Genomic DNA, 72,089 nt, shown 5'->3' on the forward strand with positions numbered 1-72,089 from the left:
GGTTCCTAGTTCCCTAAAGAACTTTGCCCTCTGTTGTACCATCACAGTAAAACTTTTCCACTTGACTTAAAGACTGCTAGAGTCCTCAAATTCTTTACAGGTGACTCTGCCCTGTACCTTGATATTTTGGGGTCCTGGCATCCCTGAGCCACAGTACTACATGTCAATGTCTCAGAAAAAATAATCCTGTCCCCTCCTTCCCCTACACTGTTCAGTATGCCAGTACTCCAGTGTTACACTCAGGACTTGTCTCCGTAGCCTAAGGTACCTCAACCCAAACACAGCTTGTGCCCACCTTATAGTGTCTGAGCACAGGAAAAGTGTGAGTTACAGAGAGACCAAGCTGGATCCATTGACAATTCAGAGCTATTTTACCACTATAACCTTGTCCTTGGCTCTGAGAGCCTATCTTCAGGTAGATACTACTGGGAAGTGGAGGTGGGATCCAGAGCAGAATGAGAGCTGGGTAGGTATAAACAATCTGTGGGGTGTAAAGATGAGGCCTATTTCTCATCCCAGTATGGATTCTGAGTGGTAAGACTGAGGAAGGGAAGTAAATATAGACTGACACTGATTAATATCCTCAACTGTCATCGCTTCCCCCACACACATCAAGTAGGGATCCCTGTAGGCCCAGATTATCTCCTTCTACGATGTGATTAACAGTGCCTACGACATTTTCACATTTCCAACTCTTCCTTTTCTGAACCCCTCTTGCCCAACTTCAGTCCCTGTTATAGCATTGGAGTCAAAAACTCAGGCCCTCTGAGAATCTTATCTCTGAGCGAGAACTACTAAGGGTCCTCCATGGGAGACCAGACTGAATCCTTTACCCTGTGGCTGAGAGGTGAAGCAGGAACAGGAATGCAGGGCAAAAATTTAAATAAAAAACCTTATCTTTTTGTGTTTTTTGTGGTCAAATATTAAAAGAGTGCGACCTCTCCATAATTTATAAAACTTTGCAGATTTGAAAGTAAAATCAGAATGCTCATTCTCAGCAATGTTCTTCAGAAGAGTGAACTTTTAAAAATCAGGACTTAAGAAGAAAAGAATTCTGGATCTCTCCAAATTATTGCTTATTAATAATCATTTCTCTCAAAATGGATTTTGATTTTTTTCTAAGCAGATGATGTGGAGATGCATTCAAGTGGATTAAAGTTATTCGATTGACAACATATTATGATCTTTTCTTTGTTCAAGATTCCTATACATGTTACCTCAAATCATCTTATGGTACAGAGTCATGTCCAAGGATATGTAGGGGGATAATTTCAATTTGAAACCTCTCTCTCCAGTGTAGAAATGGCTTTGATATTGAATGATGATAATTTAAATAAAATTGTTTCTGACAAACTTGGGTCTAAACATACAATATTACTATTTTTCCTCATTAGAACTGGGCTGCAAAGTGGTATTAAGTGCCAAAAACAAGTACTTATATTTTATCCTAGAGGCAATAGGGAGCCAGGGGAGTTCTTGAGCAGGGACACAAACAGACCTGATTCAGGAATATCACTGGCAGCAGTAATGGGGAGAAGTAAGGGCTCTGAAGGGTAGAAGTGAATGAAGAGTCTATTGTGCATCCAGGTGAGCAGGAGGATATGAGAGACTGGTTTAGGGTGGGGATTGTAGCAAAAGGTAGATGTGAGAACTGCTGTGGAGGCAGAAACATCTAGACCTGGCAACTTATGGGAAAGGTGATCTAAGGGGAAAATATAGTACAACAGACATTCTGTCTGTTGCCAGTTCTAATCTTCCCATCCTTCCCAAGCAAAGTCCCTAACCCACCTTTGATCTTGTTTTCTTCCAGTATAGCCTAAACAAATAACAAAAAAGCAACTGTGTTGTCCTTATGTACAGCACAAGGAATAAAGTTCCTGCCTTTCTAATTTTTTGGGGTTCACTCCAAAGAGCTCAAGTACTGCTTATATGGGGCAGCTAGGTGGTGCAGTGAATAGGGTGCCAGGGTTGGAGTCAGGGAGAATCATCTCTCTGAGTCCAGATCTGCCCTCAGACACTTACTAGCTGTGTGATCTTGGGCAAGTCACTTAACTCTGTTTGCCTCAGTTCTTCACCTGTAAAATAAGCTGGAGAAGAAAATGACAAACCACTTCAGTATCTCTGCCAAGAAAATCCCAAATGGGGTCACAAGGGTTGGAAGAGAATGAACAACAACTGCTTTACACACATGTGTTGGTCCATAAGCAACTCCAGTTATGCTAAATACTGAGGATACAGTTTCTTTCAAAGCTCAGCTCAAAGGAAACCACCTACCTAGTTCTAGAAATGTGAGTTATAGTAACAAGGGAAGAGTGCAAAACCAGAAGGATGCCCATTAACACAGAGGAGACAGGGTGATTTGTATTTCAAGAAAAGAACTAAATGATCATTGGATCACACATGAAGAGCTGAAATTGTGGGGGCAAAACAGCTATGTATTAAGCGCCTTGAAGTTCAATTCTCCTAACTTTTATTAAGCCCTTCTTGTATGGTAGGCATTGTGCTAATGCTTTACAAATATTATCTATGAAAAGGCAGCATTTTAGAGGCCACCACAGTTCTAATTTCTGTCCTTCATTTTACAAATGAGGAAAGTGAAGTATATGGAGGGGTGTGACTTGCCTAAGGGGGTATAGGCAGTAACTGTCACAGGTGGGAATTGAAGGCAGGACCTCTGATTGCAAGTTACTAGGTTGATGTAAGGGAATATGCAAATATCTGCCAATCAAGCTCCTCTTCCCTCCCCTGTGGCGGCGCCAGGTCTCGCTGCTTGGCTCTGAGCTCCAGGGCGGTAGGCGAGATCCCACTGATGCTGCTTCCCCAAACCATTTCAGTTTCACTTTCTCTTCTCTCTAGTCCCACTTAGTCTGAGGAGAGGCAGAAGAGGTGGCTGCGATGGCCGAGACTGTCCGCTGCCGGCTAGTTCGGCCCTTGGAGGACCTGACGTCGGAGGAGCTCAAGAAATTCAAGCTGTACCTGATGGACTTTCTCCCCCGGGGCCGCCTGGAGGAGGCGGATCGCACAAAAGTGGCGGATCTCCTGGTCAGTTCTCTTGGGGAGGAAAAGGCGTGGGAGCTGGCTCTGAGCATCTGGGAGAAGATGGGCCTGAGGGGGCTGTGTGAGCGAGCCAGGAATGGTAAGGATCCGCCTGAAGCCTGGGGCTTCCCCCTCCCCATTGCACTGCCCCCAAGGTTCCTTACTTCCTCCTCACCTTCCCTCAGTTCTTCCTCCCTCCCTCCTTTCTTTCTTTTCTTCCTCGGAATCCTCTTCTAGGGCTTCTCCCAGAGCAAAATTACCTTATATTCACCCTGTATAGATTTTGTGTTTACAAGTAGTTTCCTTCTAAAGTATGTAAATTTCCTCCTCAGGGCAGGCACTATTTATTTTTATGTTGGTATCCCCAGCACCTATGCCAGTGTTTGGAGTGTCATAGGTACGTGATAAATACTTATATAATAATTTCCAACTTAATAATAAGATCCCACTGGGACATGTGACATATTGCTCAAATAGGGAGGGAGGGACACTTACATACTTCTTCCTAACAATCAAGATGTGAGCAGTGGAGTTCTGTCACTGTGCCCTGATACTGGAGAGGAGAAACATCTGGGTCATGAGGGGAGTTTGCTGGAGGCAAGAGAATGTTCAGGAGGTGCCAGTAGGTGTGGGAAAGAATTGAAGAGAAGGGGAGATGGTAGATTGGGGAGAATGGAGATAGTGGAGGAGATTTCAGCTGTGGTCTCAGCTGAGGAAAGGAGAAAAGGAGGGTGGTGGGGACCAGTGGAGAAAGAAGATAAAGTGAAATGAGTCAGGCTTTGATTAAGTATTATATGTCAGCAGAAAGAAAATGTCCAAGGAAGAGAATGATTGGACTGCTGAACTTAAGAATTTAAGAATTTCCTGGAGTCTGTACTGAGTCAGGAGCAAGGGTAGAAGTTCTTTTCTTTTGAAAATGAGTGTTAAATAACAAAAAGTCAATCAAATGGCATACACAATTGTAAGGATGAGAAAGGATTTGGTTCTATCATGTAACCTTATGTTGTTGAGTTATGGAACGTGTTTAGGGTTTTCTTGGCAAAGACAGTGGAGCGGTTTACCATTTTGTTCTCCATCTCATTTTACATATGAGGAAGCCAGAATTCAGTGACTTGCCCAGGGTCACACAGCTAGTAAGGGTCTGAGACCAGTTTTGAACTCAAGAAGATGAGTCTTCCTGACTTCAGGTCCAGCTCTCTATCCACTGGGTCACTTAGCTGCCCCAGACTTTAATGGGTCATTATCAAAAGGTCACTCCATAGACGGGCACAGAGTTCAAGAATGGCCCATATCCTCTGCATGCCTATGCCCACTCCTGTCTAGGACTTGATATTCAGGTACCTTGGATCAGGGAGGAGAGAAGACAAAGGGAATGGCAACAATTGTCATTTAAAGTTCTGAAGTGGAGACAGTGACTTAGGATATTTAAAAGATTTGTGACTCCATCTCTCACTAGGTCTCTCAGACAAGTTCAGACTTATTAGGAAACACTGAGGTCTAATCCACAAGTTCTCTGTGCACTTAAACCTTCCAGTAAGAGCCCTGCTGTGTGTTCACTGGTTTCGCCTACTTAATATCAGTCTTTAGTTTGAAGAGCTGAACTTAATCATTTAAAAGGTTAAAACTTCCTATTCATTCACTTAGAATTCAAGGACAAGAACCAAGAGGTTAACAACACGAAGCTAAGCTTCTGCTCAGCTGGAGAGAAGAGAACCCTAGATCTTCTCTTTTCCTCCCTTTGGGCAGTGCAGAAGATCCTCCTGTTGCCTTGAGCCCCAGAACAAGTCCCATATCCTTTAAGAAGTCTTCTGTAACCCATCAGCCTGCAGGGATCTCTCTCCTCCTGAACTCCTAGTTCTCTACATGCCATTAGTATAGGAGTGACAGGCACGTAGGCAGTGCTTAATAAAGTCGCTTAATTGATTCACTATCTTATATAGTTAGCCTTTTAAAGCTTGAAAATCATATTATTGTGTTTGCGCCAGCCAACATGCCTTTATAGGGTGTCCCTAAAGTCAGGACACATAGGCAAAAAGGCATATTTTGAAATATTTAGAATATTAACAGACCTTAGCCCCCTTGACTTCTTTTTCGTATGCTAAAGGAGAAGGTGTACTCAATGAAAATCAAAGATGTAACACTCTTGATTTGAACGCATAAAGAGTGAATGTGCTAAAATTGACGGCAATGTGGAGTTATTGCACTGAGTTCACCTGAATCTTTCAAAGTGCATCAACCTTTGCATCATAAATGATGGCAATCATATTGCAGATGTTTGTTAATATTCCAATTAAATAAAATGTTCTTGAAAATGTCATTCATTTCATTTCTTGAAAATATGCATTTTTTGCCTTTGTGTCCAGACTGTAGGGAACACCCTGTATTTGTGGAGTTTCTGGTGCTCATTCCAACTTCTCAGGGCCCAAACTGAAATCTGCTCCCTTATGTTGTCCTCCAGCTCCATTTCTGCTTTTAGCTCTGAACTATCTACTTATGCAGCAGATAGGTCTCTCATTGTCTTCTGCTTCTCTTTCCTACAGAGGATCTTGGATTACTTCCTGCTGCAGTTCTTCCAGCCTTCTCAGGTCAGTAACAAATGTATAAATGTCAATGTATAAATCTAGCAGCAATTAATTTTTTGCCATCTGTCATCCTAGGCTTCAGATTATCTATTAATGGGGTCTCATCAGTAAAATTTAAGGGAATATGCTGCAGACACCCGAACCATTTCCCCACCATTGAGTGAATTAAAGTCTTGTGGGTTCTAGCAGACAATATACTTCCTAGGAGTGCAAGATGGACAAATACTGGCAGTGCCCTTGTTTAGTAATGGGGTGGAATGGTCAGACCTACACTGAATTGATGCTAGAGGTAATAGAAAAGTGCTAGAGTTTATTGATGAGGGAAATGACATGATCACACATGTGCTTTAGTATTGTCACCTTTCAAGTAGTATCGTAGATGCAGAGGGAGGAGACTTGAGATGAGATACTAATTAGGAGGCTAATGTAACAGTATAGGAGAGAGGTAATGTACGCTTAGATCCTGTGACACTGACCTAGCTTTTTCCATGAACAAGACATCTCTAGGCTCTTGCCATTTTCTCTGGCGGTCCCCCCTGCCTGGAATATACTTTCCTCATCATCTCCTCCTAATAGTTTCCCTGGCTTGCTTTAAGTCCTAGCTAAAATTCCATCTTTCACAGAAAGGTTTTCCTAACAGCCCTTAATGCTCATGCCTTCCATATCTTAATTATTTTCTATTAACTTGTATGTAGCTCATTTGTATATTTGGGCTTACTAATTTCCCCAACTAGATTGTGAGTTGTGTGAGGGAAAGGACTGTCTTTTGCCTCTTTGTATCCTTAGTGCTTAGTTAGCATAGTGCCTGATATATACTAGCCACTTAGTAAATGTTTGTGGACTAGTTAATAAATATTCTTATACATATATGCATACTTAAGCATGGACATGCAGTAGTCACATATATACATAAATCCTGACATACATGAAAATACACATTTACACCCCTATATACAAATTCACTCACGCTGTCCCAGAAAGCCATTCTATATTCTAGATGCTTTGTGCTTCATGCTATTGTGCAAAGTACAGCTCCTGACTCCTCCCTCATTAGTGCATTTACTTTTACTAATCATCAAAATTATACACTTAGCTTAAATCAAAGTCAGTCAAAGAAGTAATGTAGAGTGGATGTGTCAAAAATGTGGCCTTCAGGCTGCATGCAGCCCACAAGACTCCTGAGTATAGGTTGAAATAGATTAAAATGTTATTGGGGAATATTTAAATGAATTTTAAAAATAGTAATATATAGATAATATTATATTTTAAATTTAAGTCATTGTGATCCTTATGTATGCATTAGTAGCCCCAATCTTTATTTGAGTTTAACACAGGTAATGTAGCGGGAACTCATTCTCCCAATACAAACCCTCATTCAAAAGAGTAGAAATGCTTAAGAATTGTGTATTGGGTATATACACATGGGGACACATTTGATCAAGCACAGTTATTAAGGGGTAGTTCACATTACCAGTGCTGAGTCCTGCTAGTGTCTTCTGGAGAAGTCATTGATAGATCTAGCACTACTCTCTGCCAAATCTTCTCCCTGTTGGGGCCATGTCTCCAGGGTACCTTAGTGAGTGGCATGGTTCCACTTTAACTAGTATTCAACCCTCCAGCTCTCATTCTGGGTACCTAAGACAGTTGGGCCACCTAATACAGTCTCTAGGTGGCGCAGTGGATAAGGAGCCAGGAGAGAAGAGAGTCATTAGACAAAAGAGATCCTTTGACTCCTAGGAGTCTTTCCTTCTTTACCACCCTGATAGTGCCAAAGGCAGGACTGAAGCCAGGTCTCTCCTGATTCCATTTACGGTGCTGCCTCTGTTACTGCTTTACCTTTTCATCTTTCATTGTGTCTCTCCCCACCCAAAAAAAACCCAATAGCATAAAACTGAAAGTACACTAAGTGAAACAGTAAAAACAAAAACATTAACATGAGGCAATACACAAAATCTACTGTTTGTCTGTCATGCAAAAATATTATCAGTATGGTTAGCAGCAGGTTATGTAACCCTTTCCTCTGACCTAGCAGCCAGTATAATAAAGTGGGGGACAGGAGAAGAGGAGGAGTAATTACATAGTAGTTTGGCTTCAAGATCAGTCATGACTTGGTTCTCATTCAAAACCCTGTGGATAATAGGGAATTTAACTGATAGACCAATACTCTAACTCCCTGGAAGGAAGAGGCCACCAAGAATCTTCCAGGAGAATGCGGAGTGCATCCCACTTCCATCACCTGAAAGAAAAGTTTTCCCATCCAAAAATTTGAGATACCCTGGAGACAGGTTCAGTCAGTCCCTTTTGGAATACATGCACTAATTTCCATCTTTCCATAAGCCCTGACAACTAACAACCTGTTTTCCCCTCAATCAGGATACAAATATAGATATATTTAGGTGATAAATAAGTAGATACACACTTGTGAGAAATCAGCATAAAGATTATTAAATGCATAGGAATTGTTGAGATCTTTGAGAGAGTGAGTGTATGGAAAGAAGGCATCTGAGACACTGACATTTAATAGGAAGCAGAAAGATACTCATTTATTAAAGACTGAGGAGCTGGAGGAAAAACCAAGAGAAAGCAGCTTTTTAGAAGCAAGGGGGAAAGAGATTATCTAGAAGTGAAATAATGGTTAGAAGTGTCAGAAACTTCAGGGAGGTCAAGTAGATTTAGGACTGAGAAAAAGGTTATTACAGTAGCAGGCATAGCTAGTATACACCCAGGCCAAGCTTCACACTATCCAAAGAAGAGGGGCATGCACATACATATATACATACATACATATCAGGAAGGCCAACGTAGGAAAACCTGTTCTATGTAGGGAGAGGTCTAATGGGTGCTGTGGTTGTGCCGTTGGCAAAGAGAATTCAAACTGCCACTCATCACTCAGGGATTCTCTGAGATGTCACTAATGATATCTGTGCCCAAGAGCTTGACATCTCCCATGACTTTTTTACTCTTAGAAGCCAATCAATGATCTGTGGAATTTCATCCTGAGGCAGGGCTCTGTCTGTCCTCGACACTCTCACAAAGACAGCTCCCTTTGCTTTCTGTCCTGGCTCCGCCATTCCACCTGCTACACCAGGCCTCTTCTCTCCTATGTAATGATTACTTCCATGAAACATTCTTTTTGATGTTGTCTTTTTGTCATCAGAGTTTTGTTCTACCCTGTTCACTAATCTCTATATTAAGATTTACCATGCTCCTCTCTATCCCTGGCAATTCAAGGGCACTTTTTCTTTTTAATTTTTATTTTTAGTTTACAGCATTCAGTTCAATAGGTTTTTGGGTTCCAAAATTTCTCTCCTTCCCTCCTGTACCTCCTCCCCTCCAAGACAGCATGTAATCCAATGTAGGTTCTATATTTACCTCCACATTGAACTTATTTACATAATAGTCCAGTTGTAAAGAAGAATTATAACCAATGAAATGAATCATGAGAAAGGAGAAACGAAACCAAAAAAGAAAGAAAAAAAGAGAGCAAATAGTTTGCCTCCATCTGCATTCAGACTCCATAATTCTTTCTCAGGATGTGCATAGCTTTTTCCCTCATGAGTCCTTTGGGGCTGTCTTTGAACCTTGAATTTATGAGAGGAGTCAAGTCTATCAAAGTTAGTCCTTACAGATACCATGTGTCTGTAATCGTGTATATTGATCTCCTCCAAGGGCACTTTAGACACAAATAATTATATGTTTGAATAATTCCATCCACTGTTACCAGGATGATTGCTTCTTCTCTTCTAAGTACCATAGTTCTATGTAGTAGTCATTCATTCCTCCCCTTTAAACACTTCCATTCAAAATATTATTGTCACTTAGCATTTATTCTGCATTCACCCCCCCCAAATACCATTTCAGTAGTAAATATGCCATAGTGTGAACAATAAGAGACACTAGGCAGACGGCCATGTACCTACTACATAAATAAATGGAGTCCCATGGGGCCCTGGTGATCAGGGGCTCAGTGGTGCTGAGCACCTGGAATCCCCATGTAGAGAGGCCCTCATAGAAACCAAAGGTCTACGCCATATGGATTCTTCTTATTGTTCATGTGATAATGGCAATAACTTAATGAGAGCAACTTCCAGCCTAGATTATCATTCACTCCACAGAGGAATCCAGATCTATTGATGCTAGATCTCCATTTGCACCCATTGAAGACATTCTGGGTTGTAAAAGACATTAAGGTGACCTCCAGGACCTAATGCATCTTGTAAACGTTAAATACTATATAAACATCAATTGTTATTCTCAATAGTGTAGTGGTAGTCATGGAAATGTTCTGATCCAGTAGCTAGAATTTGGCAATCGGGCACATATATACATGCATGCATTCACATGTGTATGTATGTTGTATTCATGTATGTATGTACATGTGTATGTATTTGCATATTCAGTCACACATTCCATCCATATACACGGGATCATACTTTCACACAGTTATGTTTTCCTCTATGACCTTCATGCCTTTGAATCAGGTAGGGGAGGTTTTCTATCAGCATTTCTTCCCTGATCTGGAGAGTGGCATGGTATGGTATGGTAGAAAGAAGATTAGATTTGTAATTGTAAGATCTCACTAATGCTTTCTAACTCTTACATATTTTCTCTGGGCCTCAGTTTCCTTATACATTAAATGAGGAGTTAAGACTAGATAAATTCCTGACCTGCCTCAAAGAACATTGCTTTAGTAGTTGGATAATTGTTGCTCCAATTAATAGAAAATTCCTAACTGTTCATGCTGAAATTCATGATTTCCTTGCTCTGACCCTGTATCCATATGTGACTTAGAATGTATTCTTGAGAGTAGGGATTGTTTTAGGGTCTGTATTTATTTACCCAGTAACTAGCACAGAGCCTGGTAAATAGTAGCTGCTTAATAAATGCTTGTTGTTAGATTGATCCCAGGTCAATTTCAGCTCTAAATGCTGTGGTTCTGGGATGGGGGAGAGCCCCTTGGGGAAAGGAATGGTGCCTGCAATAGCACTAGTTGTGGGAACATCCAGTACAGAATTAGAGAGACCGTGGAACAGGGACTGGCCTCCCATAACCCAGCACAAAAATAAACACACACCCAAAAGATCTGAATGTGCTGAATTGAAAAAAAACTGTAAAACCTGAAGCCCAGTTATTTACCCATCTCAATTCTACAAAGAGTTATTACATACCTACTATATGTTAAGCACTGAGATTCAAAGGCACAAGGAAAGCAATCTCTGTCTTCCAGGCTCAGTCTTTTCACTTATCCCTTAGACTGTTATTTGACATTGGCACTAGCCCTCCTTCTGATTCCAGCATTATAATCTTGTCCTGATCTGCCAGGTCAGGAAGCTGTTTCCTAGTTGCAAGCAATGCCCTTCCTATTCATAAATAGTACAACATGAAAATATAGTCACATTTTCACATGCACACAGAACTCTATACATGTCCTAAGCTCTCCCCCATCTGTCTCTCATGCAATCTCACATTACATACATTGAAATACAATCCTATTTTCATGTACCTTTGCTCATACTCTCATCCATAAATATGACATAGATGTGTATAAATAAGTTTGCAAATGCATTTACATGTGTATTTTCATAATCACCACTTATTCCCCCAAATATTGTCCTGAATTCTGACCAGACTAGTCTGTGGGGCCATGTTTATTTGCCAGTAGACCCAAACTAGAAGTTGGATGGGCAACCCCAATTCACAGAAGAAAGGACAGCGCTACAAATTATATTATTGTGTTTGTGTCAGTCAACAAGCTTTTATTTGTGGGTTTTGTGGTTCTGAGACGCAGCACACTTCATTCGAGCTCCTCAGGACCCAGATAAAATCCCCTTCCTAATGCTGTCCTCCAGCTCCATTCCTACTCTCAGCACCCAAAGATCTCCTCATGCAACAGACGGGTCTCTCATTGCCTTCTGTTTTTCTTTCCCACAGGCTATCTCGGATCGGTTCCTGCCCCAGTTCTTCCAGCACTCCCACGTCAGTAACCACTGTCAAAGCCACAGGCCTGTGATGCCTGTCAGAATCTCATGATCATTAATGGCTCAATCTTGAGCTTCTGGAGGGGAAGAAACTTGTCTCACAGGATCTTTGAGGGTTAAGAGCATCCTAGTGATCAATTAAGAGAGAAAAAATTGAGGAGCATGTTCCCATGGTTAGAATCATTGAATACTACTCCAAAAGTTGATGGAGCAATAGGAGTTTCACCCTAGTTGGCCAGAATTCCCAGATCATTTTGGGGACAGCAGAGAGTAGGAAATCTAGTCCTCGATTGTTGTGCCTAATGTGGTAGGATCCGGTGGCCACAGGCAGGCAGAGATGTTTTCTCAGCAAAAGTCCAGAGGCAATGGGAATATCACAACAACAATAGCAATTAAAAGGTGTGTTTCTAAGAGTCTGCTCCCCTGAGTCAGAGGCAGCTGGAGATCAATGTGTCCTCTTCAATACTGGCCATTTACAGAGGAGCAGAATCCAGGCTTCTGTACAGTTGTACTCACTTAAAAGATCCTTGAGTGTCACTGTAGAGTGTAAAATTGGTCATATAGTACTTAATTTTTCTGCTCCCTTCTTGTTTTTGAGGACTTGTCTGTCTGCTCACTGGGAGGAAGGGTAATCTTTTAAGGTGTGATATTTTCTTTGGCTTCTCCCATGCCCCTTTCTCTGGGAAACAGTAGGTAAGGTTGAACTTGTAGGATGGTGAGCTATACTCCCAGGCCCACTCTTATTCTCTGTTCTAATTTAAATTCCTGTACATTTTTAGCTAAGTCCTAGTCTCTTTATGTTTGAGGGGAAAAACAAAACAAAACAAAGTAATCAGTCTAGAAGAAACTAATTACCATTATAACTGGTTATTAATATGGAGGCATAACTAATACAGTGGTACAGAGGAAGTTGAGTAAGAAATAGGCCTCAAATGTAAAGGGACCAGGGATTGGCAAAAAATGTAAGAAATTTAAATTAAGGCATGAAGTCCAACCTTATTGGAATGGTAAGAATTTGCCTGACTGTAATGGCAAGCAGGGTGGGACTTTTTTATTGTCTTGTTTTAGAGTGCTTCTCAGCACTAAGGCAATCAAGTGAGTCTTGCTTTTGTTTGAATCGAGTCATTGCTTGGAAACAATATATATGATGCGATGCCAGTGATTAAAGATCTTTCCCATACCCTTTTGCTAAGTAGATGCTAAACCTCAGGCCTACACCCTCTTGCTATGTAGGCGCTAAGCCCCAGGGCCCTAAACAGGGTATATATGCTCTGAGGTTAGCATTTTGTTTTGGGGCTCACTCACCAGAAGAGTGTTGAGTGACTTGACCAGACTAAACTCTGGGTAGCCATTGTTAAGGAGCCACCCCGGCTTTGAAAACCCAAATGTTGTTACCTCTCTCTCTGGTAACTATGTACATATTGCTATGGTCACACAGAAGCCTGTCTGCTGGTTTGTTTACATAATTTCTCCTTGTAATTTCTGTTTTTGTTTTCTCTGAAGTTCAGGGTGCTAACTTTTCCCTCTGAACTAAGTGAAAGATATATGTATGTTTAATTACAGTGAGATTGTAAATCCCTTAAAGTTGCTTTCCTTAGAAAAGCAGATCAAAGGACCTGTGCTAGCAGCCTTCCTTTGTGCTGGTGTTATTGGTCTTACAGAGCCACAGTAGTGGCAAGGAGCATTGTTGTTACACTGACTGGAGGCTCCAAACTATTGTGATTGTGCTAATAACTTTCATCTGCTGTAACTCAGTGAAACAGCTGAAGTGTATCCATGAGGATTTGGGGAAGGGGGAAGAGCATCATTTCACCTCTAGGTTAAAAAATCAAACTAATTGTCATGACAAGGTGTGAATGGTTAAATCTCCCTGGAGAAGAGGGATAGGAAGGAGAGGGCAGTGGTGAAAGAACAGATCGTGTCCTAAAGCACTCCCAGGGAGCAGGTAGGAAAGGCCTGGGAAAGTGTCAGTGCTTTCCTATCCAATATAAGGAAGGACTAGAAAGGACATAGAGTACTGGCTGGCCAACTCCACACAGGTACCAAACATTGCACAGAAGTGACCATAAGAGCAGCCTGAGGAACGGAACTAAAAGCAGTCACTTTTTTATTGTTGTTCAGTTGTGTCTGTCTCTTTGTGAGCCCGTTTGGTGTTTTCTTGGGAAAGATACTGGAGTGGTTTGCTATGTCCTTGAGCTCCTCTTAAAGATCAGGAATTGAGGCAGACAGAGCCAGTGATTTGCCGAGGGTCCCATAGCTAGTGAGTGAGGCCCGTTTTGAACTCAGGAGATGAATTTTTCTGATTGCTAGCCCAGTGCTTTATACACTGTGTCACTGCTACCCCAGCAGCAACTTGCCCCTGTGTGATCTACACAGAGCATCTGGATTTTTTCAAATAAATTGTAATAGTATCTTTTACATCTTCTAAACTCATCCTAATACATGGATATATAGATCTGGGTATCACTCATGTAGGTAGAATATTTGAAACCTTTGGGAAAGGGCTTATGCTTATCATGTGGCAGTCAGCCTATAGGCATTTATTAAGTACTGCTGTGCTTAAGACTAGGAATACAAATAAAAATAGAAAAAAGACAGTCTTCTCCCTCTAAGAGCTTACAGTCTAATAGGGGAATGAGGCACACAAAAAGAAACTTAAAAGTTGGGTTTTGGGGAAGATACTTGTCTTGAGGCTCTTTAGAGAAGGTTCTGAATGCAGCCTAAAGGAGATTGAAGAAGTGGCTGGCCTGAGTGGCTTCCTTAAATGTGAGTTCTTAGAGGAGCCATCCAGTCTAAGGAAAAGGCTTGGAAATAGAGAGTGCTTCCATTGTGTTGATTCCTTGACTGGAGTGAGCTCCTAGGATGAAGTGGTTCTTGAGATATGGTAGAGGAAACCAGAGTGTAGACCAGAGAGAAATGAAGACAGAGCTAGGACCAAGGGGGTAGAAGGTACAGGAAGGCAGGTTTCAGGTCAGTAAAAAGAAGTACTCTTATCTGTTTAGAGCTGTCCAAAAAGTGAGAAGCTGCCTCATGATGTTCCCATCACTGATGGTTGTTATGAAGATCCTGAACAAGTTCTTGTTTGGGATATTATAGAAGCTTCTTACAGTGCTTTGTACACCTTAGGCATTTAATTAGTGTTCATTGAAATAAAAATAAGTAACTGTTCCAAGTAAAGACTTGGTTTGTTAACCACTCAGGACACTTTGCAAATTCAGTCATTTTGTGATTACAGCACAGGGTCCTGGTCACCAAATAATGAGAACTATTTTAAAACAGTGAATGAGGAGATCAAAATAGGTATAACAGAAGGAAAGTCTGTAGGAGTTGAGAAATCACATGCATTTGGGATGATCAAAAGAAAGCCTTGCAAGATGGTAGGATTTATCTTGGGTCTTGAGGAATTGACAAGATTTTGATAGATAAGAGGAGATAGTTTGTGGTAAGCATAAGACATCCTAATTGATGATTGCATTGTCACTGACTTTTGTCATGCCTGGAATTCTCTCTCTCCTCGTCACCATCTCCAGGCTTCCTTAAAGTCTCACCTAAGATCCCACCTTCTGCAAGAAGCCTTTCCCATTGTCTCCTATGTTAGTGCTTTCCTCCTGAGATTATCTTCAGTTTGTCCTATATGTATCTTGTTTGCATGCTATTTCCCTTCTTAGATTGTGAGGTTCTTGAGGACAGGGACTCTTTTGTCTTTCTCCCTTTCCCCAGCTCTTGGCAGACTACCTGGCATATAGTAGGCATGTAATAAATATTTTTGGAGTTTAATTTTGACTTTGGTGGCTTAACATTAACCAAGGACTAGGGGGTAGGAAGCTCATGGTATATTTGGGGAAACTGGGAGGAAATAAGGATGGACAAGTAAGAAGGCCTCGAATTGTGAAATGAACTTAGACTTTATCCCATGGACAAGCCAGAGATATTGAAGGCTTCTGATCCAGCCTGTGATACTGTCAAAGTTGTGTTTCAGAAAGATCAGTGAACTTGAGGTACAGATAGGGTTTTGTGGCTTACTGTGGACACCAGCAGATATAAGGTAAGGGTAGAGCCCAGGGATAGCACTTCACCACCATATGGGTTCTGGGAACAATGATGCCCAAGTCATTATCTCAGGGATTTTCCCCAAAGCTACCCTAGCATATTTAATCCTGAACATTTCCATACTGTGTTTGTTATGACTTTAGATGAAAGAAAAAAGTACCAAGAACGAATGAGAGAGAAATTCCAGATCATGAGGGACAGGAACTCTCGTCCTGGGGAGCAAGAGCTCTTTCAGCACCGATTCACACAGTTGCTGCTTCTTCGGAAGTACCGTTACAAGGAGCAGAAACAACATGAACTTCTAGTCCAAGGATGGGAACATGCTAAGGTCATGGAGAAGCAAGGACAGCTTATAGTGGTATCAGCTTTATTTGACCCTGATCAGAACACAGGCACCCAACCACGCTCTGTTGTGCTACAGGGGGCTGCTGGTATTGGGAAGACCACACTGGCCATCAAAGTGATGTTGGACTGGGCAGAGGGAAAACTCTACCAGGAGAGGTTTGACTATGTTTTCTACCTCACTTGCAGAGAACTGAACCCATTAGGAGAGAGAAAAATGAATTTTGCTGATTTAATTGCCAGTGATTGGCCTGGACCTCAGGCTCCCATGACAGAGATCATGTCCCACCCAGAAAGACTTCTGTTCATCATTGATGGTTTAGATGAACTGAAATTCCCTTGTAATGAGCACAGATATGATCTGTGCAAAGACTGGAAGCAGCCGAGGCCAGTGCCCATCCTGCTGAGCAGTTTACTAAGGAAAACTATGCTCCCTGAAGCCTCCTTGCTGCTCACTACAAGACTCACTGCTCTGGGGAAATTTAGTCCTTTGTTAGAGAATCCACGTCATGTGGAGATCCTGGGTTTCTCTGTAGAGCAGAGGAAGGAGTATTTCTGCAAATTTTTCAGAGATAAAGATTTAGGCAAAAAAGCCTTTAGTTTATTAGAGGACAATGATGCATTGTTCACCATGTGCTCTGTTCCCCTGATGAACTGGATTGTCTGTACTTGCCTGAAACAACAAGACGAGAGAGGACAAGATCCCATCCAGGCTTTGAAAACTACCACTGCTTTGTATATGTGCTATCTCTCAAATTTAATCATACCTGATGACAAAGACTTTATACATCAGCACTTCAGGAGCCTTTGTGGATTGGCTGCTGAGGGGATCTGGGGAAAGAAACTGCTGTTTGAGGAGGAGGACCTGAGGAGACACAACTTAGAGGCAGTTGATGTCTCTGCCTTCTTAGATATGAACATTTTTCAGAAAGATAGTGACTGTGAAAACTGCTATAGCTTCATTCACTTGAGTTTCCAAGAGTTTTTTGCTGCCATGTTCTATCTGATGAGCTCAGACAAAGAAAGGATAAAGAGCCCTGACTCCTCCATTCCAGATATCGAAAAACTTCTGAAGGAGTGTAGCCAGCATGACGCCAGCTTTGTGGTCCTGGTGGTGCGTTTCCTGTTTGGATTCCTAAATGCACAGACATCAAGGGAGCTGGACAGGAAGTTCAGATGTAGAATGTCCCCAGAAATCAAGTCACAATTACTGCATTGGGTTGAGGGAGAAACCAATAGAAATTATGAAGAATCCTTGTTTTCTGAATCTAATTTTCCAAATTGGTATTCTCTTTTATATGAGACTCAAGATGCTGAGTTTGTGACACAGGCACTAGTTAACGTCCAAGAAATCAAATTATGTCCTTACTCTGACTATGAAATCCTGAGTACAGCTTTCTGCATTAAGCACTGCCCTGGAATACAGAGAATTTCCTTGTAAGTATCTTCTTTTTTTATGTTTTGAAGACTTTACTAGGCTTTTTGCAGACAGATGGAACTATGAATCTTTGGGTTAATGCAGTGTTCAGTTTTCAACTTTGAACATGTGTCTAACCTAGATTCTCACTCAACTTTACTTTAGGAACACAGAATTTTGGAACAAAGGGTCTAAAATCAGGCACTTAACAGACTTTACCTTTCCCCATGCCTGTGTGGAAAACTAAGATGATGTTCTTTTCCACTATTTGTGTGTTAACTTCACTAAAGGCAAGCCAGATTGACCTAGTGCTATGAAAGTTGTTTGGCAGCAAAGAGATTCCTTGAGAGTTGGTACTACATCTTCAACTATGCCAGGAAAAGAAAAGGACCAAACCTATGTGCAGATGTCTATACCCAACTGAGATTAATTAAAGGATATTCTGTTTAGATAAATGAGGGCCTGTAGAGTAGGGAGAAGGAACTGGGAGGGAGGCAATGGGGGTTGAGTCATGCAAATTTCCAGGTCTGTGTCCACCAACTTTTCTTTTTTTGTACAGGAAAGATCCCATCTCTAGTGTGTGCTACAAATGCTCCTTTTCTGGGAGCTCTCAGGCAGTTTTTGGAAAGGAAGCGAATGGCATTGTGGCACCACTTCTCTGCTTTTCAGTCTTTGAGAATGTCCCAAATTGAGGGTCAAAAGCAGGAAGAAGGGAAGTGAGGGAGAGCAGGCCTCATCCCATGGCTAACTTTAGGCCTGTTAGTGATAGCAACCTGTTCATCATGTCCTTGGCTGACCCCTAAGAGACTCTGCCTTGCAGTGGTGACAATGGGCTCATAAAGACCAAAGATGCTTTTGCTTGGTCATGGCAGAATTTTAGATTCACCTTCAGCCTCCTCAGCCAGTCTCCAGACTCTGAAACCCACCCTGGAGGTGGAGAGAACAAGCTAATATTCAGTAGGGGCCTTTTGTTCTGTACTTCACACACTGGAGTCTCTTGCACATATAAGATGGGTCAGCAGGAGGTCATTTTCCTGCTAAAATAAGCCTTTAAAGTGTGTCATCATGCAGATGCATTAGAAGCCATCTTTTTTGGGGAAAATAAGTTGTCTTTGGTAGCCCCTGCCTGGCAGCTTCATTAGAGGCAGGTAGGTGGCACAGTGGATGTTGTTGTTTGTCCTTTGTTCTCTAAGAGAACTGTGACTTCAGGAAGGTGATGCTATGACCTGCAAAGTGAGGATTTGAGTGAAGAAGGGCTGAGCAAAATCACCAGTCTCACTTTCTCTTCCAGAGTCATCTGGGATGAGTGGCCAGATATGGTTCAAGGACTGTGGAGACAGCACCCTGAGGAAAGGAAAGAGCCCTACAAGAACAGGACAACTAGGTACCTGGACAAGGAGCTATTGAGGATAGGAACAATTCCGAAAAAAGCAGCCCAACAACTGGTCACCCCCAAAAGGGGCTAACAAGGCTCCCTGAGGAGAGGAACAACACCTACAAAAGCAGCAGAAAAACTGACCACCCAGAAAAGGCGCTACCCAGGCTCATTTTGGGGGAGACAGTGTTTCTGGGCAATCATTCATTAATTCATTGTTTTGGCTATTTTGACAATAGCCTTGTGACCCTGTCACCATCTACAAATCAATTCATGCCCATCTCAGTTTCATCATTTGTAAAATGGGGATGATAACTCCTACCTTCCAGGGTTGTGAGGATAAAGAAGATAATATTTGTAAAGTATTTTGTGGACCTTAAAACACTATATAAATACTATATCTATTTATTGATATTAAGAGCAAGGGAAAGGAATAGCTCCCATTGTTTGAAAGGCATATGGTGCAATGAAGCAGGTGTAAGGGGTTTGGGGGGGCAGCTTTCTAGGAGCTCCAGAGCTGGGAACAGAAGAGGAGCTTCTGTATAAAGGTAGACAGAACTCCATGTTCTTCCTGAGCTTTGGATTAGGTAGAAAAGTTGGGGGTGCCGAGTGAGTCAGAGCTGAATGGCCTCCCCATTCCTGGTTTTGAGTTTAAATTACTTAATGCCAGATACAGGACTTTCTCTCACAAGTTCTGGAGGTATGAGAAGTCTGGAAGGGTATTGAGGCTCAAATCTTAGTCAGTTACAATTCTCAGTTGGGCAGAGAGGAATGAGGTCAATTTCCACAGAACAAAGACCGAGTTTTGGAAAGTAACTTGAGAGGCAAGACTGGGGTAAGAGTATCTCTGGCTATATTGGTGTTGGAGGGAGAAGAGTGTATGTACAGATGAAAAGAATACAGTAAGGACCAGGCTAAGTAACACATTCACCGAACAAGATTGGATCCTAGGATGGAGGCTCTGTTTTCCTTTCACTAATTTTTGTGACCTTGGATGAGTTAATCTCTTCTCATCTCATTTATCTTTTTGGAGGAATGTTTCCAATGTTTCTCTTATTGAAGAGCTGATGGGTTTTTTATTGGTAATTAGGCTTTGATGTGCAGGTTATGTCACCTTCAGCTGAATCTTGAATTTTTTGCTCTTTGGATCACATGATTCCTTTCCTTTTTGCATTTTTTGTGAGTCCTTATTAGTCTTGTGATATTAAGATTTCATTTCCTTTGTAATTCAAGGTCTTAGTCTTGGTTATTTGCAGAGTTTTTTGTTGTTGTTGTTTTTGCATTTTTTGGCGTTGCACTTGTTAAACTTAACCAGTTTACACTTTGGAGTTTTCATCATAGGGTTTTTTTCTGGAAGTTATCTACAGAGTTTTTTATTGGTACTTTGTTTTCTCTCTTCTCAACTGAGTACTTTTATTATGTTTTTCCTTGTATTTTGACCTGTGTTCTTCTAGGAGCCTATAAACCTGAAATTGTCTCTACTTGTGCCACCTTTGAGATCAAAATGTTTTGCTTCTACATAAATCGTGGTTTCTTTTAATGTTATCGCATTTTTTATGCTCTTCTTTCAGATTGTCCTCAATTTCTTTATATTTGCATTACTAATCAGTTGTTTTTCCTTTTACTTCTTTGAAGAATCTGATGAGTGGATTCAACTTTTTCCTTTTTGACAATTATTTCTGCTGTGCAAAGCATAATTTTTTTTCATCATTCTTATGTCTCTCTTGAACCATTAACATTCTACTGTGTTTCCATCCTCTCTTAGTAATCCACAGGATCCTCTGCCCCATTAAGAGTTTGTTCCATTTCTTTTGTCATAATTTAAATTCGGGTACCTTTGGACTCATTTAGATGTTCTGGTGCTTATCTTCATTTCTGTCTTAATATCATCTGTCTTGCTCTAACTGCTCATGCTTAAGGTTTCTGAGTTTCTTCCTCTTAAGCTCTTTGATTTCAGTCTTGTCTTATATTCATCTATCACTTTCTGACTCCTTTATCTTTGATGTCAGATTTCATTTATTAGCTATCAACTATGGGCAGAGCATTAGGTTAGACTCTGGAGATACAAAGGAAAAAGCTCACAAGGAGATTGAATTCTATACTTTTGATATCCTTGGGCTCCTTGTACATTACTCCTCTCTAAAATGCTTTTTAAATCCTGAGAACCTTCTCCGAGGGGCATATCTAGGAAAGTGGGATGCCCAGTGTGACATCCAACTCTCAAATATAAAGATGTCGTAGAAGGGGAAAAGAATAAAAAAATGAAACCTGAGCAGTGGTGGCAGAAGTTTAGAAAAATAGTTTTTTTTTTACCCCTTTATCTTTTTCAAAGTTAAGGTTATAGGCTGAATACATTAATAGAAGCCTTAGGAATTTAATTAATCTCTCAGCATCACCTGGGGATGCCATCTCCTTTCTACTGGAATTCCCTGGGAGTTGCTGTCCATCCTTTTAACCCCATAGCAGTTCCCTATTACAGATTCTCCAATGACTGTGCCCTAGAGAGAGCTCTTGTTATAATTAGGTTCCCTCACTTCCTGAAAGACTGAGTCAATCATTATAAATTTTGGGCTTCTTAGCATTTTAGATATTTAGAGATCTTCTTCTCCTTTCTTAGGTCAGGTTTCTTCATCCTCCACCCAACCTAACTGATCTAGACATTGATGTCAGCATGGCCACTGAGCATACGGGGGTTGAAGTAAGAAGGACAAAGGGAAAAGGTGGTAAGGAGGAGGCTGATGGAATTGGCAGTATCTAGTACTTGGATTTGTCTCACATGCACTGGCCTTCAGAGTCCCTAGCATCTAACCCCACCTGTTCTCTGCCTGAGAATTGCTGGAATTTGATATACGACCTTTACATTTTTCCATATAAATATGCACGCACATTAATATCAGGAGGCAACTTGATTGCCGCTGATAAGCACAGTAAAGTTCTCCTCTCATTTCTTCCTGTAGTTCTTCTACTTCTGATGTACCTGATGGTATTTGGCAAGATTTCTTCTTTGTGGTCAAGAACAATCAGAACCTGAAGGAGCTCACGCTGTTTTGCTCTTCATTTGTTAGTGCATGCGTGGACAACCTTTGTGTGGGACTAAGAAATTCAAACTCTAAACTGGAAACACTTAGGTAAGTATAAGCTGGTCCCATATCTGGGGTGTCTGCCTGTGTGGGATCTGAGGAAGATGTGAAAAATAAGGTCCTAGGAGGAAAAGAAGGGATAGACCAGAATCCAAATGAGTAGAAAAGTAGGACAGTGAAAAGAAGAGTGGGGAAGAAGAAAGAGGGCAAAGGGACATATGGTCCTTCTCACCACTATTATTTGATCTTGTTCTAGAAATATTAGTTATAACAATAAGAAATGAAAATGAAATTGTGGATATGCATATTAGTAAAGAGAAGCCAAAATTATCTCTACTTACAGATGCCATGATGGTATACTAATAAAACCCCAGAGAATCAGTGAAGAAACTAATTGATAATAGGGTCATAGATTTAGAGCTGGAAAGGACTTTGGAGACCACCTAGTCCAACTCTCTGAATTTATAGATGAAAAAGTTAGGCTCACTGACATTAAGTGACTCACCGAAGGTCACACAGGTAGAAATAAGGTAGCAGGATTCAAAATTTATATCCCTGCACATAATGAACAAATCATGTATTTCTGTACAGTACCAACAAGAACCAGGAAGGAATGATGATAAAAAAGATCTTTGTATCCAACTTTGGTCTCTTGAGCTATTGCCTTACATCACTAATTAATTGTTGGACATTTCAAACTGGATATCCCTTAGTCATCTTAGATTCAACTTGCATAGATAGGCCACTGGACTTGGAGTCAGGAAGACCTGGGTTCCTTTTTTGTCTGAAACAGAACCCTGGATGAGTCATTTAACTTCCCTTTCCTCAGTTTCCTCATCTGTAAAGTGAGGGGGATAGACTCCAAGGTCTTTTCCTGATCTAAATTTTCAGAATTCATTAATTCTCTCCTCTAGTACTCACTCCTCTTCCCACAGTCTCTTTTTCTGTTAAGGAAACCATCATTTTCCCAGGTATGCAAGTTTGCAATCTTGGGGCTATCTTCAGTTCTTCATTCTTCCTCATCTCCTTTATTCAATCAATTACTAGGTCTTAATTGATGCTACTTCCACATTTTCTCTCATATCCTTCCCCTCTTCTCCACCCACATATCTACTGTCCCAATTGAAGCCCTTACCAACTGTCACTTCAGTTACTGAAATTGCCTCCAAGGTGGTCTCCCTGCCTTGTATGTATGTGTGTATTCATATGTGTTTATGCATATTTTTATATATTTGTGTATATGTACATGATAGGATGTGTATATATACTCATATATATCCACATATACACATAAGTGAGTATATATTTGTGTGCATATATATCTATATCAATATATATATATATATATTAGTATGAGTATATATCTATGTATGTACCTATATATAAGCATACACACATACACACACACTTTAGATGTTTTCGGCTTTTCATTATTTGAATGAAATTTTGATCCATCCACAAGCATTTATTAAACACCTGCTTTTTACTAGGCACTGTGCAAGGTGCCAGAGATGAAATCATAAGAATGAAATATTCTATGCCTTTAAAGATCTTATTTTCTGTCTGTCTGGTGTTTACATGGGTATAGATAGACTATCTGTAGAAGCTGTTTCATTTTTGTTTTTAGCACATTGTTTTGTATTTAGCACATTTCCTGGTACTTAATGAATGCTTGTTGAGTCATGAAATTCCATCCAAAGTGACAAAAAACAGATAATATCTGGGAGTTAACCAGGAAGAAGCATAAGGTTTATATAACTTTTATTTTTTACAAAAGGAAAGGTAGACATAAAAAATTGTAGAATCAAATGGTAATGTTCTTTTAATTTATAGGTTTAGTGTTGTGTGAATCAAGCTATCAAGGAAGTATTTTATAGAATCAGATAAAATAATGATGAAATTCGTTGGGATAATGTAAAGGTCCAGTCTCAAGGGAAATAATCAGAGAACATATAAATAAAGGCCATTATCAGATCTCAGACTCTATATTATAAAGCAACAGACATCAAATGTATTTGGTAGTGGTTAAAACAGAAGAGTAGATAAAGAAAAAGTCCAAGATAAAGAATAAACCTTTTAAAACAAATATCTTATGTTGAGTAAACCCAAGAATATGATTTACAAGGGGAGTGATTCTCTTTTTGAGAAGTCCAACCATGAAAACTAGAATGCAGTTTGGTAGAAATTCTGTTTCAATTTTCATACTGTGTACCATGGTAAGGTCAAAATGAATTAGGTGGGCTAAATATAAAAATTCACTCTATAAAAATAATGAGATGAGAACAAGATCTGGTACCTTTCATAATTATGAGTAGGGGAAATCTGTTAAATAAGAGTGAGAAAAATTATAAAATATAAAGAATATAGTTCACTACTTCTTCCTTTCCCAATCCTGTGGAAAATTGGATTCTACTCCTATAACTCTCCTTGACATTGATAATGAAGCTCTGGCATTATTTTACTTTGTCCCAGGCCTACCCAACACTTATTACCTATCTCCACCCAGGCCACCCACTCCAGACAATTATATTTCAACCCGTACCCCCCTTTCTATCTCTCCTTTATGTGTTGTTTTCCCCTATTAAAGTGTATGATTTTTGAAGGGAGTGACTAGTTTGTTTTTATTTGTTTGCTAGCACTTAGCATAATTCTGACTGTCTAATAAGCCCTTAAATATCTTATCTGTCTGTCTCCCTACATATCAAAATAAAAGGAAGAAAAAAGGAATAGAAAATATTTCATGAAATATCAATGATACATGTCTGATATCTCAAATTTATATGTAATTAACACAAGAAATAAATGGGTCAGTAGATAGGAAGAAAAGAATGGTAAAGAATAAGTGGCCACATGAAAACTTGATCCAAATCACTAATAGTAAGAGAAATATAAATTAAAACTACCCAGGCTTAATTTTTTTTTACTATGAATATTTGTAAAGATGACAAAAAATGACAACTGTCAATCTTGGAGATACTTTGTGAATGTAGGAACGCTAATGCTCAGTTGGCAGGATGGCGAATTGGTACAACTATCCTTGGTATCCATATAGAACTATGCCAAAAAAATCAGAAATCGTCCATGTCTAATAGCCACTGCTTTGGCCAATTATATATTAATCAACTGATAATTTAGAGGTAAGACAGGAATATTTGCAAACATACAAGATGGCCAGATTAACAAAAATAAACAATTTCTTTTTTTTTAATTCACGATTTCTTTTTCAAATATTTATTTATTTATTCATTTTTAGTTTTCAACATTCACTTCTATAAGATTTTGCTTTCTAAATTTTCTCTGCCTCCCTCAGCTCTCCCTCCTGAAGATGTCACACAATCTGATATGGGCTCTACTTGTACAATCATATTAAACACATTTACACATTAGTCATATTGTAAAGAAGGATTAGAACCAAAGAGAAAAACCATGAGAAAGAAGAAACAAAAAAATAAGAGAGAGAAAATGGTATGCTTTGATCTGTATTCAGACTCCATAGTTCTTTCTCTGGATGTGGATAGCATTTTTCCATCAAGAGTCTTTTTAGAATTGTCTTAGATGCTTATATTGCTGAGATTTAATTCAATCAAAGCTGGTTATTGCATAGCGTTGCTGTTACTGTGTACAATGTTCTCCTGGTTCTGCTCACTTCACTTAGTATCAGTTCATGTAAGTTTTTTTCAAGTTTTTCTGAAGTTCATCTGCTCATCATTTCTTAAGAACAATAATATTCCATTACATTCATATTCCACAACTTGTTCAGCCATTTTCCAATTGATGGACATTCCATCAATATCCAATTCTTGGCCTCCAGAAAAAGAATTCATATAAATATTTTTGTACATGTGCATCCTTTTTCCCATTTTTATGATCTCTTTGGGACAGAGGCCTGGAAGTGGTATTGCTGGGTCAAAGTATATGTAGAAATTTATAGCTTTTTAGGCGTAGTTCCAAATTGCACTCCAGAAAGGTTGGATCAATTCACAACTCCACCAACAATGCAGAAGTCTTTCAATTTTTCCACATCTCTTCCACCGTTTATCATTTTCCTGTTTTGTAATGTTAGACAATCTGATGGATATGATGTGGTTCCTCAAAGTTCTTTTAATTTGCATTTCTCTAATCAATAGTGATTTAGAGAATTTTTTCACATGATTGTAGATAGCTTTATTTTCTTCCTCTGAAAACTGCCTGTTCATATCTTTTGAGCATTTATCAGTTGGGTAATGAATTGTGTTCTTAGAAATTTGACTCATTCCTTTGTAGATTTTAGGAATGAGGCCTTTATCAAAGACATTGGCTATAAAAATTGTTTCCCGTCTTTCTGTTTCCCTTCTCATCTTGGTTGCATTGACTTTGTGCAAAAACTTTTCAATTTAACGTAATCAAAATTATCCATTTTTCATTTCATAATGTTCTCCATCTCCCGTTTGGTCCTAAATTCTTCCATTCTCCACAGTTCTGACAGGTAAACTATTCCTTCCTCTCCTCATTTTCTTATTGTCTCACCCTTCACATCTAAATCATGTACCCATTTTGACCTTATCTTGGTATACGATGTAAGATCTTGGTCTATTCCTAGTTTTGGCCATGACATTTTCCATTTTTTCCAACAGTTTTTGTTAAATAGCGAATTCTTACTGCAATAGCTAGGCTGTCTGGGTTTATGAAACAGTACATTACTATAGTCATTGCCTACTGTGTCTTATATACCTAACCAATTCCAATGATCTATCACTCTTTTTCTTAGCCAGTAAGACCCATAAGGATATACCCCCTTTCAGACAATTACCAAGTTTTTAAAAACTCATCCTAATTCACATTTCCTTCCTCATATTCCATTGATCAGGCATTCCAGGGTTCACATCCTATCTGAAAACACATAACCCTACCACCATGTAGGTCTACACCCTTGCTTCATTCTCTCATTTCCACATTTCAATTCCCTCCACCATTTTCATCTTCATTTTCTTTATACTTTATTTTATAAATATTTGTACTCTCCTTCCAGTTTGTCTGCATCATCCATAGGATGTGAAAGGAATTTTCTCAATTGCTAAGAGAATTTACAAAAGCTGTGATTTGTAGGTTCTGCCCAAGATATCCATAAGAAGTCCCATTATCTAAGACAGCATCTGGATTAATGGGCCTCTTCCTTGGTGAGCCATATCTAGTCTGGCAGTTCTTTTGATACACAGGAAAAAGGTGTTCTCACAACAAAAGAACAGGAGTCCCCTTTTAGAAATATTGACTAATAGGTGGCCAATATCCCCCCACTACTCCCCTCTACAAGGAGTTTTGTCTTTTACAATAGCCATCAGTATGACCCCAAATTACGTTTCATATAATTTCTGTGGAAACAAAATTCAGTCATCCCTTACAGTATCAGCATCACATTTGTATCACAGAAAGAGTTTCTTAGGACTCTTTCTCTGTGTATTTTTGCAATAGTTTATATGGTATTGTAAGTAATTGTTCTTTAAATGTTTAGTAGAATTCAATTGGGAATGCATCTGGCTCTGGAGATTTTTTCTGAGGGAGTCCATTGTGTCAGAAATACCAAGAATTTCATCTGGCCATGAGTGAATTTAGAAAAAAAAAGATTTTTATTTCACATCATTATTTGACTGGTGACTTGGCCTCTAAACCTGTCCCAAGCACACTTAAACTAGGTACAAATCTCTTTCATCCAGATTTGAATTTTGTGCCTTGAACCCCATTGGACAGCATTTCAGTGCTCACTAAACCCCACCCCTTGATTACATCTTTTCATTTCCACATTTCGATACCCCCTTCCCTTCTCATCCACATACACTTTATTCTTTATATTTTTAATTTCCTTTCCTTTTGTCTGCATCAAATAGCATGAGAAAGGATCCCTCTCAATTGCTAAAGAGAATTGACCAAAGCATGAGTTTGAAGATTCAAACTCAGGATATCAGTGATAAAAGACCCATTATCTAATACCTAGTCTGGATTTAATGGGCTTTATCCTTTTGTGATTGACACCTGGCCTGGCAGTTCTTTTGAGATACAGGAAAAGGCCTCCAAGAGTGCCTTTTAGATATGCTGATTTATCTAGTGGCCAAACTCCTACAATTGACTACCACTATGGCTTCAAATCATATTTTCATATAATCTCTATGGAAACAAAATTCAAACATACGCCACAATTGATGGCTTGTTCAATTTCTTTTTTTTTGAAATGGGGTTATTTAAGTATCTTATTTCTTCTTGTGTTTATCTGGGCAATTTATATTTTTGTAAGTATTCATCCATTCCACTAAGATTGTCAGATTTATTGGCATACAGTTGGGCAAAATAGCTCCTGATTATTCTTTCAGTTTCCTCTTCAGTGGTGGTGAATTCACCCTTGTCATTTTTGATACTGGTAATTTGGTTTTCTTCTTTTTTTAATCAAATGAACCAAAGGTTTATCTATTTCATTTTTTTTTCATAAAACCAATTCTTAGTTTTGTTTATTAGCTAAATAGTTTCCTTAATTTCAATTTTATTAATCATTGTTTGGATTTTCAGAATTTCAAATTTGGTATTTAATTGGGGATTTTTGATTTGTTCATTTTCCAGTGTTTTTACGTGCATGCCCAATCCTATCGTTTCCTCTTTCTCCATTTTATTCATGTAAGCATTTAGAGATATAAAATTTCCCCTAAGAACTGCTTTGGCTACATCCCATAAGTTTTGTTTTGTTTTCTCTTTATTGTCATTCTCTTCGATGAAGTTACAAATTGTTTCTGTGTTTTTTTTTGTTTGACCCACTCCTTTCAGATTAGATTGTTTAGTTTCCAATAAATCTTTATTCTATCTTTCCATGGCCCTTTATTACATGTAATTTTTATTGCATCATGATCTGGAAAAGATGCATTTAATATTTCTACCTTTTGCATTGGATTGTGAGGTTTTTATGCCATAATACATGTTCACATTTTTTGTTTGTGCCATGTACTGCTGAGAAAAAGGTGTATTCTTTTCTATCTCCATTCAGTTTTCTCCAGAGGTCTACACTATTTAACTTTTCTAAAATTCTATTCACCCCCTTTACTTCTTTCTTGTTTATTTTGAGGCTAGATTTATCTAGTTCTGAGAAGAGGTCCCCTGCTAGTATAGTTTTGCTATCTATTTATTGCTCTAACTCCCTTAACTCCTCCTCTAAGAATCTGAATGCTGTACCACTTGTTGCATATATGTTTAGTGTTGATATTACTTCATTGCTTATGGTACATTTTAGCAGGATGTAGTTTCCTTCCTTATTTCGTTTAATTACACCTATTTTTTGCTTTTGCATTGTCTGAAATCAGAATTGCTACCTCTGGTTTTTTTAACTTGACTTGAAGAACAATATATTTTTTCCACTGTTTTACCTTTACTCTATGAGTATCTCTCTTCTTCAAATGTGTTTCTTGCAAACAACATATTGTAGAATTATGTTTTTTTTTATTCATTATGCTATCCACTTCTGCTTTATGGAGAGAGTTCATTCAATTCACTTTCAAAATTATGATTGCTGTGTCTTTCTCTCCATCCTATTTTCCCACCTGTTTATGCTTTTCTTTCTCCTTTTTCCCTTTTCCTTCTCACTAGTGTTTCGATTCTGACCACCACTTCCCTTAGTCAGCCTCCCTCGCTTTTCTTTCCCCTTTCCTCTGTTACTTCCTATAGGTTAAGTCTCTGTCTCTGTATACCCCTTCTAAGTGTTGTAATGAAGATATAGTTCTCAAGAGTTAAAAGTATCCATTTCCCATGTAAGGATGTAAACATTTTGCCCTTTTTGAACAGCATATTTTTCCTTTCCTGTTTACCTTTTTATGCCTCTCTGGAATCTTGTATTTGAAGATCTAATTTTCTGTTGAGCTCTGGTCTTTTCATCAGGAAGTCATGGAAGTCCTCTATTTCCTTGAATATCCATCTCCTCCCTTGAAAGATTATGCTTAATTTTGCTGGGTACTTGATCCTTGGTTGTAATCAGAGCTCCTTTGACTTCTGGAATATTATATTCAAAGCCCTCTGATCATTTAATGTGGGTCCTGTGTAACCCTGACTGTGGTTCCATGATATTTAAATTATTTCTTTCTGCTGCTTGCAGTATTTTCTCCTTGACCTGATAATTCTGGAATTTGGCTACAAGAAATTGCAAAAATCGTAAATGCGCTTCTGAAGGAAAACAAAACTGTAGGACCTCAGGGATATACTAGTGAAATTCATCGGTCATTCACAGAACAATTAATTCAAATAATATATAAAATGTTTGCAGTAATAAGACAAAGCATCCTTCCATTATCTTTCTCTGATGAAAATAAGATCTTGATAAGTAAACGAGGGAGTAACAAAGCAGAGAAAGCAATCTAAAGACATTAACCCTAATGAACATTGATAGAAATATGATAAATATTATTCCTATGGCTATCACAATATCATAAGATCATGCACTATGACCAGAGTTATTTTCGCATGTGGAAGATCATAAATATAATAAACCATGTTAATAATACAGATAGTAAAAATCACATTATAATATATGTTGATGCTGAAAAACCTTTGAGTAAATCGAGTAATCTTTTTTTTTATTAAAAATTCTAGAAATCATAGGAATCAATGGACTTTTGCTTAATATAGCAAACTGTCTTTAAATCAAAGAACTAACATTATATACAAGGGAAGATTCCATTCCAGTAAGATCAGAGGCAAAACAAGAATGTCTGTTATCACTGCTGCCATTATGTATAGGGTTAGAAATGCTAGATAGAGCCATAAGAAAAGATCTAGCAAGAAGGAGCATAGGTAAAGAGAAAATAAAATTATCCCTTATGTAGATGATAAGATTGTGTACTTGTAGAACTATACAAAGTAGTTTGATCACTAGAGAGTCATAAACTAATTGAAATAATAACTTGTGCAAAGTTGAATATATAAGATAAAATCACACAAATGATTATCATTCCTCTACATGACCAACCAGATATGTAGGAATAGCTAAAATGAAAGTATATTCAAATCAATTCAGAAGCTATAATATATTTTAAAGTGTGTCTACTAAGCTCCACCAAGAGACACTATGAATCTCAGTATAAAACACTCTTTTTTGAAATTATGGCAGACCTAAATAATTGGAAAATTATTGATATTTCTCGTTGGTAAGTCAGACCAATATATATGAAAATGGCATTACTACAAAAATTAATCTTATTCAGTGCCATGTAATACAGGTTTCCAAAAGAATATTTTTAGAGATGTAGAAAAAAACCTGGATAGTAATCAAGTGGCAGAAATTAGATTGAGACCAAAACATCACACCATATGGCACGATAAGCTCCATGTGAATATGGACCTCAATATAAATGTTCACCTCCTATGTCAAAGGAGTAAGGAAGAAATTACCTTTCAGATCTATGGAGAGATGAAAATTCATGACTAAACAAGTGAGAAAGCATCATGCAAGAAAAAATTGACAATTTTAATTATCTGAAATTAAAACCTTAAAACTTTCAAAGGCGAAGAGGTTACTGGAAAAAAAATATTTGCATCAAGTTTCTCTGATAAAGTTCTCAAGCTCATAATAAATAAGGAATTGTTTCAAATTTATGTGAGTAATAACCATTCCTCAATAAATTAATGGTAAAAGATATGAACAAGGGTTTTTTCAAAGAAAGAAGTTATCAAATCTCATGAAATAATGGTTGAAATAAGTGAAAGTAAAAATGAAAAATGAGTGTAAAAATGCTATAAATCACAACTAATTAAAAAATGAAAATTAAAGCAACTTTGAGGTTCTACCTCATACCTATCAGACTGGTAAAGATGGAAAAGGAAGAAAATGACAAATATTATAAGGGATGTGTAAAACAGGTACACCAGAGGGCCTTTGGAGAAGCTGTCACTGGTCCAGTCATTCTGGAAAACAGTCTGAAACTACACGCAGAAGGACCCTTAAATGTGCACAGTCTTTGACTCCTCTATTCTACTACTGGGACTATACTAAAAAAATCATAGAAAAAGAAAAGGGATCTATATATATCCAAAAATGTTTAGAGCAGCTCTTTTTCTTATAGCCAAAAATTGGATATTAAAGCGTCCTTTAGTTGGGAAATAGATAAATAAATCGTAGTGTATCAATCTAATGGAGTTCTATTGTGACATAACAAATAATGACATGGACAGTTTCAGAGGTTATTGGGAAGGCCTTTGTGAGCGAATGGAAAGCAAAATGAGCAGAACTAGGAAGACAATTTCTACAATGAGGACATTATAGAGAAAGCAACTGAAACATGAGTCCAAGAGAATAAAGATGAAATATGCCCCTCATCTCCTGATGGAGAGGTGATATATATAATTTGGATGTAGCCAATATGATGATCGTTTGAATAAATGAATATATCACATTTTGTCAGGATATGGAGCTATGTATTAAGGGGATTATTGGTATGGGAGTTGCTTTTTTCTTTGCTCCTTTGGTGGGGGCCTAGGGACATGGTGGAAGCAGCAGCTAAATAAAGTAGGTAGCCATAAATTAGAGAATAGGTAAAGACATTTTCACATATGTGCATAAAGGAATGTCACTTCATATATCAAATGATGACTATAAAGACTACATAGCAAAATGGGAAGAATTAACTCAAGTAATGCAGAAGAAAGTAAACAAAGTAGGACAACTACATATACATTGATTTCAACAATATAAATGGACAAAAAATCAAAACTGAATCTTGTGATATTATAGTGATCAAGTATTGCCCCAAATAAAAGATATAAGAATATACCTTCCTCTCTTCATTGTGGAAGAGGGAAGACTGTGGATGTGTAATCCATATAATATCAGATTTACCTCATATGTTAGCTGATTTTCCTAATTTTTTTTTCTTTTTTCAGTCTTTATTATAAGGAATGGTTGTAGGAGTAGGAGATGAGGAGACATATGTGGAAATGAAAGTGTTGTAAAAATGAGGGCTACCAGTGGAAATTTTTTTTTCAAAATAAAAAGATTTACATGAATTATGTCCAGCCTGGCTCATGCTGCAGTGATGAGAATGCCAAAGATACTGAGTGTTCTTGTGAAGAAAGAGGAGCTGAAATGAATTCTTCTATCCTTCCCACATTATTATTCCTAATAATCCCTAATCAGCATCTACTTCTTTCTTCCTTTCTTCACTTTCAGTGGCCACATTATTGACCCGATGTAACACAAGCCTGAGGATCAGAACAAGATGAATGGGCTCAGTTTTTAAGGAAATTGAACATTTAGCATGGAACGTGGGTGTCAGAGGATTGTGGATATAAAGGAATGGTGACTGTGCCCTCCTTTCCAGAAAGAGAAGAAGTATATCCCAAAGAAAGAAATGATTCATTTAATCTGTGGTTGTATGTCTCCTACAGGCTGGAAGGCTTCAAGGTAACTTATTCCTGTTGTCAGTGTCTCTTCTCCGTTCCCAGTTTGAAAAGCCTGCACTTGCGTAATACTTTCTTTGAGGATGATGGGAAGAAGTTGCCGTGTGAGACCTTGGGAACAAAGAAGTCTCAGCTAGAGACACTAAGGTAAGTCCGTATAAATGTCCTCTCTTTAGAGCCTCCTGACCATTAGGGCCATAAGTTTAAACTAACCAGGAAGAACAACACTGATTTGGGGAGAGTGACTGCAAGCTGCCTTTCTGAGATCAGGGGAGCGCTTTACCCACTCTTATTGCTCTAGGGAATTTTGCCCAATAGAGCCTTCTCTTCACCAGGCTTTTGAGGCCAGTTTATTCAGGGGAGTTCCCCCTTCCTCTGATATCCCATTGAAACTTCTCTGACCTTCCCTTGATCTATCCCCTACAGTCATAGCATGGAACTGCAGCTGCAGCACAGGGCCACATCAGGTCAGCACAGGTATGCTTGGCATCCCTCAATAGTGGAAGGTCCTTCAGTCTCCTCCTGCTCAGCCTGTAGTCTCCACACTGGCTGTGAGGTGAAAGTTGCTGAGGCTGAGGCTGCGGGTGCCTCCCTGCCCTGCTACCCCCAGGGCTTGTTTGTTGATTCAGTGGAGTGGGCCAGGATGTGTTTGCCCTGCACTCACACCAAACCTACATTCCTAGAGGTGGAGTCTTTCCTGGGCTCTTCTCACAAGATATTAGGAGGACAACTGCTTTACCTTGACTTTTCTTTATTTCTGCTTCTCAACATTAACTCTGAAGCTATGCTCAGTCTTTTTTTTGTGGAGGAAATTTGGAAAGCCTCAGGTTTTGTGACCTACCCTACCATCTTCCCCAAATCCTCTGCATAGTCTGTTTCTTACGGTGCCATAATATTCCATCATATTCATCTACTACAACTTGTTCAGCCATTCCATATTCAATGGTACCCATTGGTCTTCCAGTTTTTTTGCTATCAAAAAATTCTACATTAACATTTTGTTTTATATGACCTTTCTTTCTGTCGTCGACATCCTTGCCTTATGTGCTCAGTAGTAAGAGATCAAATTTTGAGCTTATTGATTTTGTGGGACATAATTTCAATTTTTTCCAGAACAGTTAGACTAATTCATAGGTATACCAAGGGTTTATTTGTATTCCTGGCTTTCCACATCCTTTCTAGCATTGACCATTTACATTTTTAACGTCTTTGACAATTTTCTGGGTGTAAGGTGAAGCTCAGAAATGTTTTAGTTTGCGTTTCTCTTATTAGTGATTTTGACCATTTTTAGTGTGCTTTTCTTCCCAAAACAGCTTCTTCCTATCCTTTGACTTTTCTGTTAGAGGAAGGCTTGCAGTTTTTTTCATTCTTTGCTTTAGGTTTTTCACTCTCCACCCTTGAACCTCATTTCAGAGTTCAGGATTTGTGACTTCCTCCTTAGATCCTTTATCTCCTTTGTCTTTCATTTGAAGCACTTTCTCCCTTCCTGCAAAGAACAGTTCATATTTTTCTTTTAACCTGGGAAGCAGCAAGGTTTTCTCTTAGCACTTCCCTTCGCTCCACTAGGAATGTAGCCAGCCTACATCTTGTTGCTCTGTAGCTGTCACTTAGGCATGCTCTCTAGATCATTGGAAACTTCACCCCTCCTCTCTATGTTTCCTTGATCTGAGATCCTCAGTTCACTGTCACTTTATGGTTACTGCCAGGGCAGACTACCTAGTAGTCTCTTGTGAATACGAAGGGCTTAAGTCCTTGGGTTCTTGAGTAACAGTTTGGCTTTCAGGAGCCTTTCTTACCTTTTTCTGGGTTTTACTCACCTTTTCTTATCATTCAATGCAGTGTTATGATTTATTTTTGTGGTTGTCTTAGTAATCTGTCACTTGAAGGTTCTTTCTAAGTCTCTAATGCAAGTGAGAGCTACCCTGAGTTGTTTTTTGTGAGAAAATCTTATGTATAATTTGACTTCCAGCCACTTCTCACTTCTTGCCCTGTTGTCTAAACTTCAGGCTCTTTCTGCACACATCTATACACGTGAATTGTCAATATACATACACATAATATTTCCTTAGGCAAATGCAAACAGTCTTGGGTATTATTACCTAAAAAGCAGAAGTGGAATTCATCTCTTTCTTCAATATTCTTCATTAAAAAACAACTTAATCACAATTAACCAGATTGCATATTTTTCCCCTGAACTTATGTGTTTGACAAAGGATGACCTTTGAAGTTAAATCAGAATGGAGGGGAATGAGCAGTAGCTTTGGAAAACTGTATTTTCTTTGTCATTTATAATTTATTTTATTTTTCATTTTTGCCTTTACATAACATATATTTGCCAACATATGCCTATAATTCACCTTCCCTCTTTCACAGAGTTGTGTCATATTTTCTTTTTTTTCTTTTTCTTTTTTTTATTTAATGTATTTAGTTTTCAGCATTGATTTTCCCAAAAGTTTGAATTACAAATTTTCTCGCCATTTCTAACCACCCCCCCACTCCAAGATGGCATATATTCTGGTTGCCCTGTTCCGCAGTCAGCCCTGCCTTCTGTCACCCCACTCCCCTCCCATCCCCTTTTCCCTTTCTTTCTTGTAGGGCAAGATAAATTTCTATGCCCCATTGCCTGCGTATCTTATTTTCTAGTTGCATGCAAAAACTTTTTTTTTGTTTTTGAACATCTGTTTTTAAAACTTTGAGTTCTAAATTCTCTCCCCTCTTCCCTTCCCACCCACCCTCTCTAAGAAGTCAAGCAATTCAACATAGACCACATTCATATCATTATGTATAAGCCTTCCACAATGCTCATGTTGTGAAAGACTCACTATATTTTGCTCCTTCCTAACCTATCCCCCTTTATTGAATTTTCTCCCTTGACCCTGTGCCCTTTCGAAAGTGTTTGTTTTTGATTACCTCCACCCCAATATGCTCTCCCTTCCATCATCCCCCCTTTTTTACCTTCTTCTTCTTCCTTTTTTACTGTGGGGTAAGTTACCCAATTGAGTATGTATGGTATTCCTTCCTCAGGTCAAATCTGATGAGAGCAAGATTCACTCATTCCCCTCACCTGACTTCTCTTCCCTTCCTACAGAACTGCTTTTTCTTGCCACTTTTATGTGAGATAATTTACCCCATTCTATCTCTCCCTATCTCCCTCTCTCAATGTATTCCTCTCTCATTCCTTAATTTTATTTAATTTCTCTTAGATATCTTCCCTTCATCTTCAACTCACCCTGTGCCTGCTCTCTCTCTCTCTCTCTCTCTCTCTCTCTCTCTCTCTCTCCCTATATATATATATATATACACACATATATATGTAAATATATATACATACATACTCACATATACATCTGTATATATACATAAATATATATATATATATGTATATATATATATATATATATATATATATGAATATTCCCTTCAGCTACCCTAATACTGAGGTCTCATGAATCATACACATCATCTTTCTACGTAGGAATGTAAACAAAACAGTTCAACTTTAGTAAGTCCCTTGCAATTTCTTTTTCTTCATTACCACTTCCTGCTTCTCTTGATTCTTGTGTTTGAAAGTCAGATTTTCTATTCAGCTCTGGTCTTTTCACTGAGAAAACTTGAAAGTCCTCTATTTTATTGAAAGTCCATATTTTGCCTTAGAGCATGATACTCAGTTTTGCTGGGTACATGATTCTTGGTTTTAATCCTAGCTCCACTGACCTCTGGAATATCGTATTCCAAGCCCTTCGATCTTTTAATGTAGAAGCTCCTAGATCTGGGGTTATTCTGATTGTATTTCCACAACACTCAAATTGTTTTTTTCCTGGCTGCTTGTAGTATTTTCTCCTTGATCTGGGAGCTCTGGAATTTGGCAACAATATTCCTAGGAGATTTCATTTTGGGATCTACTTGAGGAGGCGATCAATGGATTCTTTCAATTTCTATTTTGCCCTGTGGCTCTAGAATATCAGGGCAGTTCTCCTTGATAATTTCTTGAAAGATGCTCTCTAGGCTCTTTTTTTGATCATAGGTTTCAGGTAGTCCAATAATTTTTAAATTATCTTTCCTGGATCTATTTTCCAGGTCAGTGGTTTTTCCAATGAGATATTTTACATTGTCTTCCATTTTTTCATTCCTTTGGTTCTGTTTTATAATATCTTGATTTCTCATCAAGTCACTAGCTTCCACTTGCTCCAATCTAATTTTAAGGTAGTGTTTTCTTCAGTGGTCTTTTGGACCTCCTTTTCCATTTGGCTAATTCTGCCTTTTAAGGCATTCTTCTCCGCATTGGCTTTTTGGAGCTCTTTTGACATTTGAGTTAGTCTATTTTTTAAGGTGTTGTTTTCTTCAGTGTATTTTTCAGCATTTTTTTGGGTCTCCTTTAGCAAGTCATTGACTTGTTTTTCATGGTGTTCTCACATCCTTCTCATTTCTCTTTCCAATTTTTCCTCTACTTCTCTAACTTGCTTTTCCAAATCCTTTTTGAGCTCTTCCATGGCCTGAGACCAGTTCCTGTTTTTCTTGGAGGCTTTTGTTGTAGGCTCTATGACTTTGTTGACTTCTTCTGGCTCTATGTTTTAGTCTTCTTTGTCACCAAAAAAGGATTCCAGAGTCTGAGACTGAATCTGGGTGCATTTTCGCTGCCTGGCCATATTCCAAACCAACTAACTTGACCCTTGAGTTTTTCAGTGGGGTATGACTGCTTGTAGACTAAAGAGTTCTATGTTCCAAGCTTGGGGGGATGCGCCAGCTCTGCCACACTAGCACTGCTCCTTCCCCAAGAACCCCCAACCTGGACTGGACTTAGATCTTCAGCAGGCTCTTCACTTCTGCTCTGATCCGCCACTTAATTCCTCCCACCAGGTGGGCCTGGGGCCGTAGGCAACTGCAGCTGTAGTTCTGTAGCTGCCCCACCTCCGCTGCCCCTGGGGTGGTAGACTAACCGCGAACTCCTTCCACTCCCGCAGCTTTTCCCAATAACCTTCTCTGTTGTCTTTGGTGTTTGTGGGTTGAGAAGTCTAGTAACTGCTGTAGCTCACTGATTAAGGGCTCTAGGGCATGCTCTGCCTGGCTCCTGGTCCAGTTGGTCCATGCCGCCTATGCTGGGCTCCGCTCCCCGCTCCATGCGGGATAGACCTAACCCAGAGACCATCCAGGCTGTCCTGGGCTGGAGCCCTGCTTCCCTCTGCTCTTTTGTGGGTTCTGTAATTCTAGAATTGGTTCAGAGCCATGTTTTATAGGATTTTGGAGGGACTCGGCAGGGAGCTCATGCTAGTCCCTGCTTTTCAGCCACCATCTTGGCTCTGCCATATTTTCTTAATTTTAGATATTTTAATCTAACTTTAATGAACACCAAAAAAGAGCATATTTCCATGTACAAAATAAGACAGATGAAAGTTTATATATGACATTTTAAATCTTTGTAGTGTACAATTTTACTTTTTCCTTATAAGTTTGTAGCAAATTCTACATGTTACTTTCAAATTGTCTTGCTTCTATGTTTCCCTGTAAACTTCCTTCTCTTCCCTTCTCTGCATTTAAAAAAAATGCTTCAATGATCTTCACTTCTGTCTTTGATGTCCTTGTTTTATATAAATAGCAGTGGCTCTCTCTACCAAAGGTGTAGATATTTTAGTCATTTGTCTGGCTTTCCATAACAGTCATACTAATTCCTTCAATAAAGAATTAGTGAGCCTATCTTTCCACAATTCTCTGACACTGGCTTTTCTTATCTTTTTTCATTTTTGCTAATTTGCCTCAGAGTTGTTTTATTCATCATTTCTCTCATTAGTAGTAATTTGTAGAAGTCTTTAAAACAGTTATTAGAAGTTTGCAATTTCTATTTTGAGAACTGTTTGTTCAGCTCTTTGACCATTTATTCATTGAGCAATGACTTAAATCACGTAATTCTGTGTGTTCCCTATTTATATCTTTGCTGTTAGTCCCATGTCAGAAATTTGCTGCCAAAAAACCCAAACAAAACTAAACATTTTCCCAATGTCTCCCCTTCTCTTCTTCTTTTTCTCCTCCTTCTCTTCCTTCTCCTCCTCCTCCTTCTTCTCCTTCTTCTCCTCCTCCTCGTCTTCTCCTTCTTCTCTTCCTTCTTCTTCTTCTCCTCCTCCTCCTTTTTCTTCTCCCCTTCCTCCTTCTTCCTTCTCCTCTCTTTGTTCTTGTTCTTCTATAATATGACCTTCAATATTCATGTACATTTTGAGCTAATTATGCTATATATTCAAAATGTGGGTCTAAACCTAATTTCTGCCAAAATACTTTCCAGTTTTTCAAGCAAGTTTTTTTTTTCATGTAGGGAGTTCTTCCATGAGTAATTTATACTCTCATGTCTTATGATGACTGATTGTTGAGATTAGCTGTTTCTGATTCTTTCTGATCTTAGATGTCCCTGATTCTTTCTGATCTTAGTCTTGCTGATTTTAATCTACTCTATTTTTTAAACTAGTACTAAATAGGTTTGATGACTCTTGACTTATAGTATAGTGGGAGGTCTAAAAAGGCTGTTCTCTGGAAGAGACTGACCATTTTTAAAGAAACTATGTTCATTCCCCTACATAGGAGATGACAAAGGATGGTGATCATGAAGTGGATGTTTTTACCATTGCCCAGAGAAAGGAAGGAAGGGAATTAATCTTGGAAAATTGAATTGCTCACTTTCCCTCCAATTGTGTTTTCTCCTATAGTCTGGAATGTTGTCATCTTACCTTTACATGTTTCCAGAATCTATTGTGTGATCTCAGTAGTAATGAGAGGCTGAAAAACTTGGATCTGCGTGGAAATTCCTTTGAGGAGGGAGGATTAACACTTCTGTGTAAGTTCTTGGGAAACTCAAACTGCAGGATAGAGACATTGAGGTGAGTTCCCCCATGTTCGCTTGGTTGATGTTCTGTTTGGCATCAGGGACAGGAGTCCATCAGGGACAGAGAGCAACACAAACCAGGGAATAGGGAGTGAAAACTGTCTGCCTATTCCAGACTCAGGGTTCATAGCGTTACCCCATTCTCCCTCTCACTGTGCCCTAAGGAGGAACATGACAGGGACAGATTGGTTTGTTAAGGGATTATTGCCTTTCTCTCTGAGAGCCAATTTTCACATATATGTGCATGGCTCTTAATTCTGTATTTTCAGTCCTAATCTTTGGCTACCCTGTGAGCATGTCAGACTCAACACATATGAACTGAACTGGTTATCTTTTCAACAAAATCCCCACCTCTTCCTAACTTCCCAATGTCTGCTGAGGATACCATCCTTCTAGTTACTCAACTTCCCTGTTATACTTGATTCCTCACTTCCTTACTCCATGCATAAAATGAGTTGTCATATTTTGTAATTTCTTTTTCCAACAAAATCTCCTTTACCTACTTCTTATCTCTATTCATGAAAGAAAGAAAGAGGGAGCTATATTCCCCAGCTGTCCAGTTGGGTCCCCAGGGGGTCAGCTCCTACTTCTACTCACTGATGGCTCTGGAGAAGAAAGTGAGATTGGTGACTTTGCATATGCCTCCCTCACTTAAATCCAGTTCACTTGCATGTCATGTAATCACCTCCCTGATGTCATGGTCCTCTTTGAGACCCAAGGACCAACAACAACCTCTATGAGTAGTAGTTGAGCATAGAAAGTTACTTTGGTGACAAGGAAGATCAAAATATACACTGAAAAGAAAATAACAAAGTCAAAGCTCCTACACCAGGGATGGGGAACCTGCAGCTTTCAGGCCACATGTGGCCTTGTAGGTCCTTAACTGCAGCCTTTTGGTCTGAATCCAAATTCTACAGAAAAAAAAATCCTTTCTCCAAAATTGGCTTTCCAAATCTTTTATGCTTTTCTTATTTAGCCACAGAGTTGTTTTATTCTGCATTTCTCTTATTAGTAGTAATTTGTAGCAGTCTTTCATGTGATTATTAGTGGTTTACAATTTCACTTTTTAGACTTGTTTGTTCACCTCCTTTGACTACTTATTCAGTGAGCAGTGACTTAAATCACATAATTATAATTCTGTCTGCTCCATATATATGTGTATGTATGTATGTGTATATATATATATATGTATGTATATATATATGCATATATATATGTATATCTGTCTTGGGTGTTAGTCTCATATCAGGGATTTGCTGCCAAATAAACCAAAACAAAACAAAACATTTTCCCAATGTTTCCTTTTCTTATCAGACTATTAATTCCATTCATGGGAAAAGCCTTTCCACTGCTTTTAATGGATATGACCTATTTCGTCTTTTGTTGTTGCCACTATCTAAGAATTCTCCCCATTCATAGTTGTCTAAATTTGCTCTTCCGATTCTCCTCGTCCTGTTTTTCTTGTTTTTGTTCTTGTTCTTTTCTTCTTTCTTCTTCTAGTTTGTCTCTTTTGTCTTCCTTCTCCTTCTTCTCCTCCTCATCCTCATCCTTCTTCTTCTTCTTCTTCTTCTCCTCCTCCTCCTCTTCCTCGTTCTTCTTCTTCTTCTCCTCCTCCTCCTCTTCCTCCTCCTCCTTCTTTTTCTTCTTCGCCTTTTTCTTCTTCTTCCTCTTGTTCTTGTTCTTTCTCTTGTTGTTGTTATTTTTCTTCTTTTTTTAACCTTACGACCTTAAGGCCACATGTACTTTTCGAGCTAATTATGGTATTAATTTTAAATTTTGGTCTGAAACTAATTAAGTTCTGGAAGCAATGCTTCCAGAAGGAATGCTTTCCAGCTTCTCCAGAATTTTTTTTTCCCATAGGGAGGTCTTCCATGAATGATTTATGTTCTCATGCCTGTTGAAGACTAATTACTAGTACTAAGTTTTGATGGACTCTTCATTTATAGTACAATGTGAGGTCTAAAAATGCTGTTCTCTGGGACAGACTGACCATTTTTAACTACATTCATTAGCCTACATAGGAGATGACAAAGGATGGTGATCATAAAATGGATGGGTTTTTACCATTACCCAGAGAAAGGAAGGAAATGAATTAGTCACAGGAAATTTAATTGACTACTTTCCTCTGATTATATTTCCTCCTACAGTCTGGCATCTTGTTATCTTACCTCTACGTATTCCGAGAATCTCTGCTCTGCTCTCAGCAGCAATAAGAGCCTGAAAAACCTGGATCTGAGTGAAAATTTCTTTGAAGACAGAGGAATAATACTTCTATGTAAGGCCTTGGGAAACCCAAACTGCAGGTTAGAGACACTGAGGTGAGTTCCTCCATGTTACCTTGGTTGATGTTCTATTTGGCATCAGGGACACTTGTCCATTAGGGAGAGAGAGCAGCTCAAACCAGGGAACAGAAAGTGAAAACTGTCTGCCTAATCCAGATTCAGGGCTCATAGTGTTACCCCCTTCTCCCTCTCACTGTGCCCTAAGGAAGAACATGACAGGGAAAGATTGGTTTGCTAAGGGATTACTGCCTTTCTCTCTGAGAGCCAGTTTTCACTGTGCAGGGCTCCTAAATCTGTATTTTGAGTCCTAATCTCTGGATATTCTGTGATCATGTCAGACATAACACATCTGAGCTGAACTGGTTATCTTTTCAACAAAACCCACACCTCTTACTAACTTTCCAATTTCTGCTGAGGATACCAACTGTCTAGTTACTCAGGTTTACAACTTCACTGTTATCCTTCATTCCTCACTTTCTTACCCCATACATAAAATGAGTTGCCATATTTTGTAATTTCTTCCAACAAAATCTCCTTTAACTATTTCTTATCTTTATGAATGAAAGAAAGAAAGAGGGAGCTGTATTCCCCAGCTATCCAGTTGGGTCCCCAGGGGTCCAGCTCCTACTTCTACACACTGATGGCTCTGGAGGAGAAAGTGAGATTTGTGACTTTGCACATCCCTCCCTCACTTAAATCCAATACACATGCATGTCATGACATCACCTCCCTGATGTCATTATCGTCTTTGAGAACTGAGGACCAACAACCTCTGTGTGTAGTAGCTGAGCATAGAAAGTAACTTTAGTGACAAGGAAGATCAAAACACACACTCAGAAGAAAATAACAAAGTCAAAGCTCCTACCCCAAGGATGGGGAACCTGCAGGTTTCAGGCCACATGTGGCCTTGTAGGTCCTTAAGTGCAGCCTTTTGACGGAATCCAAATTTTACAGAACAAATCCTTTCTCCAAAATTGACTTTTCCTATCTTTTGTCTTTTTTATCAGTTGGCTTTAGAGTTGTTTTATTCTGCATTTCTCTTATTGGTAGTAATTTGTAGCAGTCTTTCATGTGGTTACTAGAAGCCCATAATTTCTCATTTGACACCTATTTGTTCATCTCCTCTGACCACTTATTCATTAAGTAATGACTTAAATCGCATAATTCTGTCTGTTCCCTATATATATGTATCTTGTATATTAATCACGTATCAGAGATTTGCTGCCAAAAAACCAAACCAAAAAGAAACATTTTCCCAATGGCTCCCTTTCTTATCATACCCTTAATTCCATTCATGGGAAAAACCTTTCCACTGCATTTAATGGATGTGAGCTGTTTTGTCTTTTCTTGATGCTACTATCTAAAAATTCTCCCATATGCATAGATGTCTAAGTTTGTGATCTGATTCTCTTCTTCTTTTTCTTCTTCATCCTCTTGCTTTTGCTATTCTTTTTATTCTTGTTGTTAAAGATTTCTTAACCATTTCCATTGCACTTAAAGGATATGAGCTATTTTGTCTTTTGTTGTTGCCACTGTCTGAGAATTCTCTCATATTCATAATTGTTTAAGTGTCCTGATCTGATCCTCCTTCTTCTCCTCCTCCTCCTCCTCCTTCTTCTTCTTGTTTTCCTTGTTCTTTCTTTTTAACATCATGACCTTGAGGGTATATGTACATTTTGAGCTAATTATGGTATATACTGTAAATGTTGGTGTAAAACTAATCAATTTCTACCAAAATGCTTTCCAGTTTTTCCAGAAATTTTTTTCATGTAAGGAGTTCTTCCACAAGTGATTTATGTTCTCATGTCCGTTGAAGACTAATTATCATGTTTAGTTGTTTCTGATTCCTATTTAATCTGCTCTGTTGGTATACTTTTCTATTTTTTTAACTAGTACTAAGTAATTTTCATAACTCCTGATTTATAGTATAATTTGCGGTCTAAAAATGCTGTCCTCTGGAATAGACTGACCTTTTTTAAAGAAACTATGTTCATTCCCCTACATAGGAGATCATGAAGTGGATCAGAAAATGTTTTTACCATTGCCCAGAGAAAGACAGAAAGTGAATTAGTATGGGAAATTGAATTTACTACTTTCTGTCTGATTATGTTTTCTCCTACAGTCTGGCATCTTGCGATCTTACCTCTACGTGTTCCCAGAATCTCTGCTCTGCTCTCAGTAGCAATAAGAGCCTGAAAAACCTGAATCTGAGTGGAAATTCCTTTGAGGAGAGAGAAATAACACTTCTGTGTAAGGCCTTGGGAAACTCCAACTGCAGGCTAGAGACACTGAGGTGAGTTCCCCCCAGTTTCCTTGGTTGATGTTCTGTTTGGCATCAGGGACAGGAAGGCATTAGGAAGAGAGAGCAACACAAACCAGGGAATGGAGAGTGGAAACTGTTTGCCTAATCCAGATTCAAGATTCATAATCTCACCCCCTTCTCGCTCACACTGTGCCCTAAGGAGGAACATGACACAGAAAGATTGGTTTCCTAAGGGAATACTGCCTTTCTCTCTAAGAGCCAATTTTCACTGTATATGGCTCCTAAATATGCATTTTCAGTTCTAGTCCCCGCATATCCTGTAAGCATGTCAGACTCAACACATATGAACTGAACTGGATATATTTTCAACAAAACACACATCACTTCCTAACTTCCCAATTTCTGCTGAGGATGCCATTCTTCTAGTCGCTCAGGTTTGCAACTTCCCTGTTATTGTTGATTCCTCACTTTTTTACCCCATACATAAAATGAGTTGCCATATTTTGTAATTTCTTCTTCCAACAAAATCTCCTTTAACTGTTTCTTAGCTCTATGCATGAAAGAAAGACAGAAGGAGCTGTATTCTCTAGTTGGTCAGTTGGGTCCCCAGGGGGCCAACTCCTACTTCTACACACTGATGGCTCTGGAGGAGAAAGCGAGATTGGCGACTTTGCACATCCCTCCCTCACTTAAATCCAATTCATTTGCATATCATGGCATTACCTCCCTGATGTCATGATCCTCTTTGAGAACCAAGGACCAGCAACAACCTCTGTGAATAGTAGTTGAGTTATAGAAAGTTATATTGGTGACAAGGAAGATCAACATACATACTCAGAAGAAAACAAGCTCCTACTCCAGGGGTGGGGAACCTGTAACCTTCAGGCCACATTTGGCCTTGTAGGTCCTTAAGTGCAACATTTTAACTGAATCCAAATTTTGCAGAACACATCCTTTCTACAAAATTGACTATCTTTATATCCCTGTCTTTTGCCATTTTTGCTAATTTGCCTCAGAGTTGTTTTATTTTGCATTTTCTCTTATTAGCATTAATTTGTAGCAGTTATCAGAGGCTTGCAATTTCTCTTTTCACACTTGTTTGTTCAACTCCTTTGACCACTTATTCATTGAGCAATGACTTAAATCATATAATTCTTTCTGTTTCATATATATAAACATATATATGTACATATATATATATATATATAAACATGGATATTAGTCCCATATAAGAGATTTGCTGCCAAGAAACGCGTACCAAAACAAAACATTTTTACCACTGTCTCTTTTTTTTTAATCATACCATTAATTCCATTCATGTGGAAAACCTTTCAATTGCATTTAATGGCTATGAGCTATTTTGTCTTTTGCCACTATCTAGGAATTCTTTCATATTCACTTGTGTAATTTTGTGATCTGATTCTCTTCTTCTCACTTTTGTTTTTTTTTCTTGTTCTTCTTGTTCTTGTTCTTATTCTTCTTTTTAACATTATGACTTTCAGATTATATGTACATTTTGAGCTAGTTATAGTATACATTGTAAATGTTGATCTAAAACTAATTTCTGCCAAAATGCTTTCCATAATTTCCAGCAATTTTTTGTTCATTTAGGTAGTTCTTCCATGAGTAATTTATGTATTCATGTCTATTAATTTTAGATGTTTCTCATTCTTTCTTATTTAATCTGCTCTATTTGTATACTTTTCTATTTTTTAAACATCTACTTAATAGTTTTGATGACTCTTGCCTTATAGTATAATTTGAGATCTAAAAATGCTGTTCTCTAAAAGAGACCATTTTTAAAGAAACTATATTCATTCCTCTGAAAAAGCAGATGACAAAGGATGGGATCATAAAGTGTATTTTTTTACCATTGTCCAGAGAAAGACAGGAAGTGACTTAATCACGGAAAATTGAATTGAATCTTTTCAGAAAAACCTTCATCTCTTCTGAACTTTCTAGTCATTAATGTTTGCAACTTCACTGTTATCCTTGATTCCTCAAATTCTCACCCCTTACATATAATTATTTACCAAATGATATAATTTGTTCTTCCAACAGAATCTCCTTTATCGGTTTCTTATTTCTTGGCATACAACTTCCCTTCTATCCCAAACCCTCATCACGTTTTACCTTGCCTATTGTAATAACCTACTAATCGGTCTCTGTATTTCCCCCCTCTAATCCACTCTTCCCGCAGTTGCCCAAGTGATTTCCTTAAGCACCAGTCTGGCCATGCCATTCCCTTATTCAGTAACCTCTAGTTGCTCTCTATTATCCCCAGGAGCAAATATGAAATCCTCTATTTGACATTTAAACCCCTTTACAACCTGTCCTCAACCTACCTCTCCAACCTCGCTTTCTTCACACATTCTGTGGTCCAGCCAGAGTGACCTTACTCTTGCTCCCATACTGTGGTCTGTCTCCTGTCTCTGTGCCCTTGCAATGGCTGGCCACTATGCCTGGAATGGGATCCCTTCTCACCCCTGCCTCATAGAGATCTAGCGTCCTTTAAGATTCATTTTCACCACCACCCTCACCATGAAGCCTTTCCTGATCTGCTCAGGTATTACTGTCCTCCTCACAAAAATTCACTTGTATTATTTTTGTCTCTACCTATCTATTTACATATTATAGCCCCAATAGGTTGCAAACTCATTGAATGCAGGGACTATTCCACTTGTATCTTTGTATCCCCAGTATCTAGTGCTCTGCCTGGTTCATAGTAAGGATTTAATAACTCTCTATTGTATTATGGCAATACACTTTAAAAGGAGGAAGCTAAGTACTATTGAGAGAGTTTAGCAAAATTTCTTGAGGCAAGAACAGATGGATTTTGAAATTTAACCCGTAACAGGCCAGCTGAACTCTGAACTAAGTTCAGAGACAAAGGAACATGACTTAAACAGTTACAGGAAGAAAAGCAGTTACAGAGCAAATTCAGTTACTTGTAAATAGGATCAATGAGAAAATGATTCACTTAAATCTCACCTGTGGCTCCAAGAAGCAATAGCATGCTCATTAGCCATACCCTAGTAAACTGTTTCAGCAGATGGGCTAACCCAGGTCAAGGATAACCAAGAGGTCTCAAGCCCGTTGGTGAGTTAGGGGCTATCTACCCCAAGTTTATGAAAACTTCTCATGGTGGAATGGTGTAACAGCAAGGCAATAAACACAACATCGTGAATAATGCCTATGTAATTCTCTCACACAAAGTATGAAAGTCTCTCCATATAGAAGGTAGAAGAAGTAAAACATTTATTCAGACACCAGAGAACCATAGCCCATAACTAGGCCATCTGCTCCCACATCCAGGGAGCCCTCTTTATCCTAAAAGCAAGGAACTTAAAATAAATATCACAGCATGATACCTTGCCATCCCCAAACCTCTCCCACTACCTGCTGGGGTCTTCCACAAAACTTATGGTACGGCTATCACGGAATGACTTTCTTTACCTCAGCTCTAACTATCATCAATGGCTATAACAGCCTTAATGGCTCTCTCAGCATTTCCTGTGACACGCTTTCCTTGTCCTTTCAGCAAGCTCCTCCTACCACATGTGACTTAGGCTTCCTGTGATGTAAGGAGGTCACGTGGCCTATTAAAGGGCGGGAAAAGATCTTCACATCTTAATTGCTATTACAAATGTATTTGCTATTGTAATGTAATTGCTATTACAATGTATTCTAATGGACATGGAAGTGGTGTAACTCCAAGAAAATTGGGATTTTTGCTGGATTAAATGTGCGTTGAGTTGCCAATCAGATGTGCATGAGTTTTAGCAATCAGAGACTTGTATGTACATTGAATTATATCCAATCAGACATGCAGGAATTCTAACCAATCAGAGACTGGAGTTCTAGCCAATCAGATGTTGGCTAGAACTGTACATAAGGAAAGCCCAGAGTGTGAAAGAAGCAGACGTTGAGAGGGAGTTGAAGAGAAGACATCAAGAGAGCTGCTAGCATTGAAAAGAGAGCCAGTCACGAGAGCTGCCAGCTTTGCGAAGAGAAGAATGAAGAGAAGAGACGTAGAAGAATCATCTGTGAGCATTGATTGAGAGGAAACCTAAAAGAGCTGGGGGAAGACTTCTAGAGCAGAGAGGAGACCTCTCAGAGCAAAAAGAAGACCTTTGATGGCAGAGACTTTCTGAAGGAGCCTCTGAACTTTGAAGGCCAGTAGAGCTGTAGGGCAGAGGCCTGCCGGTGGGTAGGAGACTTAGCTTAATTCCCTTTTGAGAGCTGTTAGAGTGAACTGAGCTGTTAACACAGAGCCTCTAGACTTTGGAGGTGAATTTAGTTGTTGGTGTTTTTGGTGTGTGTTGCTGCTATGTTAAGTTTCATTTTCCCAGAAAGAGAAACTGCAGGCAGGAACCTGTGGAGCTTACTACTGGGCAGCAACTTGGAGTGGAGCAGTCCCTGTGAGCTACTACCTGATGCAGGAGTGGAGAGTTGCCTAGGGGTGAATCCAGGTGAGAGTCTGGAGTGGTCAGCTTACAGAGAAAGAGCCATGGGACTTGGAAGTCAACCTCGAGTCAAGATGAAAGAGGACTTTACTTGGACACTTGGTAATGATTAAGGAGATTGTTCTTACTGTGACCTAGGTGTGGATGATGTGGTATTTTCTGCTACACCTTAAGGATTTGGCTTGCTAGCCTGTGACCCCCTGATTTGGGCATACAATGTCATATACTGTGTAGTGTGTTGTTCTTTCTGTGACCCTAAGGGTAGATAGTGTGGTATTTTCTGCTACTCCTTAAGGATGCATTGTGCTAAGGAAGACCTTAGCCAAGACTCCCTGCTGTATAAACAAGTATTTTGGGGAATGTTGCTGAATGCAATGATATATGCTGTGTGCCATATGTCATATTGAGTGATATGATATATATATGTGTGAGTGTGTGTGTGTGTGTGTGTGTGTGAGTGATATTTTGCTTAAGGATGTTGCCATGATTGTTAATGCTTTGCTTTATTGAACAATGCTTTGGTTTATTGCTGAATACATAGATAGTTCATTATGCTATGCAATTAGACCCTTGAAATTATTCACAGTAGCAGACGTCAGGTGTGCTGCCATAATTGGCATTACAGGTGGGTGAAGCATATGCTGGGAGACCTTAGAGCTTGGTTAGACATCAGATACACCAAGGTAATTTACTGCGTCTTGAGCCATCACCAGTCATCTTGACTCTGTCCTGACCTTGGGTTGTAACAACTGTGGAAGAGAGAGGATGACTTCACACAACTCTGCCTGACTTAAATCTAATTTATGCATGAATCAAAAGACATCACTCCATTTCACAATTTTTACCTGTCTCAAAGTTCTATGGTGACAGGTGAGTAACGAAGCAGCAGGTGCAGATGCACTGGGGGCTATAGTCATCACCTTTTACATAGGTGGCCCAGGCCATAGGTTCATCATCTCATTGGAAGCAGCAGTGGCTTTTGGCAGCCCCCAGGGTATTTGGGAAGCCTTTTAAGTATCTCACTGTTCACTCCCAGGTCTGAGGAAGGGGCTAAGAAAGGTGCCTTAAAAAGTTTCTGCTTAGGTAACCCTGGCCTATTATTGTGGCAGATGGGGAACCCACTCTGCTACTGAAAAACACACACACACACACACACACATACACACAATGTACAAAAATTCTGCAAAGATAATTCCACTCAGCATCAGTACATGGAATGTGTGCACACCTATGGACAACACAAAATCCAGTAGACGTGACAAATGAATAGATCTTGTGGTGAGAGAATCAGAAGGTATCATACCCAAATAACATTCCCTGAGTGAAGCATGGTTGGTAAACTAAGGCCAGCTTACCTAAGTTGATGCTGGGTACATGTTATTTTCTAGAGTGGCTACAGTGATGGGGAGCACCAGGAAGCTGGTGTTGGTTTCACAATTAATTCTAATCTAGTAAACAAGCTTGTATGCCTCCCAAAAGGATTGAACTATAGGCTTATCACAACGTGATTGCTACTTGTAGGAAAGTGCCACACCACCATCATCAGTACCACTGCTTCTACTATGATGAATCCTGATGAGGTCAAAAATAAATTTTATGAAGACCTGGAGACCCTCATGGGCCAAGAGGACAAGCTTATAATTCAGGGTGACTTTAATGTTGGTGTAGGTACCAACTATCAGACAAAGCAAGGGGTCTTCAGGAGGAATGAAGTTGGAAACAGCAACAGCAGCAGTCACTTAGTACTGGACTTGTATATTTCATGACCTTCTCATCACCAACACTGTCTTCTATTTACCTAAATGCAATAAAACTTTGTGGATACACCCTGACAACAAACATTGGCATTTAATAGACTGTCATTATTAGGAAAAGAGACAGATGGGATGTGTGGCACAGAGGGGCTGGACTGATCATAGACTTATGCTGTCACAGCTAAGTATTTGCAATCAACAAAAGCAGCAGCCCCAAGGCAGGGTAACAACCAGAAGATACAATGCCAACAGATTAGAGGGCTTCTCTGAGTGGGAACAGTTAGTTGCTAACTTGGAGGGAAAGTTGAGACAACACTTGATTGGCAACAGTGGAGCAGAAAAGGAGTGGACAGCTTTTGTAGATTTGATATACAGCACTACATTTACTCATCTGTGTCAAAACACTGGTAAACATCAAGGCTGGTTTGACAAAAATGATGGGGAAATTCAGAAGCTGCTAAATGAAAAATGAGAACTCTACATGGTTTACCAGCTGGTGAGTTCATCTATCTCTAAGAAGGCAGCATTAACTTCATAAAAAGCAAGGTATAAGCAAAGCTTAGAGAGATGCAGGATTTTTGGCTCAGTAAGAAGGTAAATGAAATTCAGTTTTACACTGATAATAAAAATCCAAATCACTTTTATTATGCCCCGAAGGCTATTTATGGGCCAAAGACCTATGGTGCATCTCAACCACTCAGTACTAGTGGAGTCACATTGATTAATGATAAGGACCTGATCCTAGAAAAATGAGCTGAACACTTCTAAAGTGTTCTCAACAGACCATCATCAATCAGTGCTGAAAACATTGGCCATTTACCTCAGGTTGAAGTCAGTCCCACTCTAGACAAATATTGGAGTGAAGAAGAGGTTTTGGATGCCATTTGGCTCCTTTCCTGTGGCAAAGCACCTGATGATGATTCTGTTCCAGGTAAGATTTATCAGGTGTTGGTGGGGTTCATTATTCATACAAAAGCTAACTGAAATTTTCTGGATTATATGGCAAGAGGATGTTATCACTCAGGATACCAGGATAACTCCATTGTCCATCTCTATAAAAGTAAATGAAAGAGATTATCCTTTGACAGTCAGAGGGAGGTTCTCTCTCTTAGGTTCTCTTTCTTAATAGTTGCTGGCAAGATCTTACCAGAGTTCTCCTTAATAGGCTGATCCTTCCCCTGGAAGGTAGTCATCTCCCTGAGAGCCAGTGTGGCTTCAGAAAGGCTGAGGAACAGTCAATTGGATGTTTGCTGCATGGCAACTTGAGGAGAAATGCCATGAGTAGAACAGAGGTCTGTACACAATGTTCAATGATTTGTTCAAGGCCTTTGATAATGTCAGTCATGAGGGCTTATGGAAAATTATGTCAAAATTTGGTTGCCCAGAGAAGTTCATCACTATTATACATCAGTGTCATGACAGCATGCTTGATGGGTTCTGGTTAATGGATAACACTCTCGTGCTTTCCCAGTCACCAGGGGAGTGAAGCTAAGGTGTGTCTTTGCTTCCGTGGTTTTTAGCATGATATTTTCAACAATGTTGTCAGACATGTTCAATGAAAACTAATGCAGTATCAAGGTCAACTACCACATTGATGGTGAATTATTTAATTTGAAAAGGTTACAAGCCAAGACTAAAGTGGGAGAAGAGTTCACACATAATTTTTTGTTCACAGTTGATTGTGCACTCAATGCCGCCTCTGAAATGGATATGCAGCAAAATATGGATCTATTCTCTGCTGATTGTGATAATTCTGACCTAACAATTAACACCAAGAAAACACAAGTGCTCCACCCACCAGCACCATCCCATCCATACTTGGAAACATCAGTAACACCAAATGGAGAAGTTTTTAATACTGTGGATAAGTTCACTTACCTTGGCAGCATACTTTCCAAGAACGTACACATTGATAATGAAGTTGACACATTCATTGCCAGAGCTAGCTCAGTGTTTTGGAGGCTACAAATGAAAGTGTGAGAGAGAAGAGGTATTAGACTCCCTAGCAAACCAAAGTTCTACAGAGGCATTGTGTTGACCTCATTGTTGTATTCTTGTGAAACTTGAACAGTGTGCCAAAACCATGCCAGGAAACTGAGCACCTTCGATCTGAATTGTTTTAGGAAGATTCTGAAGATCACCTGGCAAGATAAGTTAATGGACACGGGTCTTTTCTCAAACTAAACTGCTGATCACTCCAACTCTACTTTAGATAGTACAACTCCAATGGCCTAGCCTCATTGTCTAATGTCAAACACTCACTTGCCTAAAACGTTATTTTATAGAGAACTCACAAAGCGCAAGACACATGTTGGTCAGAACAAGGACACTCTCAAAAGAATTGGGAAATGTATAAATTTAGAGAATCCACCTCAAATATTTGCACGGAATATTTGGCCCAACCCATGGTAGAGCATTCTGATCTCATGTTGGTCAGAACAGTCACTCAGTCACAGTTGGACAACACTTGAGTCTAACATAATAAAGACATTTTGGTCCTCTGTGAGAAGGAAGAACAACCAACCAACCAATTCAAAAAGGACATGAAATTACTCTGGCATAACTCTTCATATCACACTTCTTTTTGGCTGACTTTGTAATCATCACTTCCTCATCTAGATTTGCACCAACTATCTTTTTAATAAGACATTTTATAATATTTCCAGGAATTGAAGTCAAGCTCACTGACATAAAATTTGCGGACCCTGTTCTCTTTCCTTTTCTGAAATTGCAGACATTTGCCCATTTTCAACCTTGTAGCACCTCTCTTATTTTACACTGTCTTTCACATATTGCCAACAAGGCCTCAGCAAACACACCTTTTTTTCTTAATTATTTTAAATTTTCAAGTAAGAGAACTTTTTAATTTGTCCCTGCTACTGGCTTCTCCCCCATCGAGAAAAAAAAATTCCTCAATGTATAGCTATATATTCTGGTAAAAGAAATTTCCGTATTAATTATGTCCAAAATATATCTCTGCATTTCAAGTTCATCATCTTTGCCAGAAGATGGGTGGTCCATTTTATTATTATTATTTTGGACTCATTTATCATTTTGTTGATCAGAATTCTAAAGATTTTCAGTTATTTTTCTCTACAATGTTATTATTGTATAAATTGATCTTGTTGGGGTCATTTCTTTTTCCATAAGTTCACAGAGGTCATCTCAGTTTCCTTTGAAACCATCCATTTTATCATATCTTCCTGCATGATATTCCATTACATTCATATAACACAACTTGTTTCACAGTTACTCAGTAGAACACCCCTTTAGTTTCTAATTTTTGGCTACAACAGGAAGAGTTGCTATAAATATACATATAACTCCTTTTCTTCTTTCTTTCATTTATTTGGCATATAGGGCTCATAGTGGAATAGCTGGGTTGAAGTGTGTGCAAAATTTGGTAATGTTCTTGGTATTCCATAGCTCCACTAACAATGTATTACTGTATCCCTTTTGCCATAGGCTCTGCAGCATTCCTCATTCTTTTCTTTTGTCATCTTTGCCTGTCTGAAGGTTGTGAAATAAAATTTCAAGTTGCTTTAATTTACGTTTCTCTAATTATTGATTTATGGGACTTTTTTCTTATGATGATGGCTTGAAATTCATTCCTTAAAATTTGCCTGTCCATATGTCCAAAGGGCTATAAAACTGGATATACCCTTTCATCCAGCAATACCACTGCTAGGTCTGTATCCCAAAAAGAGAAAGAGAGAGAGAAGCAGAGAGGAAGAGAGAGAGAGAGAGAGAGAGAGAGAGAGAGAGAGAGAGAGAGATACATAGAGATTGAGAGCGCATTTACTTGTATAAAAATATTTACAGCAGCTCTTTTTGTGGTAGCTAAAAATTGGAAATTAAGGGGATGCCCATCAATTGGGGAATGGTTGAATGAGTTATGGTATATGGTTGTGATAGAATATTATTGTGCGATAAGAAATTATAAGCAAGATGATTTCAGAAACGTGGAAAGATGTACGTAAATTGATGCAAAGTGAATTGAGCAGATCCAGGGCCACATTGTATATATCAATAGCAGTATTGTACAATGAAGAATTGTAAGTGACTTGGCTGTTCTCAGGATTACAATGATCCAAGACAATCCACAGAACTCATGATGAAAAATGCTGCCTTCAGAGGAAGAACTGATGTCTGAATACAGATTAAAGCATCCTATATTTTCCTTCCTTCCTTGCTTTCTTTTTTCTTGCTTTCCAGTCTTCTTGCACAATATGACAAATTTGGAAATGTTTTACATGATTGCACATGTAACCTATATCAGATTGCTTACTGGTTTAGGGAGAGGAGAGAGAAGGGAGAGAAGGACAGAATTTTGGGCTCAAAACTTAAAAAAAAGTTAAAAATTTTTATATGTGTTTGAGAGAACATAGAATATTATTTTTCAAGTTGCCTGTTAATAATTTCCTTTGATCCTTTTTGTATTGAAGAATGGCTCTTAGCCTTATAAGTTTATCTTAGTTTCTTTTTTTTTTTTTTTTTGCTTTTTTTTTTGGCAGGGCAGTTGGGGTTAAGTGACTTGCCCAAGGTCACACAGCTAGTACATGTGTCAAGTGTTTGAGGCCGGATTTGAACTCAGGTCCTCCTGACTCCAGGGCCGGTGCTCTACTGACTGCGCCACCTAGCTGCCCCCTATCTTAGTTTCTTATATAACTTGAACATGTGACCTTTATCAGTGAAACTTGATCCAAAGATTTTTTCCCCCATTTGCCTGTTTTTCTTCTAATTTTAGCTGCATTGGTTTTGTTTATGTAAAAACTTTAATTTTATTTAATCAAAGCTTGCCATTTAAATTTTTATTATCCTCTCTATTCCTTCTTTGGTCATAAACTCTTCTAGAAATTGTCATGTAAATAAAAAAAACATTGTCATTTCCATTTTAGCCTGAAGAATTCTTTTTGTTTTAAATTATGAACTTAACATACACCAATTAGAATGGACTTTTATCCTATATAGTAGAACAGAAGAAAGAGAATTATGCATGAAATTGTGGCTCTCTTATGTAGGGTTTGATTTTATTTTTAAATATATGATCTATCTGTAGCTTTCAAAACTCTCCTCCTTATGCTTCTTTCTGGCCTTCTTTCTCTTTTTTCCTCCACTTTAAAAAAAAAGATTTCTTACTGACTTTTTTTCTTTTCACATTCGCAACATCATCTCTATTCCCCATTTACCTATCTTCCCCCACTTCCCTTTTGGGGAAAAGAAAAACAAAGTACTTATAACAAATATAGAGGATCAAACAAAACAAATTCTAGCATTGGTTGTGTGTGTGTGTGTGTGTGTGTGTGTGTGTGTGTGTGTGTTCTGAGGGTGTGGTTCTAAAGGGGATGTGGGTTTGACCCCTTTCCAACAAAAAGTCAGGAAATGAATGGCTACTATAGAAATGAAATTGTCCTTTCTCCTTTGGTTATCCTTCTCCTTTAGGTTGGCTGAATGTACTCTAACTGGGGCTTGTCTTCAGGATCTCCTCCCTGTTGTCTGTAGCAGTGAGAACCTAAAAACCTTGGACCTGAGTTTCAATTTATTTGGTAATGAAGGAGTGAAGCTGCTGTGTGAGACCTTGGAAAAGCAGGACTGTAAACTACAAAAACTAACGTGAGTCCCCCAAGTTCCTTTTGTAGCATGTTCTGTAGTCATTGGGGCCAAAAAGGAAGAAGGAAGAGCAAATGGCAGGGGAAAAACGAATAAAAATCTTTCTACTTTATCTTTTCATTTAAAAAATCTACCTTATCTCCATCATCACCCCCTAACCAATGTGAAAAAAAGAAGAGAAATAAGACTTTTGTAACAAATATGCGTAGTCAAGCAAAACAAATTCCCATAGTGGTGCAGGTCAAAAATCGTGTCTCATTCAGTACCCTGAATCCATCACCTTCCCTGTTAGGAGGTTGATAGTATATGCTACATGAGTCCTTAGAAGGGCAAATCTTAAAGCTATTTTAGATACAGAAGATGGGTTTTTTAAAACCATCTTGCAATAACTTCTGTACACACACACACACACACACACACACACACACACACAGTCAGTTACAGACATCAAAACATGGGAGGAAGGATGGGAGGCAGACATGACTAGAAGAAGGTACTTGCCTGAGGACATCGGCATCAGGGTTACAAAGAAATTCAGCTAAACATTGAACAAAGTGTCTTTGTGTTTTCACAGCTTCTTCCAACGTAACTTAAGTGAAGAATCAGAGAGGGCATTGGTCAACCTACAATCAAGGAAACCTTTTCTCTTCATTACAGAAAAATATGAAGATGCCACAGGTGCATTCCTTGATTGGGACGCTGAAGACCCAGTGCATAACCCTTGATATGCCCACTTATTGAGTGACTTTGAACAAGTCACTTTTCTTATCCATTTGGAAAGGAATTATGATTTTTTGTATTAATTCATAGTATATATGTAATTAATATACTAATAGATTAGATTCTTAGAATTGGCTCTTCTGAATTCAGTCAGACTTACAATGCAGCTTGAAATGATCAATGAAACATTTGACAACACTCACAATCATTAAATTCTTGTGCCTGTGTTCCTTAAGTGAAGCAAATCAAAGATTGTATAACCTGTTCCTGTCACAGAACTCTCATCCTGTGACCCACCAAGTAAGGACCCCTAAGGACCTGAAACAATACTGGTCCCATAGGAGTCCAGGACTTCTGTATTGTGGGCTTGTAGTGGGAAACCACTCGACCCCGGGGAAATGAGTGTTTGTAATCCATCTACCCCACTCCTTCCTTACCTGGGATTTATGTATATAATCTCTGCATTCACTAGAGGTAGGTCTTCCCCTCTGAGACTAAGCAGAAGAGACATAATGTCTTTGTCTTTAGACACTTGAAGGACATTCATTCCCTGTTTTCCCCCTTCCTCCTATTCCCCCTCAACACTTACAGATGTCCACAATGGGAATCTACTGCCTCAGGAGGACAGTATGTTCTCCATCATTGGAGGACCCAAAATAGAAGATGGATAGCTATTGGACAGGAATGCTGTAAGAGAGATTGCTGTATTTGTACATCTGGGGTTAAACACTGAGATGTTGTGGAGGAGGGATAAAGAAATGTCTGGGCCAAGCTAACAGTGCCTGTAAATTCTGACCCCAGGTGGATGGGATAAGGATATGAAATGAAGATAAAGCAGGGAAGAGAATTAGAGGTGCAGATAAAGTGATCTCCTTAGGCAGCCTGGCCACTATGAAGCCCATCCATACTTTTCTTTCCCGAGGCTGTATCTTCAGTCTTGTGCTGTCTTACATCTCTCATGATAACTCTAGTCCCTCATGCTTCTGGGAAAGCTCTCTCTCCATCGCCTTCCTTGGTATTTCCCCCGGGTTTCCTATAGATGTAACCCCTACCCAGCCTTTCAGGTCGAGGGTAATAGTGATCAGCATCCATTTGCAAAGATACAGGTTCTAATAAAAACCTAAGAAAATACCCAGGCTTGGGAATGCATAGAATGGGTTGTGAAGAGACCTTCCCTTAGTATGCGGAAACACTGCCTGATTACGTTAATCGCAATCCCATCTCCACTTCTATCTCCCTTTGTATACATATGGGGACATGGAGCAGGAACCAGACCCCTTCCATAGAACTTGTATGATGTGTTAATAAAGGACTTTGCATTTATCCCATATCTTCATTCCCCAGGGTATTCCAGACATTTTGAGCAGGTATGTTTCCATAATGGGCCTGAACAAGAGGAGAGGGATGGGAGAGAAGAAGAGGAATTCAAATGGAAACAGAAACACAGACCTTTGTGATCTAAAGTGGCTTTGAATTGCACAGTATAAAAGATGTCACACCTAGAATCCTCATACTGCCAGCCTCTGCACTGTGAGAGGTTTTGGTGCATTCACTTCATATTTATTAAGTATTTAAGGTCATAAATTTAGAGATGAAAGGGACCTTAGAGATCTAGTCCAACTCTACTTTTGCAGATCAGGGGGAAAAAAGGCAGGCAGAGGGTAAGATGTTTTGTCCAAGGGTGTTCAGTGAGTGACAGAATTTGCATTTGAACCTACTTAGCCAGACTTAAATAGTTCTCAGAATTCCCAATAATATGTAGACTAGGAGATAGGAAACCAAGGAATCTGATATTAAAGAAGTTTGTGTCCAGCAGCTTTCCATCTTTATATAGGAAAAATCCCATCTCTAATGTGTGCTAAAAATGCTTCTTTTCTAGGAGCTCTCAGGCAGTGTTTGGAAAGGAAGTGAATTGCATTGTGGCACCACTTCTCTGCTTTGAAATCTTTGAGAAACCCTGCATTAGGGTGAAAAGCGGGAAGAAGGAAAGTGAGGGAGAATAGTCCTCATCCTATGGCTAACTTTGGGCCTGTTAGTGATAGGAACCTGCTCATCATGACCTTGGCTGGCTTCTAAGATGCTCTGTCTTTTACTGGTGACAACAGGCTGTTAAAGATCAAAAATTCTCTTGCTTGTTCATGGCAGAATTTCAGATTCACCTTCAGCCTCCTCAGCCAGGTTCCAGACTCTGAATCCCAACCTGGAGGTAGAAGGAACATGCTAATACTCAGTAGGGGCCTTTTGTTTAGTACATCACACATTGGAGTTTCTTGCACATCTGAGATGGGTCAGCAGGAAGGCATTTTCCTGCTAGCATAAGCCTTTACAGTGTGTCATCGTGCAGATGCATTGAAATCCATCCTTCTGGGGGATATTGTTGTTGTTTGTCCTTTGGTCTCTAAGGGAACTGTTATTTCAGGAAGGTGATGACATGACTTGCAAATGAATTAGATTTGAGTGAGGAAGGGCTGAGCAAAATCACCAGTCTCACTTTCTCCTCTAGAGTTGTCTTTATCCTGTGGTTAGATGTGGATGAAGACATTTGGAAATGGCACCTTGAGGAAAGCAAAGAGTCCTACCAGAACAGAACAACTAGGCACCTGGACAAGGAGCTATTAATGATAGGAACGATTCCAAAAAAAGCAACCCAACAACTGGCCACCCCTAGGAGGAGCTAACAAGGCTCACTGAGGAGAGGAATGAGACTTACAAGAACAGCAGAACACCAGACCAATTTGAGGAGGAGCTACAGAGGTTTAGTGAGGAGAGAGTAAAGAGGCCTACAAAAGCAGCAGAAAAACTGGCCACCCAGAAAAGTGGCTACCATGGCTCCTTTTTTGGGAGACAGTTTCTGGGTGATCAATAATTAATGTTTTAATTAATAGACTGAGGTCAGTGGCCCTCCTGGAAGCCAAACACTCCCAACCCTACTCCCACCTTCCATTTTTGAAATAACCTTAGGAGACTGGTTGTTTCTGACAGATGGAACTCAATTATGATTGGTTAACAATTAATGAGAGAATGAGTATTATAATGAGCATAGGTGGGCTGATCTTAATGAGGGGCTGGGGGGACATGACTCTGATAATTTCACTCTTGAACAAAGAGGTTTATGTATACCCAGAGCACAACTGCCTCAGGAATGTAGACAAAGGTTTTTACCTCTACCCAGACTACTTGGGAAGTTGAACAATGGGCCTGGAATTTACCTATATGAGATTCTCTTTCACCTTTAATCAAAAGAAACCTTGCCTAGATGGATGGGGTCCTGCCCAAGATTGAGGAGAATATTGACCCAATCTCATTACCCTTCACAAAGACTGGACTTTGAATAAGGAAGTAGAAAGGGAAAAAAACCTGCAAACCTCCACCTCCATATTATTTAGTTATTAATAATCCTTTCTCTCTGAGTGCCGGACCAGGAGTCAGGAGGATGTGAGTTGAAATGTGTCCTCAGCCTTGTTACCCTGGGGACAAGTCACTTAACGCCTATATTGGTTTCCTCATTTGTAAATGGGGATGTTAGGAAGTACCCTCCAGGGTTGTGAGGATAAAGGACATCATATTCGTAAAGTACTTTGTGAACTTTAAAGTACTATATAAATACTATCTATCTATGTTAAGAGCAAAGGGAAAGAAATAGCTCACATTTTCTGAAAGGCATGTGATGCAATGAAGCAGGTGTTAGGGGTTTGGGGGGCAGCTTTTATAGGAGCTCCAGAGCTGGGAACAGAAGAGGAGCTTTTGTATAAAAGTAGACAGAACTCTATGTTCTTCCTGGGCTTTGGATTGGGTAGAAAAATTAGGGGTGCTGAGTGAGTCACAGCTGAGTGGCCTCTCCATTCCTGGCTTTGAGTTTAAATTACTTAATGCCAAATATAGGACTTTTTCCTACAATTTCTGGTGAGAAGCTTGGAAAGGTACTGAAGTTCAGATCTTAGTCATTTACAATTCCCAGTTGATCAGAGAGGAATGAGGTCAGGTTCCACAAACCAAAGACCAAGTTATGGGAAGTAACTTGGGAGGCAAGACTGGGATAAGAATATCTCTGAATATTTTGGTGTTTGAGGGACAAGAGCATATGAGTAGAGAAGAATAGCTATGTGTGGAGAAGAATAAGCAATTCATTTACCAAATAAGAATGGATCCTAGAATGGAGGCTCTGTTTTCCTTTCACTAATTCTGTGAGTTTGGGTGAGTTATTCTCTTTTCTACTTATTTTACCTTTTGAAGGGATTCTTCCAATGCTTTTCTTGTTGAAAAGTTGATGGTATTTTTTTCCTGTTGGTAATTAGGTTTTGACCTGTAGGATATGTCACCTTCAGTTGAATCTTGAACTTTTTGCTGTTTGGTTAATATGATTCCTTTATTTTCTGCATTTTTTGTGAGTCCTTAACTGTCTTGTGTGATTCAGATTTTATTTCCTTTGTATTTCAAAGTTTTGTCTTGGTCATTTGCAGAATTTGTTTTTGTTTTGTTTTGTTTTGGTTTTTTTGGTTGTTGTTTTGTTTTGTTCTTTGTTCTATTTTTTGGCATTGCAATTGTTAGATTTAACCAGTTTACCTCTTGAAATTTTCATAAAGGGGTTTTGTCCAGAAGTGATTTGTTGAGTTTTTGACTGGTACTTTGTTTTCTCTCTTCTCAACTGAGTGGTTTTCTTTGGTTTTTCCTTATATTTTGGTAATCAGATATTTTGAACTGTGTTCTTCTGGGAGCCCTATAAACATTAAATTGTCTCTACTCACAGTATCTTTGTGATCACCTTATTTTGTTTCTACATATATCATGGTTTCTTATAATGTTATTGCTTTTTTATGCTCTTCTTCCAGATTGTTCTTCATTTCTTTATGCTTGCGTTACCAATCAGTCATTTTCTCTTTTTCTTCTTTGAAGAGACTCATAACTGTATTCAACTTTTTCCTTTCTGCCAATTATTTCAGCTGCGCAAACCATAAATTCTTTTTTCATCATTCTTATGTCTCTCTTGAGCCATTAACATTCTCCTATTTTTTCATGCTGTCTTAGGAATCCACAGGATCGTCTTCTCCATTAGGTGTTGGTTCCATTTCCTTTGTTGCAATTTAAATTCAGGCATGTTTGGACTCTTTTGGATGATCTGGTGCTCATCTCCATTTCTGTCTTAATGTCTTCTATATTGTTTTAACTGTTCATGCTTAAGGTTACTTAGTTTTCTTCCTTTTCAGCTCTTTGGTTTCAGTCTTCTCCTCTTATATTCATCTATTAGTTTTTGACTCCTATATCTTTGAAAGCAGATTTCATTTATTAGCTCTCTTCCATGTGCACAGCATTAGGTTAGACTCTGGAGATTGGAAGGAAATGGCTTACAAGGAGATTGAATTCTGTGTTTTGGATATCCTTGTGCTCCTTGTGCATTACTCTCCTCCAAAATATTTTAAAATTCTGAGAACCTTCTTTCAGGGGGTATATCTAGGAACAAGAGTGGCTCAGTGTGACATTAATCTCCTAATGGAATCAGAATAAAATAAAAACTAAGGATGGCTTTTAAAAGGGGAAAATAACAAAAAAAATGAAGCCTAAACAGTGGTTGGGGAAATTCAGAAAAACATTTTTACTCCTTTATCTTTTTGAAGGTTAAGAAGGTTATGGGCTGAATATTTTAATAGAAACCTTAGGAAATTAGTTAATCTCTCTTTGCACCAGCTGGGGGTGCCATCTCCTTTCTACTGGTATTCCCTGGGAGTTGTTGTCCATCCTCTTATCCCCATAGCAGTTCCCTATTACACAGTCCCCAATTTCTATGGCCTAGAGAGGGCTCTTAGTATAATTAGGTTTCCTCTTATCTTGAAAGACTGAGTCTATCATTATAAATTTTGGGCTTCTGTGCATGTTAGATATGTAGAGATCTTCTCCTTCCTTAGGTCAGGTTTCTTCCTCCTCCACTCAACCTAACTCACCTAGACATTGATGTCAGCATTCCTACTGAGCATATGGGGGTTGAAGTAAGAAGGACAAGGGGAAAAGGTGGTAAGGAGGAGTGGGAGTCAGATGAAGGCTGGTGGAAGTGTCAGTAGCTAGTACTTGGATTTGTCTCACATGCACTGGCCTTCAGAGTCCCAGGCATCTAATCCTACCTGTTCTCTCTCTGAGAATTGCTGGAATTTGGTATCTGACCCTTTCATTTTTCCGTATAGACAAATAGGCACACACAGTAATACCAGGAGGCAAGTTGAGTGCCACTGATATTCACAGTAAAGTTCTCCTTTCATTTCTCTCTCTAGTTCTTGTACTTCTGATATACCTGATAGTGTTTGGCACGATTATTTCTTCTCTGTGGTTACCAAGAATCAGAACCTGAAAGAGCTCACACTGTACTGTGCTCCATTTCTTAAGGCACACATGGACAACCTTTGTGTGGGACTAAGAAATTCAAACTCTAAACTGGAAAAACTTAGGTAAGTCTAAGCTGGTTCCATATCTGGGGTGGCTGTCTATGTGGGAGTGGGGAAAATGAGATAAAGAGCTGAGGAGGCTGTGAAAAATAAGGTCATCAGGGGGAAAAGAAAGGATAGACCAGAATCCAAATGAGTAGAAAAATAGGACAATGCAAAGAAGAATGGGGAAGGAGAAAGAGGGGAAAAGGACATATGGTCCTTCTCACCACTATTATTTGATATTGTTTTAGAAATACTAGTTTTAATAATAAGAAAATAAAATAAAATGAAGAATACACATATTAGCAAAGAGAAGACAAAATTATCTCTACTTACAGATGACATGATGGTATACTAAGAAAACCCCAGAGAATCAGTGAAGAAACTAATTGACAATAGGTTCATAGATTTAGAGTTAGAAAGGACTTTGGAGACTACCCATTCCAACTCTTTGATTTTACAGATGAAAAAATTGGGCTCAATGACAGTAAGGGACTTGCCTAAGGTCATACAGGTAGCACTTAAACCAAGGTCATCTGACTCCAAATCCAATGCACTTTCTACTACAGCATCAATAAGGTAGCAGGACTCAAATGTACATCCCTCCACATAATGAACAAATCATACATTTCTGTAATGTGCAGACAAGAACCAGGAAGGAATGATGATAAAAGATCTTTGTATCCAACTTTGGTCTCTTGAACTCTTGCCCTACTGTCACCAATTAATTGATTCGACTTGTATAGATAGGCAGCTGGACTTGGAGTCAGGAAGATCTGGGTTCATTTTTTGCCTCAAAAGGAACCATGGATGAGTCATTTAACCTCCCTTTCCTCAATTTCCTCATCTGTAAAATTAAGGAGATAGACTCCAAGTTCTCTTCTCTAAATTTTCAGAATTCCTTAATCCCCTCCTCCAGTACTCACTCCTCTTCCCATAGTCCCTTTCCTGTTAAGGAAACCACCATTCTTCCAGGTATGCAGGATTGCAATCTTAGGGTTATCATTAGTTCTTCATTCTTCCTCATCCCCTTTATTCAATCAATTACTAGGTCTTAATGCTTCTACTTCCTCATTTTCTCTCACATCCCTCCCCTCTTCTCCATCCACATGTCTCCTATCCTAATTGAAGCCCTTGTCACCTCTCACTTCAGTTATTGAAATTACTTCCCAGTTCATCTCCCTGCCTTGTGATGTGTGTGTATTCATATGTGTGTATGCATATCTCGCTCTATATGTGTGTATATATATTTGTGTATATGTACATGATAGGAACATAGAATTTTGTTTAAAATGTGTATATATACTTTTGTGTACTCACATATATACACATAAGTGAACGTATATATATATATATGCATATATACCTATGTCAATATATATGTATCAGTATCTATATCTTTATGTAAGCATATACACACACATGCACACTTTATAAGTTTTCTGCTTTTCTGCTCTTCACCATTTGAATAAAATTTTTATCAATCCAAATGCATTTATTAAACACCTGCTTTGTCCTAGGCACTGTGCAAGGTGCTGGAGATAAAATGAAAAGAATGAAAAGTCCATGCCCTTACAGACTTTGTTTTCTGTCTATCTAATATTTGCATCCATATAGGTAGTATATCTACATAGACTTTTTCATTTTTGTTGTTATATCCCTTTTACTTAGCACAGTGACTGGTACTTATTGAATGCTTGTTGAGTAATCAAATTCTATCCAAAATGACAAAGAGCAGAAAATATCTGGGAGTTAACCAACAAGAGACACAAGAGTTATATATAGTTTGACATGCATCTGACAAATATTACTCTGATGGCTGTAGCAATGTCATAAAAATCATAAACTATGACCAGACATGTTTTCACACATGGAAGATCATAAGTTGACAAAGGATGGTGATCATGAAGTGGGTGTGTTTTTAGCATTGCCCAGAGAAAGACAGGAAGTGAATTAATCATGGAAAATTGAATCGACCAGTTTCCCCCGATTATGTTTTCTCCTACAGTTTGGTGAAGTGTCATCTTACTGATACATGTTTCCAGAATCTCTGCCCTGCTCTAAGTAGCAACAGGAGCTTGAAAGTCCTATATCTGAGTCAAAATTCCTTGGTGGATGGGAAATAAAACTTCTGTCCATGACTTTGGGAAATCAAAACAGCAAGTTAGAGATACTGAGATGAGTTGCCACATGTTCTCTTGGTTGATTTTCTGTTTGGCATAAGAGACACAAGCCCATTAGGGAGGGAGAGCAACACAAACCAGGGAATGGAAAGTGAAAACTGTCTGCCTAATTCAAGTTCAGGGTTCATAGTTGTGCACCCTTCTCCCTATCACTGTTCCCTAAGGAGGAACATGACAGGGAAAGATTGGTTTGCTAAGGGAATACTGCTTTTTTTTTCTAAGAACCAATTTTCGCACATGTATGCATGGCTCCTCAATTTGTATTTTCAGTCTCAGTCCCTGGATATCCCCTATGCATCTTAGACTCAGCACATCTGAACTGAACTAGTTATCTTTTCTACAAATCCCATATATCTTCTTAATTTCTCTATTTCTGATGAGGATTCCATTTTCCTAGTCACTCAGGTTTGCAACTTCACTATTATCCTTGATTCCTCACTTTCTCACCCATACATAAAATTTCTTCTTCCAGAAAAATCTCCTTTATCTATTTCTTATCTCTATGCATGAAAGAAAGAAAGACTGAGCTGTGTTCCCTAGCTTGCTAGTTGGGTCCCCACTTGGAACCAGCTACCCACACATGGCTCTGGAGGAGAAAGTGAGATTGGTGACTTTGCATATCCCTGCCTCACTTAAATTCAATTCACTTTCATGCCATGGCATCACCTTCCTGACATAAAAGTCTTCTTTGAAAACCAAGGACCAACAACAACTTCTGTGAGTAGTAGTTGACCAAAGAAAGTTACTGTGGTGACAAAGAAGATCAAAGCACACACTCAGAAGAAGACAAGACAAAGCTCCTACATATGGGATGGGGAATCTGCAGCCTTCAGGTCACACGTGGCCTTCTAGTTCCTGAAGTGCATTCTTTTGACTGAATTCAAATTTTGCAGAACAAATCTTCTCTCCAAAATTGAATTTTCCTATCTTTTGTCATTTTTGTCAATTGGCCTCAGAGTTGTTTTATTCTGCATTTATCTTATTAGTAGTAATCTGTAGTAATCTTTCATGTGGTTATTAGAGGTTTACAATTTCTCTTTTGAGGCCTGTTTGTTCATCTCCTTTGACCACTTATACACGGAGCAATGACTTAAATCACATAATTCTCTCTGTTCCCTACACATATAACTTGGATATTAGTCCCATATCTGAGATAAGCTGCCAAAAAACCCAAACTAAAACAAAATATTTTCTGTTCATGCAAAAAAAAAACCTTTCAACTGCATTTAATGTACATGAGCTATTTTGTCTTTTGTTGTTGCCTCTAAGAATTCTCCCATAGTTATAGTTGTCTAAGTTTGTGATCTGATTCTCTGCCTCCTTTTACTCCCCCTTTTCTTCTTCCTTTTGTTTTTGTTTTTATTCTTGTTCTTTTTCACATTATGACCTTCAGGACACATGTACATTTTGAACTAGTTATGGTATATGTTGTAAATATTTGTCTAAAAGTTAATTTATGCCAAAAGTCTTCCCAGTTTTTCCAGCAATTTTTTGGCTTTTCTTTTTTTTAATTTTATTTAATTTATTTAATATATTTAGTTTTCAGCACTGATTTTCACAAGAGTTTGAATTGCATAGAAATCTATCCTGCCCTACAAGAAAATAAGGGGAAAAGGGATGGGCAGAAGGGAGGGCTGACTGGGGAATGAGGTAATCAGAATATATGCCATCTTGAAATAGGGTGGAGGGTAGAAATGGGGAGAAAATTTGTAACTCAAAATCTTATGGAAATCAATCCTGAAAACTAAAATATTAAATAAAAATGATAAAATTAAACAAATAGTGATACATCCAGATGATAGAGAATATTGTGTTACAGAACCTAATGGCAGTGAACCAATAGCAGTTTGGAAATATTTTAATGCCAGAAAGAGAGGCATGTACTAGTTTCTTTATTTTATTTTATTTATTTAATATATTTAGTTTTCAGCATTTTCACAAGAGTTTGAATTACGAATTTTCTCCCCATTTCTACCCTCCCGCCCACTCTAAGATGGCTTATTCTGGTTGCCCCGTTCCCCAGTCAGCCCTCCCTTCTGTCACCCCACTCCCCTCCCATCCCCATTTCCCTTCTTCTGTTGTAGGGCAAGATAAATTTCGACGTCCCATTGCCTGTGTATCTTATTTCCTAGTTGCATGCAAAAAATTTGTTTGTTTTTGAATGTCTGTTTTTAAAACTTTGAGCTCCAAATTCTCTCCCCTCTTCCCTCCCTGTCCACCCTCCCTAAGAAGGCAATTCAACATAGGCCACATGCGTATCATTATGTAAAACCCTTCCACAGTACTCATGTTGTGAAAAATTAACTATGTTTTGCTCCTTCCTAACCTATCCCCCTTTATTGAATTTTCTCCCTTGATCCTGTCCTTTTCGAAAGTGTTTGTTTTTGATTACCTCCTCCTCTTGTCTGCCCTCCCTTCTATTGTCCCCCATTTTTTAATCTTCTTCCTCCTTCTTTCCTGTGGGGTAAGATACCCAGTTGAGTGTGTATGGTATTCCCTCCTTAGGTCAAATCTGAGAGCAAGATTTACTCATTCTTCCTCACCTGCCCCCTCTTCCCCTCCTACAGAACTGCTTTTTCTTGTCACTTTTATGCGAGATAATTTACCCCATTCTATCTTTCTCCCTCTCTTGATATATTCCTCTCTTATCCCTTAATTTGATATTTTTTTTAGATATCATCCCTTCATATTCAACTCACCCTGTGCCCTCTGTCTATATATATATGCATATATATATATACACCTACTTATATACATACATAGACACACATATGCATATATGCATATTTCTTTCACCTACTATGAAACTGAGGTCTCATGAATCATACACATCATCTTTCCATGTAGGAATGTAAACAAAACAGTTCAACTTTAGTAAGTCCCTTATGATTTCTCTTTCTTGTTTACCTTTTCATGCTTCTCTTGATTCTTGTGTTTGAAAGTCAAATTTTCTATTCAGCTCTCATCTTTTCACTGAGAAAACTTGAAAGTCCTCTATTTTGTTGAAAATACATATTTTGCCTTGGAGCATGATATTCAGTTTTGCTGGGTAGGTGATTCTTGCTTTTAATCATAGCTCCATTGACCTCCAGGATACTGTATACCATGCCCTTTGGTCCCTTAATGTAGAAGCTGCTAGATCCTGTGTTATACGGATTGTGTTTCCATAATACTCAAATTGTTTCTTTCTGGCTGCTTGCAGTATTTTCTCCTTGACCTGGGAGCTCTGGAATTTGGTGACAATATTCCTAGGAGTTTTCTTTTGGGGATCCTTTTTCAGAGGCAATCTGTGGATTCTTTCCATTTCTATTTTGCCCTCTGGCTCTAGAATGTCAGGGCAGTTCTCCTTGATAATTTCTTGAAAGATGATATCTAGGCTCTTTTTTTATCATGGCTTTCAGGTAGTCCAATAATTTTTAAATTATCTCTCCTGGATCTGTTTTCCAGGTCAGGGTTTTTCCAATGAGATATTTCACATTATCTTCCACTTTTTCATTCCTTTGGTTATTTTTCATAATATCTTGATTTCTCATCAAGTCACTAGCTTCCGCTTACTCCAATCTCATTTTAAGGTATATTTTCTTCAGTGGTCTTTTGGACCTCCTTTTTCGTTTGCCTAATTCTGCCTTTCAAGGCATTCTTCTCCTCATTGGCTTTTTGGGGCTCTTTTGACATTTGAGTTAGTCTATTTTTTAAGGTGTTGTTTTCTTCAATATTTTTTTCAGTATTATTTTTGGTCTCCTGTAACAATTTATTGACTTGTTTTTCATGGTTTTCTCGCATCATTCTCATTTCTCTTCCCAATTTTTCCTCCCCTTCTCTAACTTGCTTTTCCAAATCCTTTTTGAGCTCTTCCATGGCCTGAGACTAGTTCATGTTTTTCTTGGAGGCTTTTGATGTAAGCTCTTTGACTTTGTTGACTTCTTGTGGCTGTATGTTTTGGTCCTCTTTGTCATCAAAGAAAGATTCCAAAGTCTGAGACAGAATCTGGGTGCGTTTTCACTGCCTGGCCATGTTCCCAGCCAACTTACTTGACCCTTGAGTTTTTCATTGGGGTGTGACTGCTTGTAGAGTAAAGAGTACTTTGTTCCAAACTTGAGGGGATGTGCCATTGATTTCAGAGCTATCTCTATACAGCCTGCTCTGCCACACCAGCTCTCCTTCTTACCCAAGAACCGCCTACCAGACCTGACGAAAATCTTAAGTAGGCTCTTCACTCCTGCTCTGATCTGCCACTCAATTCCTCCCACCAGGTGGGCCTGGGGGCTGAAGCAACTGCAGCTGTAGTTCTGTAGCTGCACCACCCCCGCTGCCCTGGGACAGTAGCCAAACTGGGAACTCCTTTCACTCTGTCCCAGCAACTTTTCCCATTAACCTTCTCTGTTGTCTTTGGTGTTTGTGGGTTGAGAAGTCTGGTAACTGCTGCAGCTCACTGATTCAGGCTGCTACAGCCTGTTCCCCCTGGCTCCTGGTCTGGTTGGTCCTGCTGTCGCCCACGCTAAGCTCCGCTCCCCTTTAGGCTCTGCTCCCCTCCACTCCGTGTGCAATAGACTTCATCCAGCGACCATCCAGGCTGTCCTGGGCTGGATTCCTGCTTCCCCCTGCTATTTTGTGGGTTCTGCAGTTCTAGACTTTGTTCAGAGCCATTTTTAATAGGTTTTTGGAGGGAACTGGCAGGGAGCTCATGCAAGTCCCTGCTTTGCAGCTGCCATCTTGGCCAGCAATTTTTTTTTTCATGTGGGGAATTCTGTCAGTAATTTATGTTCTCATGTCTATTGGAGATCAGTTATTGTGCTTAGTTGTTTCTGATTCTTTCTTATTTAATCTGCTATGTTAGTATACTTTTCTATTTTTTTTTGTGGAGGGAGGAAGGCAAGCAATTGGGGTTAAGTGACTTGCCCAAGGTCACACAGCTAATAAGTATGTCAAATGTATGAGGCCGGATTTGAACTTAGGTTCTCCTGACTCTGGGGCAAGTGATCTACTCATTGCACCACCTAGCTGCCCCTACTTTTCTAATTTTTAACTAGCCCTAAATAGTTTTGGTGATTCTTGGATTATAGTATATTTTGAGGTCTACAAATGCTGTTCTCTGGAAGAGACTGGAAGAGAGAAGTTTCAGACTTTGAAACATTTATTTTTCTTCTTAAAATGCCAGATCTCAAAAAAACTTTGTTTTAGAATATCATTTTAAGGTCTTATCAGATTAATTTCCATTTCAATTTTGAGCTGTTTCTTTTTTTAATTGTTTTCTCTTTGCAGATTTTTTTTTTGTATTTGAAGAAGGATCTCCTTTCAATCTCTTGACAAATATTTATGTATTTTTAATTTATTTTTAGTTTACCACATTCAATTCTACAAGGTTTTGGGTTCCAGATTTTCTCTCCCTCCCCCTCCTCTCCCCAACCCCCCAAGATGGCATGTAATCCAATGTATGTTCTGTATATACCTTCACATTGAACTTATTTACATAATATAGTCCAGTTGCAATGAAGAACTATAACCAATGGAATGAATCATGAGAAAGGAGAAATGAAACTGAAAAAAAGGGGAAAAAATAGAGAGAGAGAGCAAAAAGTTTGCCTCAATCTGCATTCAGACGCTATAATTCTTTCTCTGCATGTGCATAGCTTTTTCCAACATGAGTCTTTTGGAGCTGTCTTCGAACTTTGCATTGATGAGAGGAGTCAAGTCTATCAAAGTTAGTCCTTACAGATACCGTGTGTCTGTAATTGTGTATAAAAATCTCCCAGTTTGGCTCCCCTCACTCAGCATCAGTTCATATATGTCATTCCAGGTAATAATGAAGTCCATCTGCTCCTCATTTTTATAGTACAATAGTATTCCATTACATTCATATACCACAATTTGTTTAGCCATTCCCCAATTGATGGGCATCCCCTTGATTTCTAGTTTTTTGCCACCGCAAAAAGAGCTGCTATAAATATTTTTGTACATACAAGTCCCTTTCCCACTTGTATGATCTCTTTGGGAGAGATTTTTTAGAATCCTAGACATGGTATTACTGGGTCAAAGCATATGCACATTTTCATAGCCCTTTGGGCATAGTTCCAAATTGCTCTTCAGAATGGCTGGATCAGTACACAGCTCCACCAACAATGTAATAATGTTCTAATTTTCCCACATCTTCTGCAGCATTTATCACTTTCCTGTTTTGTCATGTTAGCCAATCTGACAGGAGAGATGTGGTAGCTAAGAGTTGTTTGGATGTGCATTTCTCTAAACAATAGTGATTTAGAGCATTTTTTTCATATG

General features: G+C 38.9%; 1 protein-coding gene across 1 annotated transcript; it reads left to right on the plus strand.

The window, feature by feature from the left end:
* The first annotated feature begins 2,884 nt into the window (after window positions 1-2,884).
* On the plus strand, window positions 2,885-57,345 carry LOC118835520 (NACHT, LRR and PYD domains-containing protein 12-like). The gene is made up of 10 exons (XM_036742710.1): window positions 2,885-3,136; window positions 5,577-5,621; window positions 15,790-17,425; window positions 21,738-21,908; window positions 33,246-33,404; window positions 39,947-40,117; window positions 42,270-42,440; window positions 44,527-44,697; window positions 56,330-56,500; window positions 57,072-57,345. Exons 1-10 carry the CDS (start codon window positions 2,896-2,898, stop codon window positions 57,220-57,222), a joined length of 3,087 nt encoding a protein of 1,028 aa, XP_036598605.1. The 5' UTR covers window positions 2,885-2,895; the 3' UTR covers window positions 57,223-57,345.
* The last annotated feature ends 14,744 nt before the right edge of the window (window positions 57,346-72,089 follow it).

The sequence above is a fragment of the Trichosurus vulpecula genome, chromosome 2 (genome assembly GCF_011100635.1).
Source record: "Trichosurus vulpecula isolate mTriVul1 chromosome 2, mTriVul1.pri, whole genome shotgun sequence".
NCBI classification, from domain to species: Eukaryota; Metazoa; Chordata; class Mammalia; order Diprotodontia; family Phalangeridae; genus Trichosurus; species Trichosurus vulpecula.

What these genes read in the sequence shown, in the direction of transcription:
- LOC118835520 (XM_036742710.1), top strand. Translation starts at nt 2,896, where the DNA reads ATGGCCGAGACTGTCCGCTGCCGGCTAGTTCGGCCCTTGGAGGACCTG. An exon ending in GTGTGAGCGAGCCAGGAATG is followed by an intron (nt 3,137 to 5,576) that starts GTAAGGATCCGC and finishes TCTTTCCTACAG; the next exon opens with AGGATCTTGGATTACTTCCT. An exon ending in AGTTCTTCCAGCCTTCTCAG is followed by an intron (nt 5,622 to 15,789) that starts GTCAGTAACAAA and finishes TTATGACTTTAG; the next exon opens with ATGAAAGAAAAAAGTACCAA.